Consider the following 72,089-nt stretch of genomic DNA (forward strand, 5'->3'; position numbering starts at 1 on the left):
GGCTTGATGCATTTGTGGTTTATTGCGGTCTTTTCATCAACAATGAGCTGTAGACGATTGTAGCATTGTCCACTGGCACAAATAATAGTCCTTTATCCGGACATATGGGCTGGATATGAGCTTAAATACTAGGGAGATCCTTGCGTAGATCGTGTGTATAGCTATAGTTGAAGATCCATAGGACATGGCAGTAACAAAGAGGGACTAGTTAGAACCAAAACAGCAGTTCTTTTTCAGTCAAGAGCTCCTTCCTATGCTTCAGAACACATTCAAAATCACTTGCCCCTGACGTCTAAATCAATGAGTGGTTTTGTATAGCCCAATATCACAACAGGAGTTGCCTCACAGGGCTGCACAAACCATTAAGGCAATAAAACAGAACAGAAAAGTCTCCATCGCCTTCAGTCTGAATGCAGTATAATAGCAACAGGAAGTGCGCTAGGACACGAACGGTGACATTTTTTATCACAGCGCCGCTCAGTGGATGAAATTTTGGGAGAGCAGAACGCCCGAACATGAGCGTGTCTTCTCATAAGAGCGCCTAATTCACTGAGTTTTTCATAAAGCGCCAGGTCTGAACAGCAGCTCAGGTGCTTGGATAGCCCTATATACCTTCAAAAGTGTTCTTAGATTTAGCATAGCATGACTTGACAAAAGTTATCGTGCCCTGAGATGAAGACCGTTGGCACACATTACTCCTTGGTCAGTGTCTCCAGACCTGATATTTTAACAGCTTCTCCGTGAAAGGTTCCTGTCTCCTTATATCTCAGTGGGCTCTGCTGTGTCAGCAAGTTAGTTTGACTTCTGCCACTGTTGAGACACCTGTTTTCCAGTGATGGTCACCCCAGTTACCCCGGCCGTAGCTGCTTGCCAGGAGTCTGTTCGTGATTTTCTCAGAAAAACCTTTTGGTGGCCTGATCTGGCTCCCCGGGAACATAAGGTTTAGGTGGAATAGACTGTAAAGACCTACAGAACTATTTTTAAGCATTTAGGGAACTTCCTAACATTTTACATTCAAAAGACACTGTAACCAAAAATGACAAGAGAGTTTAATTTAAGATTCGGTTATTTAATGCAGGAAAATAGTTAAGTCCAGCACAGCTCATTTACTAATCAACAATTAACATAAAACAAAATATAAATGATAACACTAAACTATTATGAGAAAAGACCTATGACTAGATAAAATCAACAACAGCTCTGAGATGACAGCTGAACTGCAAGTTTTGGCACTTATTCTTCTACTTGTTTCGGGGGAAGGAAAGTGACAGCGCTCTAAAGCCTGACTGAGGTATACGATAGTGTTTCTATAACACTTAACAGACAATGGTCTTGGTCCATTCTTCTTCTTCGGAGATATTATATTCTATGGGTTTATCCACCTAAAGATTGTTTTTTCTTTAGTTTTTTCAACATTTTTGGGGGGACAATTATTTTTAATTTATGATCAGTATTGTTAAAATTAAAGAGGCAATTGTGTGAATTATTTCCACATTAATAACGCACACAGAAAAGCTCACATGGTTATGCTAATTAATCGGCGGGGCTCCCCCTGCCTCTCAGCGCAGTGTCACGTGTACTCCCACGCAAAATCCGATGCATCTTTTGTTTATGCTCTGGACTGCATCGATCTGTGGCTTCTCTGCCGATGCACTCGCATCTCTTGTGCACAAATCCGTGTATCCATACAAATCGTTTTTTCGTCCCGAATCGTGGTAATGGTGATGATTTGACCCGCATTGCAGCTCTGGTATCACCAAGTGTATCTTCAATTAATCAGATCGTGGCAGGTGTATCAAGATGCGAATCGGATCATACAGAGGCCTAAGATTCCCATCCCTACTGTGAGCTAATGCCTACCAGTCTCACTTCCTTGACCTGTCAGTTTACAATGAGTTTCCCCTTCTTACATGCACAGCGTACCAAATACCTAGAGGCTGTTGTGCCATAAACCAATTACAGTAACCTAAGTAATTATCTGTATATAAAGAACTATGGCCCACTCTTGGTCGCAACATACAATAAATTGTCATATTTAAACACAAGTTACAGGTTACACACATGATTAATACTTCCTGTTAAGCTATTTTAGAGACAACTTAAGCTGCAAGAGTGACATTTTTTTCTTGCTGCTGGACCTCGAGGAGCTTTGAGCCCTATGTCAGCATAGGATCCAGTGCTTCTTCCTTAGAGTCTGTCTTAGCCATGTTCATATCTATATCGTCTCTGTGTTTGCTGTCATTTTCTGGCGCTGGCCGCAGTGACGTCTGAGCTTTAACATGGAACACATCCAGCCTCTCAGGAAGCAGGCCTCTGTTGAAGAGTCTTGATGTCAGGCAAGAGATGAGCAGGATGGCGGCCACAGAGGACAACATGGAGATGGTTTTAATGGGAGAATACTGGATGTAAACTCCATCCTCCAGAGTGCATCCTGGGAAGTGTAGGACTGGAGCTAACCCCAGCAAGGGCTCTCCACACATCAGGCGTAAAGGGAAGCCTGTGAACAGGCCTGCGATAGCTCCGTACAGGTTGCTCTTTTTGAAGAAGAGGACGCAGACGAACTGGGGGAAGATCACAGTATAGGCCACCTCAGCAGCCAGGAACCAGAACAGGATGGTGCTGTTTTTTAAGGTGGTGAGCGCAGTCCCGATTACACCAACTACAACCACAGAGGACCGGATCACCCACTGCATCTCTCTGTCTGAGGCCTGAAGAACATTTAAAATATGATTAGACATTCAAGCAGCACTTTCACAAAGTCATGGTAATAAATATTTCTTGTGGCACTGTGTATGCTGCATTGGGTTAAGTATAGACTGCCACCTATTGCTGTCACCCATGTTTGTTTTGTACCGCTGTGGAACCGGGCCGGCGGCAGGAGAGGCTCATGGATAGGGCTGGGTACCACTACCGTATTTCCCGGACTATATGTCACTCTGGAGATGCACCAGCCAAAAATGCGTAATGAAGAAGAAAAAAGCAATGACAAGTCGCTCCGGAGTATAAAAAGAAGAGCCGTGCTTTCCCTAACAAAATCATCTTCATGTATGACAACACACCAGGTCCTGCTGTAAAGAATACCTCTGCATCACTGGCTGCTATGGGCACAAAAGGAGAGAAACTCATGATGTGGACCCCCTTCTCCCCTGACCTCAACCCTATTGAGAACCTTTGGAGCCTCAACAAGAAAAACATCTCTGAGGGTGGGAGGCAGTTTTCATCCAAACAGCAGCTCTGGGAGGTTATTCTGACATCCTGCAAAGAAATCCAAGCAGAAACTGTCCAAAAACTCACAAGTTTAATGGATTTAAGAATTTTGAAGCTGCTATCACACAAGGTGCCAGATCTTGTGACTGGCGCAGTCCATGCGCAACTCCAACCCCCGGCTCACATTAACTACGGTCCGGGTTTGGTCCTGATCCAGTCTGGGTTTGCCCCAAACTACCATTCACAGTGAGTCCGACTGACACTGTGGCTCCGCTGGCTCCGGCGCCAGACGCTGCTCCAGGCACAGAAACGGCACTCGTGAGCACAGAAGAGCGCGTGGGTTGCCCGGTTGGTGCGAGTTTACGTGATGATTAGCCCCGCATATACGTAGTTTTTGTAAACAAAAGCCACATTTGCCAGCACAACGACTCTCCCCAGTGAAGTGGATGCTTTGCAACACACTACTGCCTCCGTGTCACTGGTAATGGAGAAATGTTTACATTTACGACGTTACACGCGTGTACAGGTGGTAAACCAGACCAGATAAGTAGCGAGCAGATTTTGAAATACACCGGATCTTCTTTCCTCACGAGACCTGACTTCCTGCTTGGCTCGTGTTTTTCTGTCAGCTTGATCCGCTGGGGCTCCGGCCTCCGGCAAAAATAGACTTCTTGCGGATTCTTTCCCTTGACACTGGAAGGCCGCCGGATGGCCTCAGTAGCCGGACCCGGACTTCGCGGAGCAGTGTGAGTCTGCAACATTGGTTTTAATGACTTTCTAAGTTCGCGGATGCCGTACCGGACCTTAACCGGATTTAATGTGAGCCGGGGGTAAACGCAACGTGGTAAACGCAATGAGGTACACGCGCGATCTTGCATGTGGCGCAGGTTTTCCACTAAAGGCTGCGCCACTAGGAGAGGGCGTTATTTAAGAAAAAGAGACCGACTGAGGCGTGGTTCATTACAAGCAGCCCTCACGCTACACTTCTATGGCAACCTTCACATTATGTTCCTCTTTACATCACGCTGCCTTGTCTTCTTCCTTATGTAACCGATGGGAGCTATGGGGTATTACGTTGTGATTTTGAAGTTACTGATTTAGCTGTAGCACATACACCCCACAAGGCTCACAGATCCGTAGACTGAAACAACAGAGACAAATCATAATTCCATCAATTTAATTAGAAGTTCAAGTTGGTTTTCGAGTTCATTTCAGGTTTCCCAAAAGAAACAAACGCTGCGCACATTGGAGCGCGTGTACGCACACAGTTCATCCATTTCCGTTTAGTTTGTCCATGCTCCCAGAGCTCCATAGTTTTTACCTTTGAAGCAGAACAGTCTTTTTCTCGGACATTTGGTTACTCCAGCCATGTGAGCGGTGTAGCTTTGCGTCCTGAGCCACATGCAGAATCACAGGTACACATGGAGAGTGGAAGTCGACATAAAAACAAAGAGGAGGCCCACTGCCAGCAGGAGCCTAAATAAAACAGACTAATTGTAAACAACTGCATTTTGTACATTTTAAGGATAGTAATCGTAACTAGGTAGATTTAGCGACATACCGAGGTCATGGCGCGCCCCTTGTGTTCCCCGCACAAACACAAGCCCTCACGCCGAGCCACCCGGAAGCTATAAACAAACCCGCATTAGCCACAAGCAAATCAGTGAATGTTCACAGGATACTAGCCCTACTCACCCGATACTCGCAACACTATGACATCGCTGAGCTTGACGCTTTTACAAACAGCGACAGTGCGCCTAGTCGTAAAGTGGACAGCTGTAGTGCCGCCATGACACCGGCTCCGATAGGGTGTGACGTCAGGGGTCAGAGGTAGGTGGGGCGGAGTAAGGAAACTGAACCCCTTTTATAGTCCGCGGGGCGCACGCAATATTCACACTGTCACACTTAGAATCGACGTCAAATTGAAAACAAAAGCGAAATTGCCTTGAAAAGTGTGTTTGAGCGTAGGTTACGCACGGGCTTACTTTGATACAGTAGATCAACGCGCACACCCCGAACACCAAAACAACAACAGTTTTCCATAAATAAACCACAAACGCCTTCAAGTGCCACAACACCACATCTAATCTGAGTTTTAAGGAGACATTTCCATCGTTTGTCAGTCTTTACCTCCTGAAGATGCTCCTTGTGTAACCACAGCTCAGTCCAAAAGAAAAAAGCACATTTTACCAGGCGCATAGCAACTTTTTTATTATTTTTTTTCAATTCAGCCCCTCCAAAAATCCTGCAGCTGTAGCGCAAATGTTCCAATACGCTACAGTTTTCTTGCAACTACTGCATAACTCTGCAACTTCTCCACAGCCGATATGACAGTTTCTGATCAGTTAAATCCTGTACATTTCGTAACTTTGCGCATTCGAACGGTGTCCAACGCGAGGCTGCTGCCTCTCTGTCCCGCCCGCTCATCTTGGATTTGCAGCGCGTGGCTGCAGCAGTGGAGGGACACTTTTATTTCTTTAATCTTTATTAAACACTGCGCGCTGCATCATGCATGTTACGCGTGTACAAGAGAACCCCCCCTCGCAACCCACCGCTTCCACAGGTCTGGGGAAAGCATGGGGAGGGGGCGGCACCACAACATCACAATGCGAGTCTTTCCCCCTTCCTGTCCTGCCCACTTTTTGCACCAAGTATGACACTGAAGATTGCAAGGAGCGCCACCCGTCTACTCGTCTGCTCTACAGCCTGCGCCATGAACCACAAGATCTGGCCCAAGAGCTCCTATGGTAAAATATAACTTGACCTGTTAAGATTTTTTTGATTGAAATAGCTTTTGATTTCAGTAAATATGACCTCCTAATTCTGCAAATTCAACAAATGACCATTTTCAGTTAATTTCAAGCTTTAAAATGTATTGAAACGATGAGTTGCATAATAATTTGGAACAGTGGATTTTGAGTTTTTTTGATATATTTATTTTTGGAAAAAACACTGTTATCACTGGGAGATTTCCTCTGACATGCGTTCATGTGTGATTTTAACACACACTGGAGGCGCCGCGTCACAGCACTTCAGGGGCTTTTCTAAAACTGTCTCAAAACTGCTTCCACTATTTTGGGGTTATAAAAAAAGCAGCGTGGTTAAAACATATTTCACCTACCCCAGCATTGTCACATGGGTCATAGCGACAATTAGAAAAAACAAAACTCTTTGGAGCCAGGCTTTTAAGCCGTTCTTGGGAGGTTTGAAGTCCCATTAGAGTCTGAAAACATATAACAAACAGAATACATTGTTTTTGTCATGTATATTTTCCCTATTCACCTGCATCGTCTCGCCTAAGTAAACGGCTGAGGCTTAAAGCTGAAGCTACTTTTTTTTTTTTCACCCCTTCTGATATATTCTATTCAAATAGATTTGCCTGTTTACCTGATTTTGTGCAGTTATACCATGGTCAATGAAAATTCTCCCACTTGTTAACTCTGTCAACTCTGAAGGTTAAACAGACATTAGTACCATTCTCTAAGCATCTCACCTGAGGCCTTATGATGTTCTTGTACACATTAGCAGAGAAGACCGAGGCCGCAGACATTAGCGCTGAATCTGCGGACGACATGACGGCAGCGGCCACACATCCAATCCCGATGATGGAGATGTAAGACGGAGTGAGGTGCTGCAGCATGATGGGAAGCACCTGAGCGGCTTCTCCTCGTTCATACGGAGAGGGAGAGCCGTAGGACGTCTGGTTCCAGTCTGAGGGACAGGTAACAACTGCTTTAATACCAGGCTTTGCTTATAATTATACCTGGCTCATGTCAGGGTTATATAGTGCAAAAGAGACTATATGCTATAGTTGAGCTTGTATTCAGTTTCTGGCTCTGGGAATGAGCTCGACATCCCTGTTAGCTAGCCAAATCTGCATGACTTTTCAACAGTGGAAATTATGGACTTGGATGTTCTACATTGATGCTGTCAGGCTTTCAGTCTGCACTAATGATGCGCGGGTCAGGTTTTTTTTCCATTTGGAGCAGGTCCTGCCCACCCCAGCCCGCCTCGCAACCTTGTTTCTATTTAAACTTCTATCACTTTTTGGGTTAATTTTGTCAGACACTAGGGTTAGAGATGTTGAAATCTTTTTACCTTTACATGTTTCAGCCGCCAACTGCAGGCCGTATCACCGGTGTGCGGTGACGTGTCACTTATCGGCTGTTCTTACTTCCGAGGCGTGACCAGCCTGATGGTCCCAACAGGTCCGACAGACTGGTCACGCCCCCTGCCACCCAACAGTAGAGGACATCACAGAACTACTACGATTTGTTGCAAAATCTACCTATTTCCAATACAGTGACACAATATATAAACAGAAGCAGGGTTTTGCCATGGGAGAAACGTTAAGTGCATTGGCGGCTGGTGATGTGAAAACCAGGGGAGGCTGTTGCCTCCATAGATATATGATTTCTATGGTTGCCCCAATTATATTTGACTCATAAACATTGTCAACCCCGTGAACTGCTACCTTAACGTGGTGGGGTTGTTTGAGTGCCCGAATGATCCGAGGAGCTATGTTGTCTGGGGCTTTATGCCCCTGGTAGGGTCTCCCATGGCAAACAGGTCCGAGGTGACGGGTCAGACGAAGAGCAGTTCAGAAGACCCTCATGGACGTACGACATTCAAGGACCGTGACGTCGCCCGGCATGGCGCAGCCGGGGCCCCACCCTGGAGCCAGACCTGGGGTTGGGGCCCGAACGCGAGCGTCTGGTGGCCGGGTCTCTGACCACGGGGCCCGGCCGGGCGCAGCCCGAAGGGACGATGTGGGCCCGCCCTCCTGTGGACCCACCACCCGCAGAGGGATCCGTAGGGGTCGGGTGCGGAGAGGACTGGGTGGCGGTCAGAGGCGGGTGCCTCGACGACCTGGTCCACATACACAGCTTCTGGCGTTCGGGACATGGAACGTCACCTCGCTGGGGGGGAAGGAGCCTGAGCTTGTGTGGGAGGTTGAGAGATACCGACTAGATATAGTCGGGCTCACCTCCACGCACAGCTTGGGTTCCGGATCCCAACTCCTGGAGAGAGGCTGACTCTCCATTTTTCTGGAGTTGCCCGCGGGGAGAGGCGGCGGGCTGGGGTGGGTTTGCTCATATCCCCCCAGCTCAGCCGCCACGTGTTGGAGTTCACCCGGGTGGACGAGAGGGTTGGGGACAGGTCTCTCACCGTTGTCTCGGCCTACGGGCCCAACATCGGTGCAGAGTACCCGGCCTTCTTGGAGTCCCTGGGAGGGGTACTAGATAGTGCTCCGACTGGGGACTCCATTGTTCTGCTGGGGGACTTCAACGCCCACGTGGGTAACGACAGTGAGACCTGGGAGGGAGTGATTGGGAAGAACGGCCTCCCCGATCTGAACCCGAGTGGTGTTCTGTTATTGGACTTCTGTGCTAGTCGCAGTTTGTCCATAACGAACACCATGTTCGAGCACAAGGGTGTCCATAAGCGCACGTGGCACCAGGACACCCTAGGCAGGAGGTCGATGATCGACTTTGTAGTTGTGTCGTCTGACCTCCGGCCGCGTGTCTCGGACACTCGGGTGAAGAGAGGGGCTGAGCTGTCAACCGATCACCACCTGAGCTGGATCCGCTGGCAGGGGAGGAAGCCGGTCAGACCTGGCCGGCCCAAGCGTGTTGTGAGGGTCTGCTGGGAACGTCTGGTGGATCCCTCTGTCGGTGGGGTCTTCAACTCCCACCTCCGGAATAGCTTCACCCAGATTCCGGGGGAGGCGGGGGACATGGAGTCCGAGTGGACTCTGTTCTCCTCCTCCATTGTCGATGCGGCTGCTCGTAGTTGTGGCCGTAAGGTCTCTGGTGCCTGTCGCGGCGGCAATCCCCGAACCCGGTGGTGGCGCCCGGAAGTAAGGGATGCCGTCAAGCTGAAGAAGGAGTCCTACCTGGCCTTGTTGGCTTGTGGGACTCCTGAGGCAGCTGAGAGGTACCGGAAGAATAAGCGTGCTGCGGCTCGTGCGGTCGCGGAGGCTAAAACTCGGGTCTGGGAGGAGCTCGGGGAGGCCATGGAGGAAGACTATCGGTCGGCCTCGAAGAGATTCTGGCAAACCATCCGGCGCCTTAGGAGGGGGAAGCAGTGCTTCACCAACACTGTTTACAGTGCGGGTGGGGAGCTGCTGACCTCGACTGGGGATGTCGTCGGGCGGTGGAAGGAGTACTTCGAGGACCTCCTCAATCCCGTCGTCACGTCTTCCAATGAGGAAGCAGAGGCTGGGGACTCGGAGGTGAGCTCGTCCATCACCGGGGCTGAAGTCACCGAGGTGGTGAGAAAGCTCCTCGGTGGCGGGGCTCCGGGGGTGGATGAGATTCGCCCTGAGTACCTTAAGTCTCTGGATGTTGTAGGACTGTCTTGGCTGACTCGTCTCTACAACATCGCGTGGCGGTCGGGGACAGTGCCCCTGGATTGGCAGACCGGGGTGGTGGTCCCTCTCTTTAAAAAGGGGGATCGGAGGGTGTGTTCCAATTACAGAGGAATCACCCTCCTTAGCCTCCCCGGTAAGGTCTACTCCGGGGTGCTGGAGAGGAGGATCCGGCCGATAGTTGAACCTCGGATTCAGGAGGAACAATGCGGTTTTCGTCCTGGTCGTGGCACACTGGACCAACTCTTTACCCTTCATCGGGTGCTCGAGGGTTCGTGGGAGTTCGCCCAACCAGTCCACATGTGTTTTGTGGACCTGGAGAAGGCGTTCGACTGTGTCCCTCGTGGTGCCCTGTGGGGGGTGCTCCGGGAGTATGGGGTCCGGGGCCCTCTGCTAAGGGCTGTCCGTTCCCTGTATGACCGCAGCAGGAGCTTGGTTCGCATTGCCGGCAGTAAGTCAGACCTGTTCCCGGTGCGTGTTGGTCTCCGCCAGGGCTGCCCTTTGTCACCGGTTCTGTTCATTACTTTTATGGACAGAATTTCTAGGCGCAGCCAGGGGCCGGAGGGTGTCCGGTTTGGGAGCCTCAGAGTCTCATCTCTGCTGTTTGCGGACGATGTTGTTCTGATGGCTTCAACGAACCAGGACCTTCAGCACGCCCTGGGGCGGTTTGCAGCCGAGTGTGTAGCGGCCGGGATGAGGATCAGCACCTCCAAATCTGAGGCCATGGTTCTCCACCGGAAAAAGGTGGTTTCCCCTCTCCAGGTCGGTGGGGAGTCCTTACCTCAAGTGGAGGAGTTCAAATATCTCTGGGTCTTGTTCACGAGTGAGGGACGGATGGAGCGTGAGATCGACAGACGGATCGGTGCGGCGTCGGCAGTGATGCGGTCGCTGTATCGGTCTGTCGTGGTGAAGAGGGAGCTGAGTCGGGGGGCAAAGCTCTCGATTTACCGATCGATCTACGTTCCCACCCTCACCTATGGTCATGAGATTTGGGTCATGACCAAAAGGACAAGATCGCGAATACAAGCGGCCGAAATGAGTTTCCTTCGCAGGGTGGCTGGGCGCACCCTCCGAGATTGGGTGAGGAGCTCAGTTACCCGGGAGGAGCCCGGAGTAGAGTCGCTGCTCCTTCACGTCGAAAGGAGCCAGCTGAGGTGGCTCGGGCATCTGTTCCGGATGCCTCCTGGTCGCCTCCCGCGGGAGGTGTTCCAGGCATGTCCTAGTGGGACAAGGCCTCGTGGAAGGCCCAGGACACGGTGGTGGGACTATGTCTCCGAGCTGGCCTGGTGTCGCCTCGGGGTCCCCCCAGAACAGCTGGAGGAGGTGTGCGTGGAATGGGAAGTATGGGTTTCTCTGCTGAGACTGCTGCCCCCGCGACCCAGCCCCGGATAAAGCGGAAGAAAATGGATGGATGGATGGAAACATTGTTTTTAACTTCAAAAAGAAAGTTATCTTTGGGGCATTTAATATTATTATTATATGCAGAATATAATCAAACTAAACTTGTTGTTTAGTTTTATTCAACTAAAAAATAAAAGAAGCATGGAATGAATTTATGCTTTTGGAAAATCTTTTTTTCTGACTAAATGAAATAAAAGTGTAAAGATAGTCACTATACATATTTGTGTTGTGCACCACTGATTTGTGTTTTACACCAACAGAACCAAAACAAAGGCAGGAGGTGTTTCCTCTTTGATTTCTTGTACAGTATTAGACCCTGACCTGCTATGGTTCCATTCTGAGCCTCAGAGCCACAGGTTTAAACCCGTATAAACCGTCAGACAAATGATCCGCTCAGAAATAATGTGCAGCTCATGTGTAGACGAGAGTCCTCCTCCTCTTGTAGCACCTGGAGCTCCACCTCTGTTTCCCTCAGTGAATGAATGACGTTCTCCCTCTTTTGTCGTAAACTTCTCACGGTCCTGAATCTTCTCTCCATCAAATGTCCACGTCCTGGGACATGACTGTCCAAGTCAGCGAGTGTTGTCCCAAAGTGTGAAATAAACAAGCAGCAGCTTAAGCAGACGAGCGAGTTAGCATCCTCATGCTACCTCCAGGAAAGTCAGTTTAGACGTGACTTCTGACTGAAGAAAGTTGTCCCAAGTCCATTAGTTTCACTAAATCCTTTCACCTCCTCTCAGGAAACAACACGAAGCTTCTCCGGTCTTTTCTTTGATCGTCCGTGAGTTCAGAGCTGCTCCAACAACGAGCTCCTCATGTTTGTTTACAGGAGACGCTTCACCTGTTAAATCTCCGATGGCACTGAGGCCAAGCGCCATCGGAGATTTATTGTTGCGTCTCTGATTGGTGGAATTAATGACATACAGTGACGTTTTTATACCATATCAGAGCGCCATTAGTTAGATCGTGTGGGCGCTGTTCCTCGCCGCCCCAAGTACAAAACAACACATTTATGATGCTGTTACAAGAGGAACCAGGCAGACAAAATGACACGTTCCTTCACCTCCGCTCCCCCTCCCTCCAGTGTAAAAAACACCTGTACAGAAGACAGTCATGATTTTGCTAAACTCTTTAGATTTTTTTTATTTGCAAAATTGATAGGAGGGGCGGCGCCCCACTGCCTATAATGGACCAGCCCCCACTGGTTATGTGGACGATGTCCTGGAAATAATCAAAACTGGACACACCCAAGAGCTTGCGGATTAGAAAACATGGTATGTGTGTTGGTGGCACTGTAATTAAAATGAGTGAAAAATTGGGGGGAAAAAGTGAAAAAAAAATTGGTGAGGATTGAGAAAAATTGTAACATCATCCACCTTTATAAGTGACTAAGCAATTTAAATGATGTTTGCCAGCACATTTTTGCATACCGTATTTTCCGGACTATAAGTCACACTTTCTCTCATAGTTTGGCAGGGAGCGACTTATATATGTTTTTTTTTCTTTTATGTTTTTTTTTCTTTTCTTTAATTCCAGTATATGATTGCACATGCCACTAGAGGGCACTGCAGGCTAGTCGAGCAGCAGAAAGAAAGTTTGGAGCAAGGGAGAAGCGGAAGAAAACAAAACAAAGCTAATCACGGTTTAAAAGCTAGAGCCAGAGCTAGAGCGACGACTTCGCAAATGAGAGCTTGAAAAACATGCTGGTGGGAGAGGTTTGTCAACGGTGCAGTGGTATGTTCCTTATGCTTTAGTTATCTCAGCTGTTTATTATGTTTATAACATAACAGACATTATTATATCTTATACTCCGGAGCGACTTATCTATGTTTTTTCTCCGTCATTACGCATATTTTGGCTGGTGCGTCTTATACTCCGGAGCGACTTATAGTCCGGAAAATATGGTATTTCTGATGGTTTACAAAAATCACGAAAGTCCACAAAAATATTGGGTTATTCCTTTTTGTCAATATCACAGGTCGCGCTTGAAGAAGTGGGTGATCGAGCCTTTTCATGCTCTTCTAACTGTCCATCTTTAAATCCCATCTTAAGGCACATTTATTCAGACAGGCTTTTCACACTTAGTCTTCTACTGTGATTTGTGTTTGTTTTTCACATGTATGTTCCACCTCAGTACCTGTGGATGAAGCCGCCGCCCCAAACAGAATGGGAGGTGTTCCAAAGACCAGGATGAGGAAAGCAGCTATGCAGCAGGTGAGTTTAGCCGTCCGCGTAGACGAAGCAGACAGCGTCCTCTGGTGAAAGCACTGGTACGCAACACTACCAACCGACTGCAAGAAATACACAATAATAGCAGTAAGAATATAATAATAATATTTAGTGTGTCACTGAAAAACAGATTGAACATAAACTCACAAAAAATAAAAAGTCATCTATCATAATCCAGCTCTTGCTCAGTTTGGGGGCGCCGATCCAGGGAGCGTGGAGGGTGTTGTTCATCAGAGTCTCTCCGATGTTCACTGTGTGAGGGTTAGTCAGCACAAAGGGAACACAGATCCACTGCACACACAAAAGGGTTCATTGTGAGGCAATCTGGAAAATTTGGAAAACCATGTGGGGAAAAAACAAATTAGACAAAACAAAACATATATTTTGTATATATATTTTTTTTTTCAAACACACCAGTGTCATAGCTCTTCTGTTGTATATAAATGTTTCCCCTGCAGGTGGCACTGGTGGTTAACAGACTCCTTGCAGTTGGGGAACGACTGGTATAAACCACTCACTTTTGAAGAGGAAGTATTTGTGGCACAGAGTGAAACAACTTCTCCATCATGGCTCAGGTCATTCGCTACAAAATCCTGGAATACAAATGTATTGGCCAGAATCTGCTTAGTTTCTTCTTGTTTGGAAAAACACAAATGTTGGCCAGTGTAAACGAATAAGTCTCCAAAATGTCCTTTTATATGAAGGCAGTGAGATGTTATAGTGGTTCATGTGGCAGTCTGCACCACAGCTAATGCACGCTGGGGAATTGGAGTTTCAATAATGATGGGCTTTAAAGGAATAGGCCAGCGTTTTTATATACTAAGATATGTTCTTACCTAACCTTAGTCGTGTTAATATATACCCGTCTGGTCTTTGTCCGTGTGCTCTGTCACGCAAACGGAGCACATACGCAGCCTCTCCCACATGTCACATAGCTCCAAAAAAGCTCACGATAGAAGCTACCAAGCTCTTCCACGTGTTCCCTATTTAAATAAAGTTACGTGAAGTGTTTTCATGCAAAGTATATTTACACAGAAATGTAGCATGTCGATTTTATAAGCAGATAAAAACTGGAACTATATTGTGAGGCGTAATGATACAGGAGCACAGCGTCCGCGCAGTAACTCCTAAAGACTCCCCCGCTCACTTCCGTCAACAGAAGCTGCGTGACTTGTACAGAGCCTTTTACAACGAGCAGAAAATATATTTTGGGAAAGTGCTGCGCATTCCTACCTCATGGTAGAGGTCCTGAGTCCTGTGTCGTCGTCCGGGGTGAGTTGGAAATCTGTGAAACATTACTACACTATATACTTTCTGCTTGTTATCACAGCCCGGCACGATGCACGTAAAAGGCATTGTTCACAAGTTATGGACGCTTCTTCAACTGTTCTCTGCTAGCTCTCTACAAGTAACGCAGCTTCTATTGACGGAAGTGAGCGGGGGAAGTCTTTAGGAGTTACTGCGCGGACGTTGTGCTCCTGTCTCATTACGCCTCACAATATAGTACCCCTTTTTATCTGCTTATAAAATCGACATGTTACATTTCTGTGTAAATATACTTCGTATGAAAACACTTCACGTAACTTTATTTAAATAGGGAACACGTGGAAGAGCTTGGTAGCTTCTATCATGAGCTTTTTTGGAGCTATATGACATGTGGGAGAGGCTGCGTATGTGCTCCGTTTGCATGACAGAGCGCACGGACAAAGACCAGACAGGTGTATATTAACACGACTAAGGTTAGGTAAGAACATATCTTAGTATATAAAAACGCTGGCCTATTCCTTTAATGGAAAACTATGGAAGCAACATGAAGGACATGTGAAACACGGTGAAAAACGGTTCTTGAACCTCACAGACGGAGGGATTCAATCCAAAAGACCCTAGAAATTGACTGAACAAGGAGAAGAGGTTGTCCATAACAAAATCAATTTACTTATATAATGTGTGTGTCCATCACTTGATTTTAAAGTTTATTATATATTTTTATATTATTATTATATATATTTAGGAGGATCCGGCAAAGATTTGATCTGATATAATGGTGTTTATTGAGAGTGTTCCGGCAAATGTTTTGGCCTGTTCCCCAAATCCATCATATCAGATCAAAAGTGTTCCTGAAAATACTAATTTACAAATTAAGCACTGCGCAGACAGGAGCAATATATGGCTATAGAAAGTTAAACATTTTGGAAACCAGGCTAAATAGTTGTGTGTAAAAAGCAATGATTTTTAACTCATTGACTGCCAATGACGTCTATAGACATGGCTTCTGTTGCTGTCTGTATTTCACATCCCTCTCAAAGAGGGATAGCAGGGCATTTGCCCTGACAAAAGGTTTGGCCTATTTGCCAGCTGACTGCAGTATATTAGAAGCTTGTGTGTGTGTATGTGACTGCCTTTGAGAAGCCACCATATATGCGACATATATCTAATTCACACTCACAGAAGTGTTTGCATCATGTTAATAAATCAAGACAAAGAAGTGATTTGTAACTTGAACATGGCCGTCTCACCAGGCTGACAAAGATGAGTGACAGTTGTATGACGTCAGTGTAAGCCACAGAGTAGAGTCCTCCCATCAGAGTGTAGGTGATGGCCACAGCTGCAGAGATCCATATACTCACTCCATACGACAGGTCCAGGACCACACTGATGGTGGCACCTGTTAGAGACAGAAGGATTTGTACAGTAACTCTGGCTTAAATGCGAGGGCTAACATTATTATACAGTGAGAACCAAATGTTTAAATACACTTCATAAAAAGACACATTTGCATTTTCTTCTCACTACCTGACATGAAACCAGATTAACCTTTATTTTCCTTGGGTCAAATAGAATTTAACAAATTACTTTTGTTTGTCAAATTCCAGAAGAATGAGAGATAGAATTTTCTACCCAATGTTTTATTACTTTTTACAAAGTCAGACGTTTACACACACTAAGATTACTATAACTATAAACAATTTGGGAAAGCCCAGATGACGATGTCATGACCTTGGAAGCACAAATCTGGTTCATCCTTGGTGTAATTTCAAGACACTTTAAGGTTCAGGTTCATTGGTTAAAACAATGATGGAAATGTCTAGTCATCATACAGATCAGAAAGAAGGCGGGTTCTGTGTCAGAGATGAACGTGCTGTGTCTGAAAAGTGAAGATCAACCCAAGAACAAATGCAAAAGACCTGGTGAAGATGCTGAACCTGGTAAGGGTTTGTCATTATCCAGAGTGAAACAAGTCCTGAACCGACATGGGCTAAGAGGGAAGAAGCTCTGACTCCAAAAGAAACATGAAAAAGCCAGTTTGGGTTTGCAAATAAAAAAAGGATAAAGATTTTATCCTGTGGTCTGACGAAAAAAAATAAAAAAAAATAAAAAAAAATGTTCAAACCTAGCTAATATAACCCCACAATATTTTTGTCCAAACATATACAGTGCCTCTCGTTAGTATTCATACCCCTTGAACTTTTGCACATTTTGTCATGTTTACAACCCTAAACATAAAGATTTTATTTTTATTTTTTTACTGAACGTTCACACACAAGTAACAGACAACTGTGAAGTGAAAGCAAAATGATACATGATTCTGTTATTTTTCAAAAAATAGAAAAGTGAAAAGTGGGGCTTGCATAAGTGTTCATACAGGGGCGACAGTGGCGCAGATGGTAGAGCGGGTCGTCTCATGATCGGAAGGTCGGGGGTTCGAATCCCACCTCCTGAAAGTGCACATTGTCGTTGTGTCCTTGGGCAAGACACTTCACCCACATTGCCTCCAGTGTCTGCGTACATTGGTGTATGAATGAGAGTATGAATGGGTGAGTGGATCCTTGCTGTAAAGCGCTTTGAGTGCCTAATGTAGGTGGAAAAGCGCTATATAAGTTGAGACCATTTACCATTTACAGCATTTTCTGAGTGCATTAAATTGCCTTTAAAACATTTCTAATGACTCCAGAATGTTCACACCTTGGCCTAACGGTTAAATAGAGACCACCTGTGTGTAATCTACGCTCAGTATAATTTCAGCTGTTCTTTTAGGCCCTCAGAGCTGTGGTCGGAGTGTATTTGTCACTGAACAGCATAATGAAGGTCAAGGAGCACCAGAGAGGTCAGGGATAAAGTTGTGGAGAAGTTTAAAGCAGCATTAAGTTATACAAAGATTTCCCAAGATTTGAACATCTCCCGGAGCACTGTTCAATCCATTGTTCGGAAATGGAAAGAGTATATTACCAAGGCGTGGTCCTCCACCTAAAATATCAGAGCGAACAAGGAGGACACTGGTCAGAAAGGCAACCAAGTGCCCCATGATAACTCTGGAGGAACTGTGAAGTACTGCTGCTGAGCTGGGGGAAACTGTACATGGGACAACTATAAGTCGTTTTCTTCACAAATCTGGCCTTCATGGACGAGTGGAAGAAGAAAGCCATTATTGAAAGAAAAAATCCCGTTTGAAGTTTGCTAGAAGTCATATGGAGGACACAGCTCCATGTGGACGAAGGTGCTTTGGTCAGATGAGACAAAAATGTAACTTTTTGGCCCAAATGCAAAACGTTATGTATGGCGCAAACCTAACACTGCTCATCGTCCTGAGTGCATCATCCCCAGTGTCAAATATGGTGGGGGGAGCTTCATGCTGTGGGGCTGCTTTTCCTCAGCGGGGACTGGGAAGATTGTGAGAATAGTTGGGAACATGGATGGAGCCATTTATAGAGACATTTTGGAGGAAAACCTGCTGGAGTCAGCAAGAGAACTGAGGCTGGGGCGGAGATTCACCTTCAGCAGGACAATGACCCTAAACACAAAGCTAAATCTACAATGGAATGGTTTAAAGACAAACATATTAATGTGTTAGAATGGCCCAGTCAAAGTCCTGACCTAAATCCTATTGAAAATCTGTGGAAAGAATTGAAAACTGCTGTTCACAAACGCTCTCCTTCAAATCTGACAGAGCTGGAGTTGTTTTGTATAGAGGAATGGGCATTCATGCTGTATGAATACTTATGCAAGTCCCACTTTTCACTTTTCTATTTTAAAAAAAATAACAGAATCATGTATCATTTTGCTTTCACTTCACAGTTGTCTGTTACTTGTGTGTGAACGTTCAGTAAAAAAATAAAAATAAAATCTTTATGTTTAGGGTTGTAAACATGACAAAATGTGCAAAAGTTCAAGGTGTATGAATACTAACGAGAGGCACTGTATTTCAGCAGCATTTAACTTGCAGTTCCCTACGTTGATGTGTCATGTATTTTACAACGATTTAATGACAAAATACGTAACACATAGTGGTTAAAGTGGGATTTGGGAGGTGGGGGAACTCTAACCTTCAACAAGCATTAGGATACACGCTACATTTTATATCTTTATGTACTTATGTACTGACGTGTAGTCATGGGTTCTAAACAGTATATAGTATTCATACTGCACAATACAAGGTATGTGATGCCGTATTTATTTTAGTCTCCAATATTTTTCAAAGTCTTGAATTATTTTCAGACATCCTTTAGTTTTAACAATCATAAATGATTGGTGGTCTGTGTGATTTACTGAATGAACAAATTCTGCTTTTGCCAGATCCACTCAGTTTATTTGTTTCTATAATCTATGAAGCTCTATGTGGTCTGCAGTCCTACGTCTAAGAAGAACCCATTTCTTGACATACTTGTCAGGATCCACTTATTCAAAGGAGGTCCAACCAAAGAAATGAACATGAGTGCTGAAACATTACTTATTAACCATTTTGGCTTGTTATTATTTGTTCATATGAGAAAACCCTCTTTCACAGTCAGTGGTGCTCACAGCAGGGCTCTTGATTTACTTTTTCACTGCAACTGAACGGCCGCCACTGTGGGCCACACTGAGCTGAGGAAACCTGGCTGGCTGCCTTCAGTCTCCTCTGATCCTCTGATCCTCTGAAACGGAGGACCGCCTCCTGGGTTAGTCCCTGTTTCAGAGCGTGGTGTCCTGCACGGGTCAGCTCCACCTCCTCCTTCCTCTTCCTCCTGCGCAGCTCCCTCTGCTCCACAACAGTCTTTCACCATCTTCTGGGAAGAGCTTAGCAGTTAATCTGTTTTATTCTCCAGTGAATGTCCAGTAGCCGGAACAATAGTAGGGACAGAAGGCTTGTGTGGCTTCGCTGTAAGTCTTGCCCGGATACCTCCTTCTTTGCCCCTGACTTGTTTCCTGTAGCGCCTCTTGTGACGCCTCCACTGTGCTGCAGGTGTGGGGGAGCTCTTTGTGCTTCTTCAGTGTTTCACAAGAAGATATAATTATACATTATTATTATTATTTATTTTATAGGTCCTGTATGTGCAAGGGAATGACAAAAAATGTATATCAAATAATAACCAAAAGGCCAAACCAAGCTTTACCCATATTGTATCCAGTGTTGGGGAGTAAATAAATACATGTATTTTGAATACTTATTTTTTGTAACAGTATTCTGGTGTTGTTACACTTTCATTTGAGAGTATTTAGAAAAGAGTTACGTTCCAAATATCAAGGGAATACATCACAGTACTCAATCAAACATTATTATGAAATAACTTTTAATGTTGACCCCTTCCTCCTAAAATAAAATAAAGATTTAAAAGTCTTCTGCCACAATTTAAACAAACAACTGCATATATGTCACATGATGCGCTGTGATCTGCTGCTCCTCGTAGTCTTCAATTTTGTAATTATACGCCATATTTATGCATAAATATAATGACAATCAATGTGAAAGTATTCTAAAAGTATTCATAGTACAGCACTCTGATTAGACAAAGTAACCGAATACGTTACAAAATACAGCTTCATTTCAAAGTATTCTCCCCAACAATGACTGTATCACTTTAAACCATTTTGTCAACACCAAGGTCTTTTCTCCGGTGATTGAGAACTTTTTCGCTCAATTATTTCTTACCCAAACCGATGAGTATTGTAGTCATCCACAGCACGTCCAGAAAAAGTGAGGCCAAACACATGACTGCTGTGAAGCCTTTTCCGTACTTCCTGGAGAACGGATCCATCATGGTCACACACTTTTGGTCTCGTAATGGTTTGGCAAAAATAAAGCCACCTGAAATGGAAGAAAATGGATGTTGATGTCAGATGTTTGAAGCCTTATATCAAACACAGGAGCAGAGCAGGGTGCCCGCTACAAGCCTGTGTTACCAAGTTTCTCAAAGCGCCACACTGTAGCCATTATCCATTCACCACATACAGGGGCGGACTGGCCATATGCCCATTCTGGAAGAGCACAGAAGGGCCACTGGCTCTAGGGCCGTCAGTCCCGCCTCAACCGAGCTTTACCCAAATCTAAAAGCTAGAAAGAAAAGCATCAAAATAGTGAGAAAAAGAGGATGAAAAGTCAACAAAAACAGGAGAAACCCCCCCCCGCAAAAAAAAAAAAAAACATGGACAAAAAATGATGAAAAAATCATTAATAAAATAAAAATATGACAAAAATGTGGCGACGTGACGAAAAGTTTCCGTCACATTTGTAGGTCTTAGCTTTCAAATAAGGCGTTGCATTGTTGCTCTCCAGTCGAGAAGCTTTTAGATTTGGGTAAAGCCCAGTATAAGAAAACATGAATCTAAAAGGAATTCCGTGGAGTATGGTGTACCACAAGGTTCCATTTTGGGACCATAATTATTTATTATTTATATTAATGATTTTGCTTCTGTTTCTACGACCACCTTTCCCGTACTTTTTGCTGATGATACCAATCAAAAAAATAATAATAAAAAGCCGAACTGGGGGAAATGCACTCGTTATTGTTAGGGCGGGTGGTAAGAGGTTAAAATATGTATTTGTGGAAGTGCACAATTACGCTAATTTGGGCCAGGCTGGTCAGAGTCCAGGGCTGTTTTTCAGTCCCAGTCCCCCCCTGACCACATACTCAGAGACTGTTTTAGACTGAGACTGAAGCTACCCCTTTGACCACCACCAACCACCACTCACACAGAAAAACACACTTTGTTCTGACCTATGGCTGGGTACTGTTAACACATTGAGTGCCAAAACGGAAAAACTTGTTTTTGCAGGGTTTTTTAATTACGAAAGTAGACACTCTAATACACCTTATGTGTGATTTTGGTAGCTCTGTGATGAACAGAAGTGAAATAAATGACGATAAAAAACTTGTGAAGAATCAGGATCTGGACATTTTATATATATTATTGTGTTTCTCTTTTTTTTTTTAGTCCGAGGGAGCGTGGTGTTGTGTAGGCTATGTTGTTGCCGCGTTGTCAGTTTTTTACCATGTTTTAATCACTTTTCAGTTGCTCTTTTGTTGCATTTTCACCTTTTTTGTCATTTTTGTGGTCGTTTTTTTGTCCATTTTCTGTCAATGTTTTTGTCACTTTTTGTCACTTTCCTGTCATTTTTTAATCTTTTTTTTTAGCATTTCTTTTAATCACTTTTTGGGTCACTTTTCTGTAATTTTTTTGGGTAATTTTTTGGTCACCTTTTTGTAATTTTTTTGTTGCTCTTGTTGCATTTTCATCCTAGTGTTTGTCTCATTTTTGTTGCTTTTTTTAAAGAAGCTTTTAGATTAAACCTAAAACCAAACTGGAAAAAATGTGCTCGGTTCAGGTGGGGGTTAAGAGGTTAAATGGTCAAAATCTGTCAAAGGACAGTGGAGAAACCTCTGGGGTAAGTCTTCAATTCAGAACCAGTATGTTTAAACGCACACGCCATAAAAGGCGATTGATATCATCACAAAGAAACATCTCTGCGCTTGTATCTTCACAAATGCAGATCAAATTGAGTCAAAGGAGAAAGGAAGCAAACATTTACCTGTCAAATTAATTAGTCTGATATTATTTAAGTTAGAGTCCACTAGGGGTGTAACGGTTCACGGGGATGTATTGAACCGTTCGGTTCGGCCTGTTCGGTTCGGTCCACTTGCGTACCGTTTCGGTGTATTATTTTCATTAAATAATGTAAATTTATTATTAGCGTCATATTAAGTGCCGCGGAACAAAGTTCCTACGCGAGTTTCCGCACGGACGCTATTGAGTGACGTACATTGAAGCTGCATGAGTAGCCGAGAGAAACTACAGGCGCTGGCTTTAAGTATTTGATTAAAAGTCTTGAGCCTCGCTACAATATCCCGTCACGTCCGCACTTCAGCCAAAAAGTTACACCAGCGCTCAGAGCCGGTTCTTCCTATACGCGTTGTTGTTACGGGGACAGGCTCTTACAGCGCGCACTCACTCTCCGCCTACTTCGCCACATATAACACCAAAACGGAGTAGTCTGGTGAAGTGAATGAGCAGGAGAGACCAACCGCCTTCCCCTTGTCTCTTCCAAAGCGCGAGTGCTTCTCCGCTCATGTCCCGCTCGGCCGTCTGTCTCCCGGTGCTCGCTTCGCCTCATGCGCGGCTCCTCCGCGGTTGCATCATGTCACCTGTGTCCCGGGCGCAGCTCTCATGTTTTCTCTGCGCAGACTCTGGGCCTCACTCTCATTTAAACCCTCTTCTTACTGTGTCTGGTGAGTCTAGAGTATCAGGACAGTAGTTTGGCGAGTAGACGAGAGTAAAAAGCCGTTCACTGTGGCCTTTTTGTTGAGTTGAATCCACATGGTTCTCATGAGTTACAGTAACTCTCATTATAAGAGTGCAATTTATTTAAAATATCACCCAAATGGGTCACTTTTATTTATTTTATGCAAGAATTCTATTGTGTATTGGCAGCTTTTCAAAAGAAAAATTTTGTTAGTTCTTATTTATTTGTACCGAAAATTAACCGAACCGAGCCCTCCAAAACCGTGAACCGAACCGAATACAATTTTAGCGTACCGTTACACCCCTAGAGTCCACATATAGCGAGGTTTAACACGCGTGTTGACCGGTTGAACACTCATGCTAGCCCGGTGCAGTTTCCCCAAACTCACGCTTCACTCTTCTTCTTCTTTGGTTGTTTAACGGCGGATGCAAACTCAAAAGTGCATTTCCGCCACCCACTGGCTTTAGTGTACAATAACAGCGTTCAACCAAATTGCGTTAAAAATAGTCCCCACTCCACTTCAAACCCAACAGTGATTGCTACTTCGACCCTCCTTCGCACCCTTCCTTCAGTGTTTTAACCAACTCCTCCTCAGTGATCCCATCCATGTTCATAAACTTCCTTGACGCTTCAAGAATCTTATGTATACAGTCAGTTTTGCTCTGTAACTCTGTCGCACAATTTATCACCATTACCATGAACGCCAAAAATCCCTTCAGATCAATCATAATTACATTGCCATTTCGTTTCGGTACACCATTTTCTTCACACACTTCGATCTGTTTCACTGCTTCAGCATACGTCACTTTTTTCTCCTTTCTCAGGTTATCAATTTTCTCTTCTGTGATTCTTCTGGGGCATACGGCTGCCCCGACACGATGGTTCGCCTTTGCAGTGCAGGCACTGTGGATCCTCGTCTGGATTTTTACATTTTTCATCAGCACAGTCACTTCTTCCGCAAAAAATACATCTTTTAACTCCACGACACACAGCCCCCACATGCCCATACTCTTGACACACAAAACACCTCAGTGGGCCTCGCTCAAATGGCCGCACACGGTAGCAGATATAATCCAAATATATACGATCCGGCAACTCACATTCAAAAGTCAAACACAGCGACGTACTTCTTTCTTTTACCCCACATACACTTTGGTTCAACCTTTTGACATCGCAAACTCCATCTACTCCCAAAAACAACTCTTCCTTGAAGGAAACAAGAACACCAGAAATAACTCCCCTGGCTCTTTTCCCTTTCCCATCCATCACAAAGCATCTCACATTCACAAACTCTCGGTCCATTTGGAAACCACAAACATCCAACGCGTTGTCAAGCTGAGCCTGAGACTTGCAGTCAATTATGACAAGGCCACTTCTTGTTACCGAAACCGAGCGAACTATTCCAACAATTTCACCAACAAACTTCCCCTCCTCGTGTGGCCTGCTAAATATTCCATCCGCACGACCTACAGCCACCATCCCGACCAAAAATGAACCCTCATCATCACTTGATCCACTTGTAGACACGTCTATTTTCTTCCTCTTTTTCTTTTTTGCTCTCTCTTTTTGAATTTCGCTCGCTCCTTCCACCACTTCCGCGTTCATGATCCAACAGGAAGCCAAACCAACCGACTCCACGCTTCACTCAAACTTCATCACCCGCTTTACGAATGTGGTAGTACGCACTTCCGCTGGCAAACCAATCACCGCTAGATCCGATGCTACATTAGGGGCGCACTTCACCTTCAGCCCTCCCTTTCGCCTCTGACGTCGCATAGCTTAGCCTGGGGACGGAGCTGCTGCGTTTGGCCGGCGTCTCGTGCCAAACACACGATTCAGTTGCACAAGGCGTAAGGCCGCGCAACGGAACCACGCTTTCGTCGTATGCATCTTTGGTAAGCTTCCGTGTGATTTTCATTCATTAAACTAGTCGATCTGTCCTAAAACCGTGCTGTTTGTAGCATGTTGGCGTCTTCTTGAGCTCACGCCTCTGCCGTGCGCGTTCTCTACCTGCCGTCCCCGTGGGCTGTGGCGTCAGGGGCTTTTCCTCGCTGTGCGTATGCTGTGCAACGCGGTCGTATTGAGAGAGACCGGGCGAATCGTGTGCGGAGTGCTTCAATTGACGGTATGTTTTCAGTGCTTCCAGGAAGCAAATGTATGCGTGCTTGTCCTTCTAAAACAATTCATATATTTTTATAGGATCCTGTTCCTACCTCCCCTTTTTCCATATGGTCGTGGTCGCTTCGAACTGCTGGTCGCTTGGTTAAAGTAAGCGCCCATCCGGCGCACGAAGTTAAAGCTGCGTACGAACTGAACTGAACTCAATTGACCAGGGCGCGAGGGCTCCCGCACCTGAGTGCGCTCCCCGCTGGTCTCACGAACTACTCCTCCACAAACAAGGTAACAAGGCTATCGCCATCTGCGTGCATCATCCTGGTCCCCAAGTTGTGGAGCTTGGCCCTGAGCGCCACACTGCAATAGGATTATTAGATTTTGTTTTATTTTATTCATTGTTTGAGTGGATGTGGATACGAATGAGTGTGAATGCGGTTGTGTGTGTTAAATGATTTTAAAGTAGATTTATAAATTTAACAAAAAGACGCTTTTCCTATGAAACTAAAATAAAGTCTATTTTATATAATAACTTTTGCTGTCTGTCCATTTTCACGCTCCTCTCGAACCTGTGACCTTGTAAACAAATAATTGTGGTTCCTTGGGCCCAGAATCCAAGGTGGCGTTGTTGGTAATTCTTAAAGTAGCTACACTTTTGATTTAAGTTAAGCCTCAGCTGCGACACTAACACATCCATAAAGCTGTCCTCAATATTGATTCAACGTTACACTTTCAAAGGTTGAAATGATATCTGATTCAACATTATTTAAAAAAATTATTGATCTGTTACCCGAAATAAAGCATTGAATCAACATCAACCAAAAGTCAACCATCTGACCCTAAATCAATGTTGAAACAATGTCATTTTGCTATCTGGGTGGGCTCCAGTCGGTTGTCAGCTCTCCGCGCTGCTGTTCCCTCCTGAAGGAAGGCTCTGTTCAGGCCGAAGGACGCATAGTCCTGCCCGGCTCCAGCACTGAGCTCGCGGAGTGGAAAGCACAGGTTCATAAATGCCACAGGCCTTCTGGCATATATCGCAAATACACCTACACCATTTTTGTACGCAATGTTGATGAGTTTATGAGTTTGAATGTTTTTCTCATAGTTGGTCCTGTTTATCCGAACACTCGTGATGGTGAGCTGAGCCTAGAGCCCGGAGAACAAACTTCCAACAACATTCTGGTACACAGTAAATGTCCTAGAGTAAATTTTACTCTGTTCAGAGTGTATTTGGTCCCACTCTTCTCAGAGTATCTGTGAGTTGACTCTCTTCAGAGTTACACGTCAGGTTAGATAGTCTGACACCATGAGTGACAGTAACGCAACGTTAAACAGAATGTGTTCTTTATTTCTAATAAAAACGCTCACGACTCATTGGACTTGAGTCTGTCACAGACCGACAGATGAAGAAGCAAGAAATCCAGCTCGGCCTTCAGCTGGAAGTACAAATTAAATATTGAAAATCAAGCAGTTATTCATAACAGTTTGACAAAAAAAAAAGAGAAAAGCTCCAGTATTGTATCTGATGTAGGGTCATTTGTGTCCCTGTTCCTCTGAGTCATGGTGGACCACAGCAGATGTGGACAGGACTGTGGTATCCACAGTTTTAATCTGGAAAAAGTGGACTGACCCTCGGGTGCAGTCTCTGTAACATGGACCTGTCCACATCAGTCATGGTCCACCCTGACGCACACGTGACCCTGTAACAACTACACACAAATTAAAGGTAAAAAAAATAATATTTTGTTTGTTAGTCTCGTTATTACAAATTATTAACAGGCCTTTGAACGTTATCATTCAAGGTTTTTATTTGCTGATGAAGTCCCAGAAGCTCTGCCTAATGCAAAACTTGCATGACTTCCTTCTTCACCTGTTGTTGCTGTAATAGTTACAGTGACTGTTACAGTAACTATTGCTGTAATCGTCACAGTAACTGTTACAGTAACTGTTGTAGTAATCATCACAGTAACCGTTGCTGAAATAGTTACAGTAACTGTTGTAGTAATCATCACAGTAACCGTTGCTGAAATAGTTACAGTAACTGTTACTGAAACTATTGCTGTAATCGTCACAGTAACTCTTGCAGTAACTGTTGCAATAATCGTCACAGTAACTGTTGTAGTAATCGTCACAGTAACTCTTGCAGTAACTGTTGCAATAATCGTCACAGTACCTGTTGCTGTAACTGTTGTAGTAATCGTCACTGTAACTGTTGTAGTAGCTGTTGCAGTAATCGTCACAGTAACTGTTGCAGTTACCCTTATGGGAGTCACAATATCGTTTCAAGGGGTCGCCAGATCGCATGGGAGAGGCGTATTTTCTATGTAGCCTGACTGGAAATCCTAAAATATGGGGGTCGCAAGCAATAACTGTTCTTGTATTGGTGGTCACGACTAAAAAATAGAACCACTGGTTTAGAAATGAGTCAAATGTTGAGGTAAACGACTTGAATACTTACTGAGTAGATATGTAACAGAGTAGGCCACCATCGTGATGATCGTCAAGGTCAGTCCCATGGAGGGGGTGTACATCATCTCAGTACTGCCCACAATGAAGGTTCCTCCAACCCATGTGGCTGAGGAATAATAATATGATTAAAGCAACACAGAACAGAACATATTTCTACTTTTACAAGGGGAAAATGTACAAACTAGGACCGTTCTTGTAGCAGTAAACCTTGAGTTATTATAGTGGGGATTTTTGTAGCAGTCAGAAGTTAGGGACTGGGGGATTAACTCTGCCCTCGGGACAGAGGTTCAGGGCACTCGGGCTGTTGGCAGAAGGGATCAGGTTTCTTCCAAGCAGGCCTTCTGGCCTGTCAAACATGCATTGTGTACATGACAAAGAATCCCCCTTTGGAATCAATAGAGTCCCATGCCATGTTAGAACAGGGGAGGTTGCATCCAGCTTTTGTTCAAAGTTTGCATTTCCAATTCTTCTGCTCTCTCCTCAGAAACAATCAGAATAGTTTTAAACACCACTGTTTGAGAATGGGTTCATAAACTAGTAATTTTTCTAGGTTCAATCGTGTAACATGAAACATATAACACATAATTCTTTAAGTGTCTGTACTAAAGTAAGTACTAGATAAAATAAACTATGAAAACTTTCAAACTATAAGGCTATAAGGGCATGCATAAAGAATATTATTTTTTACTTTATGTACTACATACTTAAGTTTCATAATTTTCCTCCTACAGCAGAAGTCTGAAGTCCTGTCTAAAGCAGCAGCTCCATGACTTCCTTATTCACCTGTCGCTCTGTGACTGAAGAGCAATGAGGCCTCAGCCTTTTTACTGGAAACAAAGAGCTCACTGTATTTAGCGTCATGTTACTGTCAGTCATGGTGTCTGACCTAAAGTCTAGCTCTGAAGAAAGTCATTTCACATTTAAAGTGAGACTGTTGGAAGGGCGCCCCCTTGTGTCCCTTTGCGTCCAAATACCGGGACCATAACTGTAACTCGATGTGGCTCTTTAGGGTAGAAAGGGTTAAGTTTGACTTGTAAAGGTCCGGCCCACATGGGCCAACACACATGGGGCCCACATGGAAATTGCAGACAAACCCACTTGTGGCATTTTATTTTGTTTTTATTGCGTGCTGTGCTTTTAGTGTGTTTTTATATTGGTATTAATTTTTGGAGTGCATTTTTAACTTCCATCCATCCATTTTCTTCCGCTTTATCCGGGGCCGGGTCGCGAGGGCAGCAGTCTCAGCAGAGATGCCCAAACTTCCCGGTCCACACACACCTCCTCCAGCTGCTCTGGGGAGACCCCGAGGCGACACCAGGCCAGCTCGGAGACATAGTCCCACCACCGTGTCCTGGGTCTTCCACGAGGCCTTGTCCCACTAGGACATGCCTGGAACACCTCCCGCGGGAGGCGACCAGGAGGCATCCGGAACAGATGCCCGAGCCACCTCAGCTGGCTCCTTTCAACGTGAAGGAGCAGCGACTCTACTCCGAGCTCCTCCCGGGTAACTGAGCTCCTCACCCGATCTCGAAGGGTGCGCCCAGCCACCCTGCGAGGGAAACTCATTTCGGCCGCTTGTATTCGCGATCTTGTCCTTTCGGTCATGACCCAAATCTCATGACCATAGGTGAGAGTGGGAACGTAGATCGATCGGTAAATCTAGAGCTTTGCCCCGACTCAGCTCCCTCTTCACCACGACAGACCAATACAGCGACCGCATCACTGCTGACGCCGCACCGATCCATCTGTCGATCTCACGCTCCATCCGTCCCTCACTCGTGAACAAGACCCCGAGATACTTGAACTCCTCCACTTGAGGTAAGGACTCCCCACCGACCTGAAGAGGGGAAGCCACCTTTTTCCGGTGGAGAACCATGGCCTCAGATTTGGAGGTGCTGATTCCCATCCCGGCCGCTACACACTCGGCTGCAAACCGCCCCAGAGCGCGCTGAAGGTCCTGATTTGTTGAAGCCAACAGAACAACATCATCCGCAAACAGCAGAGATGAGATCCTGAGGCTCCCAAACCGGACGCCCTCCGACCCCTGGCTGCGCCTAGAAATTCTGTCCATAAAAGTAATGAACAGAACCGGTGACAAAGGGCAGCCCTGGCGGAGACCAACACGCACCGGGAACAGGTCTGACTTACTGCCGGCAATGCAAACCAAGCTCCTGCTGCTCATACAGGGAACGGACAGCCCTTAGCAGAGGGCCCCGGACCCCATACTCCCGGAGCACCCCCCACAGGGCACCACGAGGGACACGGTCGAACGCTTTTTCCAAATACACAAAACACATGTGGACTGTTTTGTGGATTTGGGTCCCTCGTTAACTTTATTTATAGTTTTTAAGAACCTGCCATTGTCACATGCTTTTATCACACAACTTTACCCCAATCCTGGAGGCGACAATTAACACACCTGCGCTTGGCGGGAAAGGAAACACAAACAAAAGGGAGCACGGGGGCAACCAGAAGACAAAAACGAGAAAGCAGGTCGCACACAGGAGCAGAAGGCCGCGGTGCACCACCATGAGGTTGAAGAGCAGGACGGCACACGCATCAGGGACCACGAGCACGCTGAGACCGCAAGTGTTATGAGGCGACATACACGCAGGGGCAGAGTAGACTCTGCCTTCAGTGTGAGTGCCTTCAGGAATGTAGTTGAACTTGTCGGATAAAGCTAGACGGAGAACACCATTGGCTAGAACATTTGACTGCCGCTAGTTTCCACGTAGGTGTCTCAGCGTGCGGAGGACGGGGGCCAGCGGGGAGGGATCGAGACTGAGTGAAGGAGTGTTGTGACGTTGCACACACACAGGGGCAGAGGATAACTCTGCCTTGTGTGTAAGTATTGTAGCGACACTCCACCAGCGTAGCCTAAGACCTTATTGTCTCGGACACCCGTGCTGGCATATGCTTTGCATTTTCAGGTGACCCGGTGCGTGTGACCAGAGGATCCACTCCCTGGACTGAGAGGGAGTAGGAGGACCTGTGAGCATGCGCACTTTACGGTGGACGGTACCCTTTTTATTGCTTTTTACTCCTTTTTATTTATCTTTTTTTTTTAGCCCACCTTGTTTTTAATGGACTTTTAGCATAATGTTTTTATTTGTGGGCATTTTTACTCTGTTTTTAATCATCCTGTAATAAATGTTTGTTTAAGCTGCCAACTCTTGTCCTCCTTGGTAAACAGTGTGCTCTCACCCGGTCATTCACCCTCTTCTTTACATGCCTGAAGCATTTGCCTGAAGCATTTGCCTGGAGCATTTTTAACCCCACAGCAGTGGCAGTCAGCAGATGATACTGCTGACTGCCACTGCTCTCTCAATGATACATGCTACTTTCTCAATGATACATGCTACTTTCATCTATTGCATTACATATTTTCCAAACAATATTATCTGGTAGCCATTAGCCAACATACAGTATCATCAGCAATTATTTGTTCCCACCCACCAAAAGGATTTTTTGCACCTCACCTGTCATGGTGAAGATCCCCACCACCAGGCTGATGTCCCGATTACCCAGGATGGTCATCTCTATTTCAGAAGCCGCATTCCTCTTCTGCTCTCTCCTGGATTTGAAAGAAGCCCAGATGCCTGTCCCGAGCACCAGCAGGTAGAAAAATGCTATAGCAATCACACCAGGGACGTTCACAGCCATGATGAAACTGCTAACTTGAGCAATAATGCAGTACAACTGGCCCCAGAGTACACGCAGAAGAGGTGTTGCAGGAAAATCAACTTCAAAGTGCCTGAGGTTTTACAACAGAGTATAGATAGAAAATTAGAGAGAAACAGAGGACAAGAAGTCAAAACAAAGACAGAAAAAAGTGTGCCAAGTGTCAAGGCCAGAGATATCCTGGTGCTTGGAGATGGAGCCATATCTAATATAAACAATGACAGGATTACTATGAGTACTTATCCCAGTGCTACAGTTTCTGACATCATAGATGTTATATACAAGGAAATCACAAATAACCCTGGGATAAATAAACTTATCATACATGTTGGTGCTGTGGACATAAGAGACGGAGAGTCTGAAGCCCTGAAAGAAAAGTTCAATAAACTTTTCATTGTCTGGATAAAGAGGCAATACACATTTTCATCAGTGGACCCATCCCAAACATCGATGGGAGAATAAATAAATTCTCCCGGACTCAGCCGCAGTAAAGGATTCAGCCACAGCAGCACCATCTGCACCGAAGGACTCAGCCGCAGTAAAGGATTCAGCCACAGCAGCACCATCTGCACCTAAGGACTCAGTCGCAGTAAAGGATTCAGCCACAGCAGCACCATCCGTATCTCCGGAAAACATTTCAACAATAGCAGCATCACCACCTGCATCTCCGGGGAAAAGCTCAGATTCAGCCGAAGGCGCACTTTCATCTACTCCACCACAGGCCTTGAGCCCGCCTGCTACATCTACACCCTCCAGAGACTTTTCTGAATTGTTCCCATCCCCAGAGTCACCAATGGGATTTTCCAACCATCTTGAAAACTTGATCAAACATGGGATTAAAATGACTCCCCACACTCCAGTCGCGCCAAGACCAAGGCTTTCATCCCAAAATAAGTATCATGCCCCTCTCCCACCTCCGCCTTTTTCACAAACCAAGGTCTCCCCAGCTCGGCCCCCACCACCGGTGCCCACAGCTGTTATCTCCAGCAGCTTACAAGACAATTAGTACTGTCAAACAACATAGATTAGATAAGAGAGGGACAGTCAGACCGTCCAATCAAAGAAATCTAATCCATATCCCCTGCAAAAAGATTCCATCCACTCAAACACAGATAAATCTCAAACATGCTGTACTCAATGTCAGATCGCTAAAAAACAAGTCCTTTTTAATAAATAGTTTTTTTTCCCTCTTATAATCTAGATTTTATGTTTCTAACTGAAACATGGCTAGACAAAAACACTGGTAATGCAGTTTTGATTGAGTGTAGTCCAGCTCACTTCAATTTTGTGTCTGAAACTCACCAAAACCAGAGGGGTGGGGGCAGGGGCGTCGGACTGGGGGGGTAAAGGGTACTGAGTACCCAGGGCCCAGAGCAGGGTAGGGGCCCTCAAAAATACAATGGTTGCGAGTCGCAACCATTGTATTTTAGCCCGGTTGTGTTCAGTTCTTATGGTATCAATTATGAGGAAACTTAGAAAGTACAATACAGAACACTTTTTGCAGCATTTTTGAGGGCCCCTACCCTGCTCTGGGCCCTGGGTACTCAGTACCCTTTACCCCCCCAGTCCGACGCCCCTGGTTGCGACCCAGAATTTTGCCCAAACAATAATTATGGATAATTTCTCAGGGCCCTGACACCCCTTTAAAAATGTGCAAAATGGTTCAGCCCACACACCGGTGTTCAGCACCGTGCGCTTCAACTCAGCAGTGACTTGATGAGGTGGACTCTGTAATGTAATGACACAGAGCCAGGAAAGACAGATCTTAGTCTTGCCTCGCTCTAATGTGCTTTTATTTAACACTAGCCTGTTGTAGCGGACCTTAGAGGCAACTTTCTTGTCATAAATGACAGTTAAACATGAGGTGAGGCGAGTCCTGCCTCTGCCTGCGCTGAGAAGTGGATGGTGCAGAGTCATAGACAGAGCTCCTTCTCTACTGGTTTTAACCTCTAAAGTTTCTCTTTCCTCATAGTTATTATAATTGAGCCATCAGGCCAATACAGTGACAAAAGCCACAGGTTGCGCACGCCATTTTCCCCGAATTAATTATGCTAATTAGCCGCATGCATTTGGTTTCAGGCATTATAAATGCGCAGTTTGGAGATCAGTCAATGTGGTTCTAGTGAAAGGTGGAGCTCGTGCCATTTAGCCTATCCCAACTTTTTACAACAACAATTTACTGACAATACACTTAAAGGTATAGGCTTCAAATATGGTGAGACTAAATCAGATTGAAGCCCTTGAGTGTTTTTGTTCCGGCTGTGGGCCACAGAGACATTATAGTATCATCATTTTTTGTAAAGTACCATTTTAAAGCCTCTTTTAAAGTCACAAATGTGTTATTCTCAGCACAAATATCCCATGTCCCTGGTTTAATGTGATATGCTAATAATCTTTATGCTCTACCTAAAACTAGCCATTTCAGTTGGCCCAATGAAAGTAGAATATTCCACCCTAATCTAAATATCTATGTCATTACAGGATTAAAGGTTATTCCATTTCTGTAACTGAAGCCAAATCCGATGCAATATCAAGTCAAACATTCAACAAAAACAAACAAACAAACAAACAAACAAACAAACAAACAAACAAACAAACAAACAAACAAACCATAACCTCAGTACCCATTGTATATGTGTTTGTATACGAAGCACTTTTTTGGCCAACCCATTTTTTCACTTAGTTAAGGTATATATAATAAAGTTATAATAGAATATAAATGCACTGCACTGTCAAACCACTAAACCACTGCTTTGTGGTCAAAGAACATAGAATATGAAATGTGAATTTCATATGGGGGGGGGGTCCACCAAGATAGTTTGTACCCAGGGCCCAGAATTTGGTGCTACGCCCCTGGGTGGGGGTGTTTGTGCCATATTCAGGGACGATTTACTCCTACAAAAATTGTCTTTTGGGGTTTTTCCATCGTTTGAGTATGTGTCATTCAAAATGGAGATAAAACAATCCTCCATACCTTTTATGACTATTTACAAACCACCACAGAATTGTTTTATTGAAGGAAGTGCCGAAAAGCCGAACAGAAATGGTGCAAGTCAAAGCTCCAGGTTCATTTTGAGGTTTACAAAGAAGTGCTTTGTGTGTTCAACCAGATTTTGCATGGAGCAAGGGCAAAGTACTTCTCTACAATCATCTCAAACTGCAGAAACAATTCTCGTGTTCTTTTTTCCACAGTAAACAGATTAACTAACCTTCCAGTTTCACTGCCCCTATAACTAATCTCTACATCCAAGTGCAATGAGTTTGCAATATTTTTTTTATGACAAAGTCCAAAGCATTAAAAATGCCAGAATTTCAACAATACAAATGAAAACTCTGCCACCAGATAAACACCTTGAGCTGACACATTTCACACCTGTTAGTGACAAAACAATGGAAGAGGTTATCTCCGGTCTGAGTTCATGCACATGCTGCCTTGATGAATTACCCACTAGATTTCTAAAGTCTGCTCACCAGCCTGTTACCACAACTTTCTCAGTTAGTTAACATCTCACTCGAGACTGGAGCATTTCCAAAGGCCTTGAAAACTGCACTCATTAAGCCTCTTCTAAAGAAGAGCAGCCTTGATGCCAAGGCTGCTCTTCTTTAGAACTACTACTGGTCTATCATGTAACAATGTGTTACATGATACTTTCCAGTCAGGATTTAGGCCCCACCATAGCACTGAGACAGCTCTGATCAAGGTGACAAATGATATCCGCATGAACACCAACGCAGGTACGGTCTCAGTTTTAGTTCTGCTGGACCTGAGCGCTGGCTTTGACACAGTGGACCACGGGATCTTACTTCACAGGTTAGAAAACTGGGTGGGAATCTCTGGTACTGCTCTAAACTGGGTCCTATCTCGAGTCCTAGACACAGTTGCCAATTTCAACAAAGTAAGTCCTATCTCAAGGACAGGACGTACTTTGTTGAAATTGGCAACTGTGTCTCAGACAAAATTGCCATGACCTGTGGAGTCCCCCAGGGGTCAATCTTGGGACCCCTCTTATTCAACTTGTACATGCTTCCATTGGGTCAGCTAATAAACAGCAACAATGTGTCGTACCACAACTATGCAGATGACACTCAAATCTACGTGTCACTGACGGCTGGTGAACATGGGCCTGTAGATACTCTCTGTCACTGCATCCAACAGATCAGTTTGTGGATGCAAAACAACTTTCTCCAGCTAAATGCAGACAAAACTGAGATCATTGTTTTTGGCCCACAGGCACAAAGACAATGGGCCCGATCTTGTGCATCAAAACGGAGACGATAGGGTGACATTTTGCGCTCAGTAGGCGCGCACTTTGTGATCTTGCCACTCCAGACTTAGCGCATTTAAGTGGGTGGAGACACAGATTTTCCTCCAACCAGATCGACTCCGCGTCCAGGAGAGTGGTTGTGTGGGAGTGGGGGGTGAACATGTGCTTTTGTTTTGCTTCGCGTTCACGCCAAGCGCGGGCCGATCCACGACACAGCGGACGCTGTAGCTCTTTTTCTCTCGAGACGTGCACATGGTTTAGCTCACGATGGGGTAAATAAAGTTTTTAGTTTGACCTGTGAGAGCCTAAGGCTTAAGAAAGAACGCAAGACAGCGCAATGTAAACAAGGAAGTGAATGTCAGCCGTGTTTCCATCAGTGCAGTCACCTCCTCTTGTGACGCCCCCTCACAGGTGGCGCAGGCGAATGGCACATATAGCTCCGCCACTCTGAAAATAATTTGCCAAGAGCCTGCGCCGCCCCGTGCGCCGCCACAAGATCTGGCCCAAAGTGTTATCAGTCACCTTGAGTCTCTCTCTCTAAAACCAAAAAATCAGGTTCGAAATCTGGGAGTGATCATGGACTCAAACCTGAACTTAAACAGCCACATCAAAGCAACAACATCAGCAGCTTTTTGCCATCTGAAAAACATGGCTAAGATCAGAGGAATAGTGTCAAAACCAGACTTAGAGAGATTTATCCATGCATTTGTCTCCAGCAGGTTAGACGACTGTAACGGCTGCTCACTGGCCTCTCTAAACGAGCTATCAGACAGCTACAGAACATCCAGAACGCTGCTGCTCGAGTCCTGACAAGAACCAGGAAATATGACTATATTAGTCCAGTGCTCCGGTCTCTGCACTGGCTTCCTGTCACTCAGAGAATAGACTTTAAAACAGCTCTGCTTGTGTACAAGTCTTTTCATGGTTTAGCACCAAAGTACATCTCTGACATGTTACAGCCGTATGAACCATCTCGGGCCCTGAGAACTTCAGGGAGGGGCCTCCTGGTGGTTCCCACAGTCAATAATAAACACGGTGAGGCTGCGTTTCAGTTTCATGCAGCTAAAATCTGGAACAGTCTTAATGAGGATGTGAGACAGGCCTCAACTCTGACAATGTTCAAATCCAGGCTGAAAACAGCTCTTTTTGCCCATGCATATGACTGAAAGTATTTTATCTGCACTCTTGCCTTTTACTGTAATTGATTAATTTTATGTTGATGTCCAGAGGAGAAGGAGCGACAAAACAGAGGTTTGGTAACTTTGTGTGAACGAGCAAGAAAAATAGTGCTCAAGACAGAGCGAAATAGTGCTCAAAACAGAGCGAGTCAAAACAAGACTTAAAAATAGTGCTCAAGACTTAAAAATGCATATAACTGAAAGTATTTCATCTACACTCTTGCCTCTTACTGTAATTGATTATTTTTAAGTTGATGTTTTTATTTGATTCTATTTGTTTTCTTATATTCATGCAACTGGGAAGCACTTCCCAGATAGCAAGCCGATGTGGCCCACATCAGGCAAAGATGTGGCACTTGTGGCATTGGTGTGGCCCGCGGGAAACAGATGTAAACCAGAAGTGGGCCATGTAAAACACAACAACACATGGCCCATTAATGGAATAACGTTTATGGGCCACTTATGGCAAAGACATGGCACGTGTGGCCTCAATATCTCCAGATAAACCAGCAGTTAACCAAATGTGGCCCACATGCAAATGACCAACTATGGCCCATTAATGAAAACACATATATGGGCCACTTATGGCAAAGACATGGCAGTTCCAGGATAGTTTAAACCGGAATAACCAGAGGCAAACCAAATATGGCCCATATACAAAATATCAAAAATGGCAAAACATCTGTGGGCCAATGGTGTACCATCAATGGGCCATGTCTGGACCACCTTTGAATAATCTGGTTTACTACTGGCTAAGAGTTGGACCTGTTCTGGGTTTATTGTGGGCCAGATGTGGTAACCGGATGTGGACCGCGTTATGGCCGTTAATCCGCGCGGTATGTGAGCCAAATCAACGTGTCTGATGTGGGCCACATCTGGGCCATACCAATTTTGCTATCTGGGTTTGAATTGCCTTGTGTATGAATTGTGCTCTACAAATAAACTTGCCTTGCCTTACAATACAGTTTGAACCCTGTTTTTTATTGCTTTCTCAATCTAGGACAAGTTACAACAATAAACCACTAAGATTTTGAGGATTACTCAACATATAAACCCGCTCAAATATTCTTCAAACTGCGCCAGAGTTGTTTTTGATTATGATTTGCATTTATTAATGTGATAAATTTAAACGTCTTAATGGTCTTGGTCCTTCTTATCTTTCAGACCTTATGAACCTTCACGGCCCCTTCGCTCCTCCGGCAGGGGTCTCCTAGTTATTCCTAAAGTCAACAAAAAGACTCACGGCGAGGCATCTTTCCAATATTACGGCCCTCGACCTGAGGAGGAGCTCAGGGCTGTAGAGAACGTTCATGTTTTTAAGAGCAGGCTCAAGACCCACCTTTTTAGCTTAGCTTTTAACTAAGCTAAAGCTATATTTAGTCCTAAATATATATTATATATTAATTATATATACGCACGTTGACGAGTGACGTCACCAGCACGTGACAATGAACCCGGTTGCCGCCCTGGAGGGCAAAAGGAGAGCGCACGGCGCGGTACTGTAGTAACTAGCTAACAACTTTTGACAACACAGCAAGCCAAAACGATCAATTAATCAGTATGGTAAACACATGTAGCGCTGTAGGTTGCACAAATAGGCGAAGGAAGGGGAGTGACATAAAATTTCATAGATTTCCATCATGTAAAACGCGAAGAAAGCAATGGTTGACGGCAGTGAAGAGAATGCTCTGTTCACTTCATTGGAGGTACGTAAATTAAGAGATAGCCTAATTTTATTTGTGTGAACGTTTTTTAATGTAATTTTGTCATGTATTTATATCATGCTATTGTGCAAACCTAATGCTAATCTGAAGGTAGCAAATTAGCAAAGACTTCGACGCTATTGTATTTATTGTCAAACCTTTTAAAGGCGTTATATATCACGTGTTACATTATACCGATTTGTCCCTTGAGACTAATTGTCTCATTTGCAAGAGTGACCAGTTTTCCTATCAATTATAAACAAACAGTACAAACACAAACGTTTCACAAATACAACATGACATAATATGATAGCAAAAAATTGTAAAATAGCAGCAGTTTCCCATAGACACATTTTAATTTACATCATACTACATCACTGGGAATTGTTTCCATTTAATAAGTCCATCCTTGGCACTTGGGGACCTTCGAGACTACGACATGTTTATTAGCTTTGTGGTGTGTTTCTTTTCAGGTAAACCATGTGATGATCCTGGAAGTCCGAGCTACATTCCCTCCATATTCAGCTTCACATCACAGGCCAAACAGTCCAGGCGTGTTGAAGATCGATATGAACGGCTTATAAAACGTCGAACACTAGCACCTGTTGAGCCCATAAATGAAGATGTGCAGCTTGCAGCGAATGCATTACTGGACCTTCAAAATGCACCACTATTCTGCGACAGAGGTTAAATCTGACGAGTTACTATTAAATGTCACTTGTTGTTTTGTTTAGTTCCTTTTGAGCATAAATGACAAATGTTGTTGTACAATATGCAAATCATGTTTCCCTTCTCTTTAAAATTCAATGTTTCTCTTCACATTAAAGTGCTTCCTTTGTTAGCATTCAAATTGTAACTCCGTGTGTTCACTTTTCATACATGTGAACACATGTACAACACTTTTTCTGTTTTGCTGTAAGAGAAATTATGGTTTTCATAGTTGCATGTTTTGAAGTCATACGTCTCCATGTTTATAATTGGTGATTTTTTTTATTTGTTTTTAGGAACTGATCCAGATCCAGATCCTTTGGAAGCCAAATTGAAAGCTCTTGAAGTCCAGTACGCAGAACTGCAAGATGAACACAAGGGTCTTCAGGCTGAATACCAACGTCTACTTTCCGAGAACCAGGAACTCAGAGAGAATGTTCAAAAGGGACGATTCACCTATACAAACTTGAACAATCAGCAAATGAGACAAATTAAGACTTAGGTTGGCAAATTCTGATCTAGCCATACGATTTAAGATTTGCCCTACACTAGTTTCAAAGATATTTTCCAAATGTCTGCCAGTCATTTCTCAGAACCTTAAATTTTTAATTGAGTGGCCCAGTAAAGCTAAGGTTTTCAAAAACATGCCAAGCTGTTTTAAACACAAATACAAAAACTGCAGAGTTATAATAGACTGTACTGAAGTCTTTATTCAGCGACCAGCAAATTTAGACACCCGGCAAGTTTGTTGTTTCAGAATCCTTCAGCATACCATGCAAATAAGTTTAGTTCGACATGCAGATGACATTGTTACAGTTTGTGCAGCTCTTGCAAATCTCATGGGTAGACTTGTGAAGTAAACTTGGAGATGATCAAGTATAGAGTAGCAACATTTATTGTCTCACTACAACAGACATATATTTTATAAACCAACTCGCACTTTGAACACATGTCCTTCCAAACATGTTCTGAATACTTTTGATTTTGTATTATTCATTACGTTTAGCAGATCATTTTTCTGACTGTGTGCATTGAACTGAAACAGTATTTTAAAACATAAATTGCAATTGCAATACTTACAAATAGGTATTTGTGTAAAATAGTCCTCATCTATGTGCATACATACAATGAGTGAAAACATGAATGAATTATCAATTTACAAATGCATCTGTATTTACATTTCATTTCATGTAGTATTTTCCACATTAAACTTTACAACATTTTAAGAGACTATCATTTTTCTTTGCACGATTTCAGGAAGGAGGAACTCATGCAAAAAACTGTGAACATTTGCTAACAAGTTCCTGTACAAAATGAGTGTTGTATTGAATGGTTTGCACATGGATCCCTTTATTTGTAAAAAACACAAAGTCACAAAAAGACTTTCTGCAAACATACATCTGCCACTGAATTTGTGTATAGTATCTATGGTTGTCCTTTAATGCTAAGGATGCCTGACTCAGAAAAAAAGTCTTGTCAGATTTAGCTGCTTCTTCAGCATTTTGTTCTTTGTGAGAGTAGGAGCACTTGACTTCCAGTAAGCCCTCACCATGACATGAACAGAACCTCACACCGTCGGGTGAGTTGTGGTGTCTCTGTCCTGTGGGTGCTCAGTTGGAGGTGTGGTGTCTCTGTCCTGTGGGTGCTCAGGTGGAGGTGTGGTGTCTCTGTCCTGTGAGTGATCAGGTGGAGGTGTGGTTTCTCTGTACTGTGGTGCTCAGGTGGAGGTTTGGTGTCTCTTTCCTGTGGGTGATCAGGTGGAGGTGTGGTGTCTCTGTCCTGTGGGTGATCAGGTGGAGGTGTGGTGTCTCTGTCCTGTGGGTGCTCAGGTGGAAGTGTGGTGTTTCTGTCCTGTGGGTGCTCAGGTGGAAGCGTGGTGTTTCTGTCCTGTGGGTGCTCAGGTGGAAGCGTGGTGTTTCTGTCCTGTGGGTGCTCAGGCGGAGGTGTGTCCTCACTTATTAAAAACTTGGCGTGATTTTTGACCATGAGCTGACTTTTCTGTACTTCCTTACCTAAAGAAATAGCCAGAGTTCACCCTATTCTCTCTCGGGTCTACAACGCAGGGCTGTCGACAAGGGGGGAACAGCAGGGTCCTAGGAACAGAGAGTAATATTATAAAACAGGTGGATAGGGACCCTGCACCAAGGAACCACAGACACATGCTTTAGCACCAGTTGTACTCACTACTGTAATGCCCTGCTTTCTGGTCCCAAAAAGAGAATCTCAGGTTGAAAACTTTCTCAACATTTCTGGACCTGGAGGTGGGCCCACCTTACAGAACTGCTTTGACTCTACAGGCGAAACTCTGAAAAATAGGATACCGTGAGGAAGTTAATTTTTTAAATGTGAAACTAATATACAGGGTGTGATACGTCAGAGAAAAACAGAAGGAGGGATAGTTACTTAATCACTGTATTGCATAAAAAGCACATACATTTCATGCTGTTGAACTTGAACGTGTTTGATTCTTTTAGCTTGATCCAGTCAGTAAATGTCCCAACACACAATAAAGGGCACATTTTGGACCTAGTGATATCCCATGGGTTAAACGTGACTATTAATGACATTTCCGACGTGGGTATCTCTGACCATATGCCTGTGTTGTTCTCGATCGCCATGTCTCTCCCTAAAAAAAATAAACTTGTGCATCCCTGCGCATCAGCGGCGCTCTATTAGCGCAAATACGGCACCTCTCTTCTCTGCGGCGTTTAATGTTCGCCGCTGAGCGCCCCTTCTCCCTCTAACTTGAAGATCAATGAACTAGCTAGCCTCTTTGATTCCACCTGCACGGATATCCTTGACTCTGTCGCCCCTTTTACGCATAGGTGCGTAAAGCCTGGAGAGCCATGGCGCAATGATACAACTCGGGCTCTTCGATGCGAATGTCGCCGCGCAGAGAGAAAATGGAAAAAAGACAAACTTCATGTGTCCTTGGGAATGTTAAGGGACTGCCAACAAAACTACCAAAAAGCTGTAAAGGCAGCAAAGGCCAACTGTATGTCCAACCTTGTGTCCAACAACTGTAACAATTCGAAGGTTCTTTTTAATGTGCTGAATAGGATTGTAAACTCCCCCAAACATACTGGTGTTCTACCATGTCCTTTTCTTTGTGGAAAATGTTGTACATTTTTTAGAGATAAAGTGTCTTCTATTAGCTCCTTAACTGCTTGTGCGGCGTTAGATCCCAGTATTGTCCCTTTATGCTCTGCTGTTTTGGGGGATTTTGAACCCATCTCGCTGCCTGATCTGCTCAAGACTGTCCAAACTCTTAAGCTCTCAAATTGTCCCCAAGACATCATACCTGCTAGGATGTTTAAAGATCTCTTGGTCTCAGTTGGTCCCTGTATTTTAGATCTGCTTAATCGGTCACTTCTAGAGGGGTGTGTCCCAAATACTTTTAAACAGGCCATTGTACAGCCCAGTGGTGTAGTCTTCAATTTTCTAGTGGGTATACTGTATTTTTAGCAGACGTGAGGGATAGCCAATTATATGCACTGAAAAAAATAGCCCGTCACATACTATTACTAATATTAAACGTATCAGGGAATTAAATAGATTATAAACCAAACTGTGAATATAAATGTTGAAATAACAAGCAATAGACCTATAGGAATATTCTAGAAATTCAAAGGCTGTTGCTAGACTATAAGGCTGTGGGACTGAACCCAAAATGAAAACTTCAATGAATAAAGCCCAGTCTGCTTTCACCAACCCCTCCACCAGTCAAGCACCGGGCTCTCACACCTGCAAACTCCCCCACACACAAAACCATGCACTGCTTCTGGAAAAAGACTCTTTTAGGACATTTTTTTATGAACAGGAGCGCGCGTGGCTCGGTCAGCGCTGTGGGCGGGCGTGGCTCGGTCAGCGCTGTGGGCGGGGCACATCCACTTTTCAGTCTCTGTCAAGGGACAGCTTCAGTGTCTGCGAGTAAAACGCACACTTCGAACAGTCTACGCGGTCTTTCCCGTGGACTTCAGCGCTTTGTAATACAGATTGTTTCCCGCCTGCACCTGTCACTGCCTTTGCCCAAAACCGCTCTCACGCGCTGCTGCAGGAGAGGGAGAAGCGTCATTGTGGACTCCCAGAGCGGGGATGAACAGGGAAAGTGTCTATGAGCTGAGACGTACACGACTCCTCCAGCGCCGTGAGGACGGTTAATAAGCCTTTATCATTATTTTTATTTTGTGCTCATGTACAGCTGAGAGGGAACAGTCGGTCTGTCGGTAGAGACAGAGAAAAAGAGAGAGAGAGGGATGAGCCTGTGATCTCTCGTTTTCAGGGGAGGAAATAGTTTGTGGTGGAGTTTGTGCTGGTCTCCAAACGGACAGAAAACGCAAAAATAACACTGCGCAAATGAGTGATACGTATCTTTTCTCACTTTGTAGTGGTTATACGGTAATTCTGCAGGCCTTCTAGTGGTTATACGGCGTATACCTGCATATCACGTAGACTACACCACTGGTACAGCCTATCCTAAAGAAGCATAATTTGGATCCATCTGTCTTGTCCAATTACTGGCCTTTTTCTAAACTACCTTTTATATTGAAAGTTTTAGAGAAGGGTGGTCTATGACCAGCTCCAATTGCACCTTAATTCAAACGATGTTTTTGAAAAAATCCAGTCTGGCTTCAAGTCCTTGCACAGCACCGAAACTGCATTGCTGAAAATTTTTAATGACCTTCTTTTAATTTCTGACTCCGGAAACACATCTGTGCTAGTGCTATTAGATCTGATCTTTTGTGTGTCCCTCCAGAGCAGGAGTTGAGCCAACCTAGGGTGACAGGTGTCTTTCCCTTTTGAGGGACTGAGCGAGAAGTGTTACAGAATGTACGTGGACGCGCACGGTTGCCACTTCTCAGAACCGAATGTAAAGTTTCCTCATCCTGTTTGTCAAACCATAGCTATTGTACAGGTGCCTACACGGCAGGGGCAGTTAATTCCTGTGTATTGTCAATGTAAACGTGCACACATGTGCGGGTGATGAGTGTGCGAGGCAGCAGGTGTGTTAGAGCTGTTCAGAGCAGCATGAACGTGCCGTGAGGAGGCAGGAGGAGTAAAAACACCCAGTAGGTGTGTTCGAGATGAGCGAGACGGACGCAATTTAGACAGCCGACTGCAGACGCACGGTGCCGGTGCATTTCTGTCCGACTTGCTCCAGACGGGCTCTGATGTCACGGGCACGTGGGGCACGGAAAGATCGTGAGACCCCAACGAGACCAGCCGACTTGGTCAGCCGCTGCATCTCACCAAAGGTCCTGCAGCGGCTCCATGGCCCCGTGCATGATGGGAAAACGCTCACCTTTCCTCACGCTCAGGTGACTGGATACGAGGCCGCTCTCGTTGTTCTCTGCATGTGGAGCGGTCGGATGGTCTTCAGACTTTTTTCTCCGCCCCCGTTGCGTTGGCCCCAACGGCATCTCGAACGAACCTATTAACACCAAGCGGAAAAAAAACCTGCTTTCCGTCACTCAGCTTACTCTACTTCCTTGGCGGCCCCCCTTGTGCAGTTGCAGGTGGAGGTGGGTTTGAGACGCAGCTTTTGTGCATGAGCCAATTACGCACAGGTGTCTGTCAAAGCTTGTTCTGTGGTTGGTGGTCGCCGTCGGAAATGGCTCTGGATTTGCATAGCGTTTCAATTTCTTTAGCACTTGTCTCCACTCCGGCCGCCCATATCTCGCCGCTCTCCTTTGGATTTCCGGAGGCTTCTTTCTGGTCACCACGCATGGGGAATGAATGGAAGCTTGCGCTCTCTTCTCTTCCGCCGCTCTAGGTGTGAGCTCAGTGTCAGGAATAATCTATTGATCATCTGAATTTGAGGCAACATCATAAAGACACAAATGAAACAAAAAGAAAAGGAAAAGCCACAGCAGCTGTGGTTTGAAATGCCTTTCCCGACCAAGGCATTCGGATCAGAGAAATTATAGCTTCAACATGTTTAAAAGGAGATTTTATCATGACATGACAGACAAGTACTACTACACCCACACATAATGAAATAATATCAGAGAGAGGGAGAGAGGACAGAGGCCAGATTTGTCTTAAGTGTCAGAGAAATGTAGGCTGGATAAACTATTCTACTGTCACCAAAATACAAACAGAATCAGGAAACCGTTTTCATTCACATCTTAATGCTTAAGCAGCAAATGCGCAGAGTTTTGTTTTTTCTACAGAATGGCGCAGCAGTGACTCCGCCTGAGGTGAACACATATGAGCGTCTGATCACAGCCTTTCAGGTGTCCAAATAGAAGCAGCAGCGAGGTCCGTGTGGTTAGGTGTGCACCCATCTTAAATCGCGCAGTATTTCACACATGGCTGGGGGCATAAACGATCCTAGTGCGCTGCCCAGTGCGAGTAGACGCGCTTATAAACGGTGGCTGCTGTTCCTCAGCCAACGTGAGCGAGTGCGGGACACATCGCCTGGAGCTGAAGGCTTCATAGTCTATTTACACGACACATGTGATTGGTATTTTCAGAGGCCAAAACGGCAAATGACACTACAATACTATGATCTATTCTGACGTGCGCATCCAAATTCTATATGCTGTACATGATTCAATCTTTAAGCAAAGTAGCTACTATTGACAGACATGACCGGGACAGAGTGAACCAAGTGCCTCTTTTTACTGCAGCTAGAATCACTGCAATTATTACCAAATCCAAAATGGGTAAATCATCATTATTTTTCTCACTCACCTCACATTGTTGGCGGGGCAGCAGTGTCGGTGGGCTAAGGCTCAGTCGTGGGAGAGCAAGGGTGGGGACGGCCTCGCTCTTCAAACGGAGAAGACTGGCATAGCCCAGTTCAACCTCCATGAAGTTGGCGAAGGAATTGAGCGTAAAATGGTCTTTGCAAACTCCAGCATGAGCAGGGAGTTCGCAGTCTTCCCCCAAACCAATGGCGCGCGTCCACTGGTGCCTAATTGTTAAGTTCTGCGGAAACCTGTGCAAACCTACAGAACTGTGGCACCCCACTACGCTACACTTCCTCCCCATCCTAACACAGTACAATTAACAATATACAATAAATTATACATGATAGAACACTAAAAACAATAGTAACAAACGTCCTAGGCTAAATTCAGATCACTAATCTAACAATAAAACCAACTAATGACTAAAACTACAATATTCAACAAGCAACACTACTAAAGCTATACAATTATCTATAATAGAAAAAGCTATCCTAATAAAAATCTACCTAAATGCTATGATAACTAATCGCACACCTGACAATCGATGATAATATTCTCTGGCTATTCAAACTCCAACTCCAACACGGGGGCGTGAGCGAGACTTTTATAGCCCAGAGCGGCAGGGCAACTGGCGTCATCTCAAATGCCTGCGCAAATAGGGGCACCAAATTCAAAAATCAAATGCAGTACAGTCTGTTCGCTGTAGATGGCGCCTCACTGACAGTTTTAGGCAGAAAGTTTCAACTAATTTGCACTAAATATCCAAAATTATGACCAGGACATGTAGACAACACTATTGGACACTCATTTATACAGTTTATCGCCACAAAAAAGTGGATTTGAGGGTGAGTTACTCTTCTCTTTTGCACAGTTTGTGTGTCTGTGGACGACTTCTCTGCCCCTCTCCTGCAGCGCTCTGCACAGAGGGAGAGAGACTCCCGTTCATATGAAGTTCATTTTGTATGTGTGCAAAATAGATTTAACTGATCTATTTTCCTTCATAACACAGTTCCCTGTGCTCAAGATTCATTCATCAGAAATAGTCTTAGGCTACACTTAAAAAGTCCACAAAACAGTGAAAGGTCAAAGTGTTTCTGACTCCCCAGACCCTCGCTCTCTGCAGCAGTCATCGAAGAGACCCCGTGCGCATTAAAGCCTGCTAAAGCAGAGATCTCCCGAGAGGCACCTGGCTGCAGGCCTCCCCTGTAAGAAAGCCTCCACTGTCAGGACGGGAAATGCACGGGATACATTTCAAAATAAAATCGCGAATGCAAAAGTACTAATTAGTGATAAAAATATGACGTAACATCTATGAATTCCTAGGGTACTAGGTAGCCTACCATTAATAACATTAAATCTATCACAAACTTAAACTGTGTAGTAAATGTTATTTTAATAAAAATGAGATTGTGGGACAGAAGCCAAAGTGAAAATGTAAATGAATAATAATGAATAAGCCCAGTCTGCTCTCCACAACCCCATGATGTCCGGACTCGAGCGCCTGCACACCCCCACATACACCCCCCCATGTGCACTGTTTCGTGGAGGTTCTTGGACATTGAAGGGGAGCTCATCGCTCGGTCAGCGCTGTGGGTGGGGCGTATCCACTTTTCAGACTCTTTCAATCCTTCAGCGACAGCTCTAGAGTCTGAGTGTAAAACGCACATTTCCAACACTCTGCGCCACGTCTTTCCTGCGGACTTCACTGCTTTGTGGTCATATACAGACTAGCCCAAACCTGTCCCTGCCTTTGCCCAAAGCCTCTCACAAGCCCCTGCAGAGGGACGGAGAAATGTGCACAGATGGCCCGACATGGAGGACTCTCAGACTCTCATTATCAGCTATTCTCAGGGTTTTATTTTATGCCCAGACAACACGGGAGCACGAGCGCAGCTTAGAGGGAACCGTGTCTGTCGGTAGAGACGGAGAAAGAGAGAGAGGGATGAGATGTCGAGGAAATAGCTACTTGTTGTGAAGTTTGGGCTGGTCTCTAATCGGACAGAAAGAAAATAACACTGCGCAAATGAGTGATACATATCTTTACCCTAAACGTAGTGGTTATACGGTAATGCTGCAGGCTTGCTAGTGGTTATACAGCGTATACCTGCGTAACACGTAGACTACACCACTGGTTAGAGAAACGGCAGTAGTGTCCAGAGAAGCGGTGAGTTGCTGATTTTATAACTCACCGCTTCTGACTCTCCGGTCTCCCTCGAATTAAAAGGCAGGTAAAATGGGCATTTAAACATCCTCATTCCCCCCGGCCCCCACCAAAAAAAGTCAGCGCTTTCCGTCCTGACAGTGGAGGCGTTCTGACTGTGGAGCCTGCAACGGAGGCGACCTCACAGGGGAGACCTGCAGGACCTCTTGGATCACCTGCGTCTCATACAAAATGAAATCAATGGGCCAGCAGGCGCACGGACCTTGAACACACAGGCAATTTTACAATTCTATACATATATGTGTACATATGGTTCAAAAGAATGAGGTGAAGAGCAGTTTGTAACCAACGTACCTGTCAGAATGCAGATTTCTTTTGTCTTGGGTAATATCTCTCTCTTTACTGGGAAAATGTACATGAACAGTCACAATGTTCAAAGTCTTCTCTGTCACAAATACACGATGATCCAGTAATAGTCTCGTAAAGGCATCCAAAAGTTGTGACAATATTCTAAAACATTTGCGTGATGTTGCCAAGTACAAAGGACTTTCAGCCATCAGACTAATATGGCAGGTTTGTGAATCCATTCACGTCCAACATAGATCAATTTTAGATTTCTTTGAAAAACAATTTCTTTCCCATAGAGTTGCATTGGCCCCGGCCCCCCATCTGAGATTATGACATCACCACATTCTAGAAAGTGAACGCGACTTATTAAATTAAATTAAACAACTTACAAACTTCTTCATTGTAGCACAACCTTAGGACTCTTGTGGACACATGTACATTTTGTGAAGCTGACACTGAGACTGCCACCCATCTCTTCTGGACATGTCCCCACACCGCCACCTTCTGGAAACATATTGTTACATAATATCCAAAGCTAGCTAACCAATATTTCACCATCAACTTGTTCATCCTTTTGGCCATATCTTATCTCCACAGAACTAATTTTCGCATTAAAAAAACAAACCCTCTTTTCTCAAACGTTCTAAATGACACTCCTCGAATTATCCTAGTCATTATTAAACTAAATTAAATTCCTGCATAAAAAGGAATTAATCAAATGTTAAACAAACAAGCAAACAGAATAATTAGAAAAAAATATTATTATTATTATTATTATTATTATTATTATTATTATTATTATTATTATTATGTGACTTCAGATTGCCAAAGTCAGATCTACGGGCTTAGATTGTCCTGTAGAGCAGTCATTTGTATTGCCTTTTTGATTCAGACTCAATGTTCTGACTTTGCAATAAACGAAAAAAATAAATAAATAATAATAAGTCAGCTCATCGGAACTAATGTGTCCTTGTGTTCTTGTTTCCAACCGGTGCGTTTCGGTTACGGGACAAAACATCCCCAGTGCGCATGCGCGGAGGCCAATGTGAAAGAGCGTTACATGATTTTACACAGCAGCTGTCTGTGAGGCAAAGTCAGAGACCCTCGCGCATTTATTACAGGACCAGTCTCCCGGGGACATGTCCGGAGAAAGCGAGGACGCGGACAAGAAGGTACTTCCACCTGTTTATGTCGGTTAACCGGTCAGAACGGTCAGAATGGTCAGAACACGCACCGGAGCTTGAATGGAGGTCATGAGGAGAGTCTCAGCGGTGATGAAAGAGCGAATGCGTGCCTCATAAAATACCCGAGCGATAACACTGGCGTTCACACAAATATATGTTTACAATTGTTCATTCTTAGGCTGCGTCCGAAACGGGCAGATTGCTAAGAGCTCTTACGCCAAACCGGATGTGCGTCAGCGTCCGCCATGGCAAGTTGCCTCCGAATTGGTAAGTCAGTTAGGAAGGAGTTAGGAAAAGGAGCCTTGATGCTAACTATCATGGCCACTTTAGCATAGGGACCTCTGATGCTAACTAACCAGTGATTAGGAGCTATGTGCCATCCCGCAAGCCACTGCGCCAAATCCCCCCACCCCCCTCGCCCCCACCCTCGAGTGATTCATGCGCAACCACTGTTGATTGACAGGAGCACATTTAATAATAAAAATAATAATAATTAAAAATTAAGATTCTGCACAAGCCAAACTTTATAAAAGTGATAAATCCATGTTGTCGTCCCCACAGCTCAGTCACATGTCAGTGTTAAAGAGTAAACTCAGTAAACTGATTAAATGCTTTTGTTTTCATTTAGTAGAAACTTAAGCCACATGGATCATTTGCATAATGTAGCTTTATGAAACAGCTGTTGAAATAAAATAACACTAAAGGGAAATGTTTGGATCATTTGGATTTATTTTTCTCCTCAAATGTCTTTGTTTGGACACTATGTTGTTGTTGGACACTGTACACTAGGGGGCGACATGCACTTTTGTTTGGCCTGCACTCCACCAATAACTTTAAAGAAGAAGAAAAGCAGCTGTTGGTGATGTCACTTCCCTTTCCCCTGTTTAAGGACGGACGGATTGTTCAAATGCTGCTGATGCTCTAGTTCACTAACTGCCTAGAGATCTAACAGTTGACCCCATGAAAGGTTAAGGAGTTAGTTGCTAGTGTTAGTGCTTAGAGGCTACAATTTGATGGTTTCGGATTGAGCCTTAGACCGCATGACACACACATTTTCTGTGCTGCAGTACTCTCATAGTCGTCTGATAGTGATCAAATGCTACGTGATAAACATTGTACTAACTAAAACGATTTGAAAATGAAAGTTAATCATTAATTAAACAGCAAAGAAAGAAAGAAAAAAAAAACAGCGACGAACTAATGTTAAATATGTATTGTTTACAGTGTGTTTTTACATATTCTCAATGGAATTAGTAAGACTTTGCAATTCATTTGATTTGCTATAGATTAGTAGTCGATAAACTACCTCATAAAAGGTTTGACTTTTCAACTACCACCAGACTTTAATCAGTACAGTTCAGTTTAGTTTATTAGCCATTTATCCGGGTCATTTCAAAGCGGCGCAGTGAAAACAATGGCGGTACTACACAGCGGTTTTGCCTGTGAATGACAGATTGTGTTCATTAAATTGAGTTTTTCTCAGTAAATCAGGCAAGTAAATGAATGATTAGAATCGACGTCTGCACATCTGAAAAAAATGTGTGTGGATTATGTTTTAAAGTTTAATGTAACTGTGCCAGACTAGCCTGGCCTTAGCCATCCGTAAACTCCGGTCAATTTTAATTTCTCTACATGTACGTCTGGGGCTGATCCCAGTGGCCACGTTAAATCGGTTGAATTTTTCAACCTACCATTCAGCGAGCGGGGAAGGCGGGGCTTGTAGCATTGTAGACAGTGTTGTCCAGAATTTGGAGAGGCACCTGCCTGCAGACCTCCACTGTGAGGTCGCTTCCGTTGCAGGCTCCACTGTCAGTACGCCTCCACTGTCAGGACGGGAAATGTACGGGATACGTTTCAAAATAAAATCGCGAACGCACTTCAGGTTGAATCTCTTTCCTCCCAAAAGTATTAATTAGTACAAAAAATATCACGTAAAATCTATCTCCGCGGTCCGGCCGTTTATGGTTAATACTAACACTCTTAACTTTCGCCTTTTATTTCATTCTCTCTCTGTAATGCCTTGCAGTACGGATGCAGTACACTTCTGGGCCACCAGCGTCAAATTGGCGGCGCTGTTTCGCTCCTCCCGCAAAGTTAAGGAAACAAAGTTATTGCCCTTTGTTTTCAGTCACAGAGCGTCGTAGCACATCGACTTCCCAGTTTTCCAGGGCAGAAACAGTGTGAAAATATAAATGAATAAAGCCCAGTGTGCCCTAACCCCACACACTCTGATCATATCAGCTGATGTCTGGACTCTCGCACTGTAGAACGAGCGCCTGCGCAGCCCACATACACAACCCCCTGCGCGCTGCTTTGTGGAGAAGGACTTGTTTTTGGACAATGTTTTGAATGAAGGGGAGCGCGTGGCTCGGGCAACGCTGTAGGCGCGCGCATCCACTTTACAGACTCTTTCAATCCTTCAGCGACAGCTCCAGAGTCCGAATGTAAAACGCACTTCAGCGCTTTGTTGTAAAACACAGACTAGCCCGCACCTGTCACTGCCTTTGCCCAATGTCGCTGTCACGAGCCCCTGCAGAGACTGAGAAATGCGCATAGATGGGCGACATGGAGGACTCTCAGAGCGGGGATGAACAGGGAAGGTGGCGTAGACAGAGGAGACGCTGAGCTGACTCCTCCAGCGCCATGAGGATCGTTAATAAGCCTCTATCACTATCAGCTATTCTCAGGGTTTTATTTTATACCCAGACAACACGGGAGCACGAGCGCAGCCTAGAGGGAACCGTGTCTGCAGAGACGGAGAAAGAGAGAGAGGGATGAGAAGTCGAGGAAATTGTTGTGAAGTTTGGGCTGGAGAACAGAGACAGAGAGAAAATAACACTGAGCATGTGAGTGATAAACGTAGTGGTTATACGGTAATGCTGCAGGTTTTCTAGTGGTTATACAGCGTAAACCTGCGTTACACGTACACTACACCACTGGTTAGAGTAGCGGTGGTAGCGGTGAGTCCAAAGTAGTTGTGAGTTGCAAAATCAGCAACTCACCGCTACTCTGGACATACGCTGACTCGCCGGCCTCCCTCGAATTAAAAGGCATTTAAACGCGCTCATTCCCCCGCCCCCACCCCAAAAAAGTATGCACTTCCCGTCCTGACAGTGGAGGCGTCCTGACAGTGGAGCCTGCAACGGAAGCGACCTCACAGTGGAGGTCTGCAGGCAGCACGTCGTGAGAATTTGCGCCGCATTTGCTGTTTGTAGTTTGGTAATGGCGGCGGATGCAAAAGTAGCTCTTCAATCCGTTCTGGCTCTGCTCCCAAATATCCAGAAATTAAAACTGATGCCTTGGAATGCGCAAGAGTCATGATAGAGTCATGATAGAGTCATGATAGAGTCATGATAGAGTCATGATAGAGCTATGATAGAGCTATGATAGAGCTATGATAGAGCTATGATAGAGCTATGATAGAGTCACATTAGAGCTATGATAGAGCTATGATAAAGCTATGATAGAGCTATGATAGAGTTACGATAGAGTCACAATAGAGCTATGATAGAGTCATGATAGAGCTATGATAGAGCTATGATAGAGCTATGATAGAGCTATGATAGAGCTATGATAGAGTCACATTAGAGCTATGATAGAGCTATGATAAAGCTATGATAGAGCTATGATAGAGTTACGATAGAGTCACAATAGAGCTATGATAGAGTCATGATAGAGCTATGATAGAGCTATGACAGAGCTATGATAGAGTCATGATAGAGTCATGATAGAGTCATGATAGAGTTATGATAGAGTCATGATAGAGTCATGATAGAGTCATGATAGAGTTATGATAGAGCTATGATAGAGCTATGATAGAGTTATGATAGAGTCATGATAGTCATGATAGAGCTATGATAGAGCTATGATAGAGTTATGATAGAGTTATGATAGAGCTATGATAGAGTTATGATAGAGTTATGATAGAGCTATGATAGAGTTATGATAGAGTTATGATAGAGTTATGATAGAGTTATGATAGAGTCATGATAGAGTCATGATAGAGTCATGATAGAGTTATGATAGAGTTATGATAGAGTTATGATAGAGCTATGATAGAGTTATGATAGAGCTATGATAGAGTTATGATAGAGTTATGATAGAGCTATGATAGAGTTATGATAGAGTTATGATAGAGTTATGATAGAGTTATGATAGAGTCATGATAGAGTCATGATAGAGTCATGATAGAGTCATGATAGAGTTATGATAGAGCTATGATAGAGTTATGATAGAGTTATGATAGAGTTATGATAGAGTTATGATAGAGTCATGATAGAGTCATGATAGAGTCATGATAGAGTCATGATAGAGTTATGATAGAGTTATGATAGAGCTATGATAGAGTTATGATAGAGCTATGACAGAGCTATGACAGAGTCATGATAGAGTCATGATAGAGCTATGATAGAGCTATGATAGAGTTATGATAGAGTCATGATAGAGCTATGATAGAGCTATGATAGAGTTATGATAGAGTTATGATAGAGTTATGATAGAGTCATGATAGAGTTATGATAGAGTCATGATAGAGCTATGATAGAGCTATGATAGAGTTATGATAGAGTTATGATAGAGTCATGATAGAGTCATGATAGAGTCATGATAGAGTTATGATAGAGCTATGATAGAGTCATGATAGCTGCTTCACTCACTGGGGCGCATTACATACGTCCCAACCAAACGCTAGCGAAAATCAGATCCAATCGTTTCAAAGGAGTTCACCCCTCCCATCTGATAACGGAGCTCGATTGTGAAGGATCCGGACCCTTGTATGAAATGCAATGAGTACGAGGGTATGGTAAAACCAGGCTAGTGCCAGACACATCAGGCTCCAAATTCTACTTTGCGTTAAACATAAAATAAATTGTTAATCAAATGTTTAATATCGTGACACGGGTTAGCTAAATCATGCTTTAGCTAAATCTAAAGCGGAATAAACTAGAAAGAACATCACCTAAAACATTTTCTAGTCTGCATTACTGCATTCCTGAAAGGCATAATGACATAAATGCATGAAATTCAGCAAAGTTAAGATGGATTAGTGAAGCGTACTCGGCTACCTCTGTTTGTACGAACATCCAGACCGCAGTTCTTTTAGGGCACTAAATCAGATTTTCCTCTCCTGCCCAGGGTTTCCTGGATGTGCTGAAGGTGCCCTGTGCGCGAGAGTCTCTGCTGTACGGGACGGGGAGCGCTTTCACCGTTGGACTCTTGCATTTCTTAGCCACCAGTAAGACTGACTCTGTGGCTCTTTGGTAACCCCAGTCAGTGTATGTGACCTTGAAAAACCTGTGTGTGTGCAGGTCGGGTGAGACGTTCTTATGACGTCGGGTTCGCTGGGTTCTTCATCACCACACTTGGTTCCTGGTAAGTTTTAGGTTTCACTTCCAGGGAAATGGAGGTTCATGCCAACTATTCAATGTACTGGATTACAGGACTGCTTTACTGTTGAAAAATAGATTCACAGTTTTTTAGGTTACACTTACCTTGTGATTGTTGCCAGATTTTTTTCTCACTTAATTTTTCATGTGCTGAACTCCAAGACATAGGACACATTGGCCCTCATTTATCAAACTTATCAAACAATAATCAGTCTGTATGTGGGCGTGTGGTATGCTCAAATCCTACAGCAGGTCAGGAGGTGGTGTACCCCAATTCTAAAGGTGTACTATGCATGTAAAAAAAACTGTTAGTATTAGTGTGTATTTGACCTCTCAGTGACCCAGCGGCTCCATGGGTGGTTAGCATAGCGCCTTTACTTCCAGGATCAATTGTTTTGTAGGTTTTCACTGGTGATTGAACTGTATCCATGGTTACACATTCCATTCCGAAAACCTACCAGACATCCACAAAAACCTGAAATAAAATTGTATCCCGAGGTGTCCTGGAGGCCACTGGGATGGAAAGTAAAGGCACTATGTTAACCACCCATTCATTTTTTTTTTACATAAACAGTTTCACCTGTTCACACCTGTTCACGTTTGTTCATGTCTGTTCACACCTGCACAAGCTCTGTTTGTGAACGTCTCACAAACTTTCTCCTATTTTTGTCTCATCTCATTAACGTAAACACATAAACGTCCTGTCATGTTTCAGTCGCCAAAGCTATAACGAACATTTATTTACAAAGTCTGTGATCACAAACAACGCACAAGAGCCAGTTTAAAGTCTATTCACAGCTCTAGCTAGCTTAAGCGATTAGCTATGAATAAACGTTTCCTCCTGGAAGCAGCGAAGAATGTATTACTCTATATAGTGAAGCTAATTTGATCCTGTTTTACAGTGTGTTATAGTTATTAGCTGCAAATATTTCTTGCTCCTATTAATTAACATGGTGACCTGCTTTGTGGAGTGTGGAAGTCGTTGGTGCATGACCCCTATTGTCCAATCAGAAAGCTGACCGAGCCCCTTATTGCTTTGGGATGCCAGATTCTTTGGCTTAAACCTTTTGGCAACAAACTGAATCATAATAAAATACTACGGTAACACAGGCCGCCTTTCTTTGTGTACGCACTCTCCCAGGTTTTACTGCCGGATCAACAATGCCAAGCTGCGGATGCAGGAGAGGATAATCCAGCAGGGCATCCGCAACAAGGTGGTGTACCAGGGCACCAGCCTGGACCCCAACAAACAACCAGAGGGCCCCCCAAAACTACCAGAGGGCCCCCCAAAACAGGATCAGTCATGACCCACTGATGCAGGAGTCGCAGGAGAGTTTGTGCTGGAACTGTGGAGTATGCTTTGTTGTTATGTTATATATTTAATCTAAAACTATGTCGATGTGGATATTGGCAAATAAATATGATTTGTTTTGGTAATTTGTTTCTTGCCCTGCGTTTTTATCGAGGCTTGGAGCGATATTTATTGAGGCTGGGACAAAATATAGTTTTGCAATATATGGCTATACTTGATTGTTGTGATCATTGTATCGTATCTGCAGTAGTGATGGGATTCACGGCTCTTCAGTGGGAGCTGTGTTCATTTCGTCGTCATAACTTTAGTCACAGTAATGTTTTTGTGACTAAAATTGGACTAAAAGTTTTTCATGAGACTAAACTGTGACTAAATTGTCCAGATATTTTCATCGACTAAAATAAGACTAAATCAAAATGAAGTGAATGAAATCATCCAAACTTCAGAGCCTCAGATCATTTCAATCCTCTGCTAAAGTCGACTAAATTCATCTTAATTTTAGTCGACTAAAACTAGACTATAATTGAAGGAAATGATTTGACTAAATCTAAAAGAAATTTTCATCAAAAGATTAAATTGAAATATGTTGTCAAAATGAACACTGACTGCGAGCCGAGACTTTGGGATCAGTTTGTTTCAAAGAGCCATTCAAAAGACTGGCTCTTATTAATATAACATTTGAATAACGCCAGCCAGAGAACTCACTATATCTCACAATAATAGCCATCGAGAAAAGGCTCTTTTTTTAATTGAAATAATCTCAAATCACAAAGAGACTGATATTTGCGCTTTGAAAAACATGTTTGTGAATCAAATGTAATAAAAAGAGGCTGCAACTGTCTGACAAATCAGTTTTAGTGCATTTAGCTTTCACTCGTGCTGTCTCCAGTTGAGAGTGTAACTCCTCATTTGAAAGCCAAGACCTACAACATTAATCTAAGCCTCTTCCTAGTTATAATTGTCACGGTTTCATCCTTATTGTTCGTGTTTTCATCCCATTTTTGTTGGTTTTTTTTGGTTTTGGTCACACAATGCAGCTAAAACGCAACATAAATGTGATTAAAATGTGGCAAAAAACACGACCCAAAACGCATTAATAATGTGACAAAAACGCGACAAAATGCGACAAAACAAAGCAAAGAAAACATAATAAAAACGCAACTTAAAAGATTAACATGTGGCAACAAAAACAAGGCAGAAGCTTTGATTAGTTTGGTCGGTCTTAGCTTTCAAATGAAGGGTTTCACTGGCCTAAAGGCTGTAAGCTCCCGTCGAGAAGCTTTTAGATTTGGATAAAACTGGAGAAAATGTGCTCAGTTGTGGCGGGAGCTAAGAGGTTAAATTGACTGGAGAAAAAAGTCTCTTTTCACGACTGAGCTCCGGTTCAAACCTTTCAGATTTGGGTAATGCTGAGCTGGAGACAATGCGCTCGGTTCAGGCTGGGGGACAGAGGGTAGACTACAGTCCAATTATTTTCTCATGATGGTCTCCACAAACTGACCGACTAAGGGAGAATGTGTTTTTACGATTAAGGTTCAGATGAGGCCAGAGAAGTCTGCAGGTGTGCACTTTGTCCAGCAGATGGCGCCACTCCACTTGGTCAGAGTTTCAGCCACAGATGATGTTTTCAGGATATGAACAGGAAACCGTCATAATGATCACTGTGAACCAGGTAATGCTCCTCTTCATATGAAAGTGTAAGGCCTTTATGATGCATGCAAGCTAAACATTTAGATACCATTGTTCTGTAGAAGAGCAAGAGCAGAATTTGGCCAAAATGAAACTGTGACAAACTCTGACAATCATGAAATAAAGTGAACATTTTAATATGTTTTGTTGAACTATAAATAATTTCTTATTATGTGAACGATTGCTTTACTAATGAAGAGTATGTGTGTTGTCCAGGAATTTCACATCACAGTAAAGATTCACTGAACAAAAATGTAATGCCTTTTGTTTTTGCTCTTATTTTTCATGAGCTCATCTCAAAGATGTGAAACATTTTCAATAAAACATCATTGACATCATCATCATTGGTCACTTTGGGCCTGATTTTGGGCCATGAAAAGTGCTTTATGAGTCGAGACCACCTCTCCAGGAACCGCCACCTTAACGTGGTGGAGGGGTTTGAGCGCCCGAATGATCCTGGAGCTCTGTTGTCGGGGGCTTCGTGCCCCTGGTAGGGTCTCCCATGGCGAACAGGTCCTAGGTGACGGGTCAGACAAAGAGCGGTTCAGAAGCCCCTTATGAGAGACCAACAGGCCCGGTTAGACCCATGAGGCCGTCCTCCCGTGGGCCCAACACCAGCAGGAGGAAATGGACAAGTGGAAGAAAATGGAAACAAAGTAACAAGAGTCAAGAATAATGTTTCTCAAACAGAAGGAGAAATTGTACTTTTAAAGTACAATTCCTTCAAAAGGATACTAAAAGTACCAGAGTCAGGTAGTACTCAGTTACATTTACTCAAATACATGTACTTGAGTAACTTTTTGACGTTATTATAATTCCCAGAATAGTTTGACTATACAGTACTTTTTACCTCTACTTGAGTAATATTCTAATGAAGTATCTGTACTCTTACTTGTTCCACAATGAGTCAATCAGTCAATGGTTTTGTTCAGCCCAATATCACATCAGGAGTTTCCTCACAGCTGCACTCAACACTAAGCCAATAAAACAGACTTTACAAACAGACAATGAAGTATCCAGGCAAACATTAAGTCAAATACGCGTCGGCAGCAGGTGGCGGCGTGGGTGTCCCCCGTCCTTACACTCTCCAGAGTAATTGTTTCCGCAGCAAGAGCTTCATGTGACACAGAAAAGCAGTGTTTGTGTTTCATGAATCATTTCCTCTTGAAGTTTTTGATAGTCGTTGTAGATCAGGCTACCTCTGTTTGCTATCTCACTGTCTGCACATTTCCTGTCTGTCCTGACTCTGAGTGTCTCTGAGAGCTCCATGGAACCAGTCAACGTCTCCATTCTGAGATCAATAAAGACTCATCTTACATCACATTCCATGTTTTGCTTCTTATTATTGTGTCACTACTGAATTATAAAGAAGACTTTTACGCTCATATAGTTAGTTACTCAGTAAAACTGTGTACCGCAGTACCTTTGATACTCGACTCAGTCCCAGAAAAAAATATATTGGAAAGAGATAAACTTTTAAAATACTTAATTTTATACATTGTGCACTTTTCTATCTAAATCATTTGTGGTAAAATGTTGCCATTTGTTATATTGAAAATGATCAATTTAACACTTGGTGCATCGTGATACGTACTGGACAACAGTGTATCCTTCCAGCCCTTCTTGAGTAAAATGTTTCCAAAGTAACGCTTGCTCTTAGAAAAAGTTCTGTAAAATAACACACAAAAGTACTGGCTGCAAATGACCATGACTTCTTCAGTATTTCCTTCAGAATGTTCCGTTAAATCTGTGACGTGTGAATAAATGGCACAGTACAAAGTCGGAAAGGGAAGTAGCAAACAAAAAGAACAGGTCAAGTTAATGCAAGTACTACTATACTACTATTACTACCACCCCCTCTCATATTATTTCCATCCTTACTGCATTAGCTCCTCTTTGAAGTACACTCTTGTTGAAGTTGTACCAAGCTGTGCCGGTGTGTCAGACGTGAATAAAAAGGAGGACACGTGCTTGGGTTTAGCAGGAGGTAGTTTATTGACCGTTCACGCGGCGATGACTGGTCTGTTTACTCCTGCGCTCAGACCTGAGACGTCCTAATGTTCAGCTGATCCATGTCACAATGAGGGCAGGCAGTGCTGGTCCTACATGTCAGCTGCTTCTACTACCACGTATCTTCACGTCAGCGACACGTCCATCCCTGTGTTCTCACGCTCAAATACATGCTGTCGCTTATCTTTTCATTCTGGGACTGTCTTATACCGGCAGCGCTACATTCTTCAGCCAGCCATGAAAGTCGTGGCAGTGCAATGGCATGGTCTCCCTATTCATAGTTTTCAGTGACAGCCCTCGAAGGGAAGTAACCGTGGTGACGCATCGTGGATTTTTCCAGTAGACGGACTGTCAACACAGGAAATGTGTTGAATGGGACTGTAGAATATTCTGCCAAATTATTGTTTATTGTGACGCAAGAAGCATCAACATATCGCAAAATCACTGACTTTAACAATCAAACTATAGCACATGGGAACTTAAAATGTGCAAAAGTTCAGCTTTGTCTAACTTGGTTCAATTTTTGGTGGAATAAAAGATTAGTGGCATAATCTACTTAGCTAACGCTAGCTTGCAACAAGGCTGCGTTCACATGAAAGAGCCCATGGAGTTTGGGAATGTGATGTCATATCGCTAAGCATTATGGGATTAGCAGCAATTGTAAACTAATGAGATTTTAAAAGTTAAGTTATTGTTCACATTAAAACATTTGGACACCACAGTGTGTTAGATGTATTTACCAGCAGTGACTCAGCAGCTAACGGAGTTGTTCCACGGCTATTTTCTCCACTTTTTATACTGTTTTTAGCTAATGTTAGTCAATGGAAATGTACGCTAACAACTGCAAAGATGGCGGATCTCCATGGTAACTGTGGGATTTCCCGAACTCATTTGTCGGATTCCAGATGTAAAAAAGAAAACAATCCCATTACAAATATAATTTAAACCATGACATTATGAAAAATTCAAATATTCAGAGTTTAAAAGCACAAAGCAGGCTAATCAGCTATAAGCTAACTACCGACTATCGCGGGGACATTTTACAAGAAAGAAAACACTAAATATTAGAAAATATCCTTAAAAAAAATTCACTTTTAGGTAATAGAATAGAAAAAAAACTTCATTATATACCATGCAGTGATGGCAGAAATTGGCAGGTAAATCTTTAAAATTGTGTGTTGTATGTTCATGAGATAGCACGTAGCTGTTTGGCTGCTATTGTTCTCTACAGAGCTCAACAGTCCCACCCACTCCCGGTCACGTGTCGCGGTACAACATAAAAAATCCCCTTGTATTATTATCATTGACTTTTCGAAAAGTCATCTATTAAGAGTTAAACATCACGGCACCGGCTAATGTATGTGCTAACTCACGGACATGAAACATACAAGGTACAATTAAAGATTTGAACTGCTAAATTATAAAAGTAATTTCGTCGTATTTTTAAGTATTGTTTGTTTCTTTTTTGTAACATACCCACACAAGTGTCGGTAGTTAGCACATAGCTGTCATTAAACTCTTAATAATACTTGGGATTTTTGGTGTCGGACCCCGACACGTGACCAGGAGTGGGTGGGACTGTGGAGCTCTATAGTTCAGTATCAGATATTATACTGAATGTGACCATAGAAATTCAACATTTTGTGGGGAACCTGTTAGCATTGTCCATCAGCTAACATAAGCAATAAACGATATTAAAAAGAAAAGGGCCATGAAACAATTCTGTTAGCTGCTGGGTCACTATTATAACGCTTTTATGTGAGCAAGTATTTTGCCCTTTAACATAGTCATGGCTTTATTATTTGAAATGTCCCACAAATTTGAGCAGTTTTGATGACAAAATCTCAAGCTATATGGAGCTCAAGAGTCCTGCCTCCTGCCAATGGTGGAAATAAAAATTCCACCATTGGAATGACTTCGTTTCCAAACCATGAAAGTCGTACTGTATGTAGTGGAGTCAAATATCACACGAGTTTTCAGCTCTCACAGACCCTCAACACATCCCCATTGTTCACTGAGGGTCATTTGAAGCTGGTCTCAGCCGGAGTTTGGAGCGATACGTGACCAAGGTGGACCGCTAATGCTAACGCGGTGCTAATGTAACCGCTGACTTCCTGGTTCATGCGCTGGAGGAAAATGTGCCATATTTTGACACACGACAGTGCCTGTTTTTCTGTCACGTTTACAATGTAGTTCTACTGTGCCATATATTACTTTAGTCTCCTACAAGCAAATCCATAGAGTACCATTAAGAAAAACTATATTTATAAAGTAAATAAAACAGCCTCAATACTGGGAAACACGTTTAACTCGCTATAGCATCAGAAAACTTGAACGTGAACACTAAAATGTTTTGATCATACCCAAGTGTCTCGCGTGAGGCAAAGAGGCTTCAGACAGTGCAGTGCCTCCAGTTAGCTCCCCTTCGACAGTCACCCGAAAACTATGAATGGCGTCAGAAGTCTTTTAACTTAACACATTAGTACAACAGTGTATTTTGTTCCATAAAATATAGCACAAGTGTCATGTTTTATTCAACGTTAGGTTTGATTGGGTGATTTGCATTCAGACATACAGTGGACGGGAACAGCAGTTTCTACAAGGAGGGTCATTTTTATAGACACTTCGGGATTCTTAGTACATTGTTAGTCACATGAAATCAGATTACAGTCGGCGCAGAAACTCTTCATGCCCCTCCATTCATTTCTATTCCAGTATGTAGCATTTGTGATTTCAGTTATTATTGGATCGGACTTTTGGGAAGATTCAATGGGTATAGAAGAGATGACGGCACAGTGTGGCCACAGAAGCCAAATGAGAGTCAATGTTGAGAAATGTGTCCATCTTCACATTCTCAGTCTCAATGGATTTTTTCAACGTCTGTTTTTGAATCATTGTTGCAGAGTAAGCTGTGCATCATTTTACGCATACACATGAATGTAACATTTTGTTCATATCAGATTGCTACATATTCAAATAGATATTAACAAAGGGGCCTAAATAGTTCTGCTGCGTGTAGACAGGCAAATTACATACAATCATTTTTACTAAACGTGCCGTTTTAATTAGGCAAAAAGTGAAAACAAGTAAATATTCCTAACTACATTAGGAGATATATTTCCAATGTTTTGATGAAAACAATGTCACATTCTGATTAAAAATGATTACAAGAAGTCCTTTTAAGGTGCAGCTTGATTTTTCAGTAAATTCCATTTTTTTTTTCTTTTTTTTTTTTCCTGCCTGGATTTGACCAGACAAACAAACATGCAAACTCCTCACAGACAAATGCAACTTGCTGTGGGAATTGAACCACTATGCCACAATGAAAACCTACGGTATCCTAGCAGGGACATGTGTCCGTAAAACAGGAAATAAATTTCAATCTGAAACAAATTTGAAAACAGCTGCGTGTCCAAAATTAATGGCCATTCCATTTAAATTTTCTAAAATGTCGCAAATTTTTGAGCCCGCTCCAATGAAAGCTAGGGCTGAAAGATTTTTTAATAGATACAGACGGCAACGTGTCACACTAGCGAGAGGAAAGGAAGTCAGGAAAAATGTTTTCACTCTTTTAGACGCTTTCTGGTGGAATATAAGCACATTCAGTACACGCAAAAAAAATCAGGTCATTATGAATGTTTTTTCCCTATAAGATTGTGAAAAACCAGCACTCGAAGCTAGCGATTAGCAATAGCATGAATCTAACATTAGCTATATGGTTAGCATTCTCTGTTATTTAAGTATTCATGGACTGCTGAACCACTTTACTCCTCGCCATATCTTTACTTACTCGGAAATATGTTCATACTTGAGGATTTGTTAAAGTAATGGTGAAGTAATGGGTGAAAGAGTAGTTCTTTTCCGTCTTTGTTTTGACCATCCAGAGATGCCGTCTGTATCTATAAGAAAAAATAATAATACTTGAGAATACATTTGCGATTTACGTTTTACAAGCCAGATTTAGTTCACATTAGCCCATTTTAAACATGTCCAGGAGCGTTAGCATTTGAGAGAAGACTGAAATACGAGCTGCTACACTAATACAAAAATCCCATGCATTTCAGAACACGTTTGTAGAGCTCTAAACTACAGGGTTAACAGTATTTATACATCGTCTCACATAAAAATAAAAATCAGACTTGGTGATTTGCTAATCGTGACAAATCTTTCAGCCTTATATCAAACAGCTAAGTGAATTCGGCTTTGCGCCATTGTTTTCCCAGTTGGACGCTCCGCCACTGAGCTCTTCTCATCCCACATTTCTTCCATATGAACTTGTTGTCTTTTATCTGCTGTGGTCTTATTATAGCGCCTTTTATCTGCGCGCCTGGCCTCCGCATGCCTGTCCGGGGCCATGCCTTCTCAAGGACACGCCGCTGCTTTGGGAGTGCGACTCTAAAAACAAGGTGGTAGTGTGTGTGTTTGCGAAAGAACGCGGCTCTAGTGGATAAGTTTAGCAGTGAATGAACAGCACTTTGACAATAGGTTGTTGTTGTTGACACGCTGCCAGTTTGGAGGAAGCAGGACAGGAGCAATGTCACACGGACCGAGCCAGCGACGAAACCTAACAATGAAACACAATGGGCTGAAACGCCAGCTAACTTTCCTGTGCTGCTGTTTTCTGTCCTTGTTTTATCTCTGTTTGAACACGCAATGCAACATGTTGAAGACGTGTATGTAGAGATTTTGCTGGAGGAGATGAATTAATAATAGTTAATCATGTAGCCAAAGGTTGAAGTGTATTTGACACATAGTGGATTGACTTTTATTTCACATCTATGTAGGTTTTAATCCTATTTTATTAAAACTGATGTTAAAAAAGACAGGAAACAGCTACGAGCTAACAGGAAGTTAGCCTTAACATTCCATGCATGGCGCCTATTAGTGTAGGATCTATGCTGTGGTTTTATCTGTACAGTAAACGACAGCAGTTAGCCAAGGTTTTTTTTAGTTGTACATTACTCGTACATTATATAAATATAACTTGTAAACTCGGACATGATCTGAATGCTCCGAGTTCACGTACGAGATGAAATGCAGCTGATGATAAACATCAATGACACAGCCTTCAGTACAACGTTATTCAGCATGTTTTGAATGACATCTGGTGTGAAGAAACGTTCATGTGACGTTAGCATCTTATTAGCATTAGCTGTTTAGTTTTTTGTCTGAGTTTATTCAGCTGGAACGCTCTGAGGTCATAAGTCGTCATTTTAAAGTGGGAAAAATCACAGTTAGCAGTGGCCAGGAATTATTATGAACTTATGAATGTGGCTCTAACAGTGATTGCTTTTGCAGATTAGTGCATTCGTGCCGAGGTGATTTGACTTGCCGATGATCGTGCCTCCGCCTCAAATGGTGTCCCCGCAACTGGAGGATAAATAAACCTTCATTCGCCGCCCGTGCCGCTCCATCCTATCGCCTTGTTATCACTGTGCTCTGAACTAAAGTGTGGCCATGACTTCAACCGAAAGCGCAGAATCAGAAAGGGCATGTAAACAGTATCGAGAGAGATAGGTTGTGGGTTGGTTGGCCCCGTCCCAAAAACACATCAGTCGCACCAGCTATACACTCGCTCTATGAACCGATGTCCATTTTTAGATGGCAGTTGTTGTTCTGAAGGCGAACGCCTCCGTCACCGCTCCTGCCTGCTGCTTCTCCAAACCGCACGCTCTTATGTCGGGCATAGGGAACATTACTGTCGACACCTCACCCCCCCCACCCCCACCCCCAACCCCACCCCACTCTTGAATAAAAACCCCGTCAAATCATACCTTAATCACACGACTACTCATCAGTAGGATTTAGAACTACTGCATAAAATTGCAGAGAAAATACAGAGCTCTTAAAACGAAGAGCGTAGTTGTGATTTTCCCATGACGGTATAGAAAAAGGCAACACAAATCCAAAACCATTTGTGTTCGCGATGAGACTAAGGAAACTGACATGTAGTGCCCCCGAAGACGAACCACCGGCAAAGTTTACAAGTTAACACGTCTATATTACAACAAACAAAAATGCACTTGTTTTTTATGTACAGGTCATCGAGTGAACATTGCGAGAGTCTATGTTACAATTGAGATGTCGCTATCCAGTACCTTTGGCATGGACTTACAGCAAGTATCAAAAAAGGCAAATAAAGCTTGTTCAAAAACCTGAGTGCTCTACTCTTCTACTACTTTGGGGTGGGCAAAATGGCAAAAATATTTAAAGCGCAATATATATATTTTTTCTGATTATTGTTGCGCTTGCGGTTATATTTGCAGCAAGCTTTTGTCTTCATGGTTTGCATATCTTTATTTTTGAAGGCTTACTTCTCTCTCTCAGAATCTCACTTCTTGTGTGGCAGTATAGGGCAAATTACCCCGTGAAAAGAACAAAACTCCAGCCTCCACTTGGGCAGACGACTTGCTGACAAATCAATGGCACCATGATAAATGTTCTGCTGAGAACAGACCATGAGATGGTGCTTGGATTTGGATGGAGAATCTCTTTTGATTCGTTTGTAACCAGGGTTGTGTTCACATAATGACGTTCTAAAACAGCCTACAGTTTAAAATCGTCTTCCATGGTGGGAACTAGGGCTGGGTACTGTTAAACGATACCAGTATGGTACTGGAAAAAAGATCAAGGTACTACTGGTATCAGAAAAGCAAAAATCGAAAGCTGGTACCCCAAAAAATATTTAAAATAATATCTTTAAATCCAAGTTTTAATGTGGTTCGAAAATTGAGGAAAAAATTAGGGGGGAATGGGTAAAAAAATGTGTTTTATGGTTCTATATGACAAATAGTTTTAGTAAAGGTATTGAAAAAGTATCGTTAAAGTACTGTTATCACAGAAAGCTGTACCGGTACCCAGCCCTAGTGGTAACTATGGCAACTGTCAAGCTGCAAATTATTCTGTATTCGCTTTTGGCTAATACGTTTGTTCAGTGTGACATCACAACTTCTGCTTCCGGGTCCTAGCAAACTGGCAAATATGCAAGAAAAAAACATTTTTAAAAACTCTTAAAAACAACCATCTATATTTCTGAAACTCAACAGAGAGATACTGAACCTACTTATTTCTCAGACTCATTAGCCAAAAATGCCGTTCCTACTGCTAAAAAAGTATTATTTACTAAAGTCGCAACTTCCAGGGTTAGCGTAGCTGCGTTAGCATTTTTCTCCGCAAACCCGGATGTAGCTATTTTGGTAAATATGACTTTCATAGCAGTAAGTACAGCATTTTTGGCTAATGGGCCATAAATAAGTATGTTCAGTAACTCTCTGTTTGAGTTTCACAAATATTGATTGTGGTATTGAAGAGTTTTTTTGTAGTTTCTCGCACATCTGTGTACCGGGAGGAGAGCTGTGACGTCACCACTTAACAAACATATAAATCTGCCGTTACTGGGAGAATCCACATGAAACAAAAACTGTCTCGAACTTGATTATCTTCTCTGTCAGTACATATAAACTAATCTCCAATGATCGTCTCATACAGGTGTCCAAAAGTGATATTTCTCTCCAAAAACACGAGTGTATTGTTGGTCAGTAGAAAAGCCTTTCTACCATTAAAGTAATACGTTTGGACACCTGTGCCCTTTGCATTCCAGTTTCTACATTCAGAAAAGCTTTTTCGTCCAGCAATAAGTTTTTATTTTGGCCCTCCCAGGAAACAAAGTTTGGGGAACCTTAAATGATTGTTACGCAACAAAAGTACAGGTAGACGAGGGATTGAAAACCCCCTTAAAAATGGCCTTTGCCGTTTATTTACAATTGGTCTTTTTGAACCCAGTCGCCCACCCCAGTTTCTAACACTAACTATGTTTGGAAAGCACTAAACTTCACTAATACAGCGACGGCTACAGACTGAAGCACAGCACGGATGGACGACGGAGCTGCGGCGGCGTGTGGGAAACGCTATGGCTTTTTTTTTTTGCTGACTCACTTCACCGTGGGCAGCCGGACGCCTCCTCAGAGCCATTTTACTCCACATTCACAGTGCACCCAATCTCTACCGTATCATTACGCCAGCACACATTCTCAGTAGGATTTGGTGTGCGCTGCAGGGTGGCCTAGCGGTCAGGCTGCGCCGCACACGCAGGTCCAAGTGACCTGGGAAAGTGTCAATAGATGGACTGCCGGCTCCACTTTAAAGCAGGGGTCTCCAGCTTTACCCTTTCAGCTCGACTTTCCCCATGGCAGACTTATGATACAATAGAGCACCAAAAGCAGCACGATGGAGATGATGACAAGGCTTATAAAAATATGTTTTTAAAAGTATCTAAAAAATTGAAGAGGAAGAGAATTTATATGTGTCTAAATGTGAATTTGACCAAGATTTTTGTTAAAACCACGTTGCCAGATGGGCTGCTTTTGTTCACATCTAGCTTGTCGTGTTTATTCCTTGTGTTCATTGTGACGAAATATTTCAATTTAGTTTTAGCTTCATCAAAGTCTGTTGATGAAAATGTCAAATTTAAGTTAATCTAAAAAGTCAACCTATTTAACCATTATGAGCCAATTTAAAAAAATGGCAAGTTTTCTCTTGGTCAAGTAACAACTTTGATTTTGATTTTTATGGAAAGTCACGTTTTTATTTTCCCCAATGTAGCGTTAGCGGCTTTTCATGCCCCACTGACTTCCAGTATATTTTTCCACATGGTGTCTTAAAGACTAATTAAACATGCATTATGAAAATGTGTGCAAATTAAAAGTGAAAATTGGCACTCCAACAAGAGTTAAAAATAATCATTCTAAATTGGCCTAAAATAATCATTCTAAATTGGCCTCCATGGCATTATGGAGCTTCATTGGGAGCTTTTAGTTTCTTTTTTTCATTTTCATCTTGTTTTTTACTCTACATGTCGGACTGGGACGTTGGAGACCCCTGCAGTAGAAGCAGCAGCTCATGAATCTGATACTGGACTACATTCAAATCTTTCTTCAAATGTTTGTTCATACATTCATTTTTATCTTTGTTTTATATCCAATTGTTTTTGTTCGCACCAAACATAAGGTGCTCGTTCCTCAACGCTTTTACCGTCTACGGAACATGTGTAAGTGAGCGCTCCCGGGACACACGTAAAGGAGGCGGTGAACAGTGAAGAGTCCCGTGTGGAGAGCGTGTGCGTGTTCAGCAAAGCGTGTTGTCAGTAAACAGTCTCCAGCTCCTGCTGTGGTCAGAGCGGACAGGGCTGGTCCTGCTCTACTACACGGTGTAAGGCCAGACGCTGCAGGTGAACAGGGATTTCTGTTTTTTAAGAGATATCAATTTGAAACATTCACTGTACATTACTGATATAAATATCAGACAAAATGTACTGCTAGTTTTCCGTAATTTGATGTTTTCATGAAATATGTGACATTTTAGGAATGAAAATGGTCAAAATTACTAATATTCTCAGCAATGAAATGTAAATTATATTATTTTGTAAAATGTATTTATTCTTTTTATAAACAGGAAAGTCCCACTGAGATTAGGAATCTCATTTCCAGGGGAGTCCTGGCAGAAACTGTTGTACATGTTTTTAGTGATAGGGGAAAACGAAGTACTTGGAGGAAACCTGCACAGGTGTCCTCCAAACTGGTCCCCCCCCCGGGACCAGGTTCACATGTAATACTATTGAATGCCATTTTAATGCAGAAATACTGCATTTTTAATGCCACAAATGCATATTTCATTTCATAAGATTTGTAAACGTTCAAACGAACGGGGACATGAGGGGAAACTAAATAGGGCACAATGGGAATGTTTTGATCAAAATATTTGCTGTAACTGCATCTGAGTTAGTTATAGAACATAGATGTGCTGTTTTTGACAAATATCTGCACTAAAAATAGTCATTTTTGTGTGGTCTGTCTCTAAGGAAATATAATATATATATATAACAATATTTCTAAGAAATTTCGATTTTTGTTTGAATTTGATTTAATGCTTTGTTTACATGACTTTTAAGGCCTTCATTTGGGCATAATTCATTTGATGACTTGCTTTTTGGTGTAGTTTTAGTAAATGGTTCATGTAAATCTACAATTCACTCAGTCAACTTGACATTCTTATTATTCACCCTGGTGTACCAATAGAAAGCCCTTATGTACCGCGAGCAGCTTTAGGCCAGTATTTAGGCATTAGCATGGCATTATGTGATGTTTAAATGTTTCATTCTGTATGGATATCTTCTTAAGTTCTTTGGAATAATAATAATAATTTATAAAGGGGAAAAATCTGCAACATTTCAAATTTTGCTTTTGTTATTTGGGTATAAAGCTCAATATATCACGCTGGGAATTAGATATTAGAAACAATAACAAAAATTGTTAAATTCAAGTCTGTAGTAGCGGCTGAAGTGTAGATGTTGTTAAAGAGTGGAATGAAAACCTCATTTGGAGAAACCTAAAGTATAGTAACGTCTGCACATGCGTGCCCTACACATGGATACCAAACATGGGAAAACGTGGGAAAATGGCCGTCGTAGTTACTTCCTGGCTCGCAAGCAAATCGTAATAAATTTTTTTTTTTAGTCTGACATGAAAACTAAGATGTTAAGGGAGAAAATGAGCTAAAACTCTGAACAAAAAACAATCTATGTTTTCACCCGCAGCGTCTGGCTTAAAGAACAATTTGAATTGAGGAATGAACTCTAAAATGTATAGCGGGGTCCCTTTTGCTATATTTGTTGGAGATTGCTTGAGTCATTTCACCAGTGGAGCCTGGACAGTACCCAGCCCAACCCCCATCAGTCTGACCCGCGCTGCCAGTAACGTCTTGAGGGCACTACATGTGTGGATAAACAGTCAGTGGATGTTAGAGGTATTCAAAAGTACAAAGCATTGAAACATGGGACTGTACTTCACGGCTGTCCTATAACGGAGACTCCAACATGGGCTGGGACGCCTCCGTGTTCTCGCCCTCCAGCTTCAGACTCTCCTCCTTTTTCACGTTGTTTTGCGTAGGCTGATCCTTGACGTTGAAAAAGTCGTACTTCTCTGGGATCATGCCCCGGTTGAAGAGCCGGTCGAACACGTAGGAGAAGAACAAGATGGAGGCCACGGCGGAGAGCATGCAGATGGTCCTGATGGGGGAGCTCTGGATGTAGACGCCGTTGACCAGGGTGCATCCTGGGAACATGAGCACGGGCGGGATGCCCAGCACGGGCTCGCCGCAGAGGACACGCAGGATCATGCCGATGGCGCAGCCCAGCACGGCGCCGTAGCCGTTGGAGATCTTGAAGAAGAGCACACACACGAGCTGTGGCAGCATGAGCGTGTAGGTGAGGTCAGAGCGCAGCAGCCAAATCATCAGCACGCTGTTGTCCAGGAAGGTGAGCGAGGTGCCCGCCAGGCCCACCACCACCACTGAGCCCTGGATCACCCACTGGATCTCCCTCTCCGACGCCTGGACACACAAGAGGACATGTGTTATTATGCTGGAGCTATCTTTAGGACATCTCAGGACAGGACAACAGCGTACTACTCACTAGGCAGCCAGTGCCGGCCCGCCGAACAATGAAATCTGACCCGTGCCTCATTTTCCATAAAAATATAGATTTTTTGGGCATTATCTACTAGTACTAGCATCATCTCCTACAGCGCGGGCTCAAATGAAAACATGGATCTGTAAAACGATGTAAACTGAGAAAACAGGAGAACGGATTGATTATCTAAACCGAAGTAGAAGGACAGTGTGCATCGTAGGGCTGCTCGATTATTTAAAAAATAATAATCACGATTATTTTAGACATAATTGAAATCACGATTATTTATTTTTTATTATATCGTTATTTTATTTACTTAGAAATCAAAAAACTTGCTTGAGTAAAGACAGGTCTCTGTTTCACACCTGCCCCCTGCTGGCCAGCCCTCACACCAGCCCTCACACCTGCGCAAGTAAACAGATCAGCGCGGCCTGATGACATCATCACACAGCGCCGTTTGTTATTATGTCAGGCAAAAGCATTGGCCATGGCACGTGAAATGAGAAGGGAAAATAATCCCAGCGGCCTGAAAAGCAAGTCTGCCTTGCAAAAAAAGAAAGAAAAAATATATTTTTTAGATTTTTTTGGGGAAAAAAATAAAAATAAAAATAATAATATTATGCTAATTTTGTAATCGTTTAGTGTAGTAATCAAAATCGTAATCGAATTTCAATTAATTGCACAGCCCTCGTGCATCGTGTTTTGTTCGCATTATCCCATGCAGAAGCAGGACTCTTCGCTGCCCGCGGCAGATGACCACATGTTTCCCTGTCGTCTTCATCGGTGTAAAGGGCTTGACCAGCTACTGTCAGGTAAGGAACACCAGTTCAGGTGTGGATGTTTGTAAAGCAGACGATGAAGCTGATGGTGCGTGAGTTTTGGAAAACTGCTCTGAACCGACAGCACTCGTGTTCCACCGCTCAACACGCTAAACCTTGCTCTCTGGGCTCTAACTTAAATAAATAAATTCTGAATCATTAATCTGACAGGTGCATTTTTCTGACTTTCTCCCCTGACTTCATTCAA

The 72,089-nt window shown here is 43.4% G+C and overlaps 3 protein-coding genes across 3 annotated transcripts in view; 1 reads left to right on the forward strand and 2 right to left on the reverse strand.

Moving 5' to 3' along the window:
- Positions 1-2,125: 2,125 nt before the first annotated feature.
- LOC306965844 (high-affinity choline transporter 1-like) lies at positions 2,126-30,944 on the reverse strand (the record flags this gene model as incomplete). Its single annotated transcript, XM_079560412.1, has 8 exons — positions 2,126-2,708; positions 6,701-6,918; positions 13,116-13,269; positions 13,355-13,498; positions 15,724-15,872; positions 20,112-20,267; positions 27,271-27,387; positions 30,761-30,944. The coding sequence occupies 8 exons, from the start codon at positions 30,942-30,944 to the stop codon at positions 2,157-2,159; spliced, it is 1,674 nt and encodes a 557-aa protein (XP_079416538.1). The 3' UTR covers positions 2,126-2,156.
- An 18,215-nt stretch (positions 30,945-49,159) lies between these two features.
- On the forward strand, positions 49,160-56,001 carry cox20 (cytochrome c oxidase assembly factor COX20; the record flags this gene model as incomplete). The annotated part of the gene is made up of 5 exons (XM_079559363.1): positions 49,160-49,192; positions 51,472-51,576; positions 54,338-54,437; positions 54,511-54,574; positions 55,730-56,001. 5 exons carry the CDS (start codon positions 49,160-49,162, stop codon positions 55,893-55,895), a joined length of 468 nt encoding a protein of 155 aa, XP_079415489.1. The 3' UTR covers positions 55,896-56,001.
- Positions 56,002-70,126: 14,125 nt separating this feature from the next.
- Positions 70,127-72,089, reverse strand: part of LOC306965846 (high-affinity choline transporter 1-like) — a 69,584-nt gene continuing 67,621 nt past the window's right edge. Inside the window, exon 8 of the mRNA XM_079560414.1 lies at positions 70,127-70,984. Coding sequence (XP_079416540.1) covers positions 70,451-70,984 — 534 coding nt within the window. The 3' untranslated portion in view covers positions 70,127-70,450. The remainder of the gene's footprint in view (positions 70,985-72,089) is intronic.

This window comes from Gobius niger (genome assembly GCF_951799975.1).
Source record: "Gobius niger genome assembly, chromosome: 7".
In the NCBI taxonomy this organism is placed as follows: Eukaryota; Metazoa; Chordata; class Actinopteri; order Gobiiformes; family Gobiidae; genus Gobius; species Gobius niger.